Source organism: Entelurus aequoreus, linkage group LG22, assembly GCF_033978785.1.
Source record: "Entelurus aequoreus isolate RoL-2023_Sb linkage group LG22, RoL_Eaeq_v1.1, whole genome shotgun sequence".
Classification (NCBI taxonomy): Eukaryota; Metazoa; Chordata; class Actinopteri; order Syngnathiformes; family Syngnathidae; genus Entelurus; species Entelurus aequoreus.
The window spans coordinates 32908611-32980699 of NC_084752.1; the positions used below are offsets into that span (position 1 = coordinate 32908611).

Below are 72089 nucleotides of genomic sequence, written 5' to 3' on the forward strand. Positions count from 1 at the left end.
GAAGGCCCGCCCCTCGCCAAGGAAGAATGAAGTAAAAAAAGAAGCACAACAGGTAAAATGCAGGCACAGAACAATAGGGAAGGCGGAGAACAATAAACAAAATTGCTGTCAAGATATTTCACAATAAATGACTGTTTATGTTACTGTGAAAGTATTGCAATTGTTAGTCGTTAATTTGCCGTGACTTTATAACAACCCTTTTCACAGTGAACAATAAAGTAACAGTACAGGTATAGAAAGAAACACTTCAAAATGAAAACTCATACAAAATAAAAACAACACGGTTTTTCATGTCCAAAAAAGGAGTGGGAAGAAGTGAAACTTATTGATACCCACCCCTAATTCATAAATGGACTATCTAGATTTATTGTCATTATCATCCATGCAAAGAATTTACTGGTCCTATTTTAATATAGTGTCAAACTCAAAGCCAGATCCGGCTTGCAAAATAATATATTTTGTCCCTCTACATTATTTAAAGTGACACTCATGTCATCTATTGTGGCCCGCCACAACATTAAAAGTTGCCCAACACATCATTTAACAGGGTATACTGGCCACCACATCATTTAATGTGGGCCACAACATCATTTTATGGGGTCCGTCACGCCAATGAATGTGGCCCACCACATCAGCAAAATCATTTAACATGGCTCGACACGTCATTTTTTTGTGGTTCGCCACATCATTTTATGTGGTCCGCCTCTTCATTTATATTGGACCGCTACATCATTTTATGAGGTCCGCAAGATCCTTTATTTTGGCTTGCCACTTCATTTCCGCTGGCCTGCCACATCATATGTAGTTTGCTACATCATTCAATGTGTATCATTTTATGAGGTCCGCAACATCATTTAAATTGGCCTGACACATCATTTTTAGTGGTTCGCCACATCATTTATGGTGGCCCGCCACATCATTTTGTAAGGTCCGCCAAATCATTCATTTTGGCCTGCTATTTTATTTTAAATGGCCCGCCACATCATTTTATATAGTATTCCACGTCATTCAATGTGGTTCGCCATATAATTTAATGTGATCCGCAACGTCATTTATGCATTTATTTTGGCCCTCTACATTATTTAAAGTGACACTCATGTCATCTATTGTGGCCCGCCACAATAACAGTTGCCCAACACATCGTTTAACAGGGTATACTGGCCACCACATCATTTAATGTGGGCCACGACATCATTTTATAGTGTCCGTCACGCCAATGTATGTGGCCCACCACATCCGCAAAATCATTTAACATGGCTCGACACGTCATTGTTTGTGGTTCGCCACATTATTTTATGAGGTCTGCAACATCATTTAAGATGGCCTGCCACATCATTTTGTAAGGTCCGCCAAATCTTTTTTTTTGGCCTGCTATTTTATTTTAAATGGCCCACCACATCATTTTATATAGTCATTCAATGTGGTTCGCCATATCATTTAATGTGATCCACAACGTCATCTATGCTTGCTTGCCACATCATTTGTTGTGGCTTGCAACATAATTTTATGTGGTCCGTCTCATCATTTATAAGGTCTGACAGATCATGTTAGATAGGTCGCCACATCATTCAATGTTGTCTGCCATATCATTTTATGTGGTCTGCCACATCAATTATATTGGACTGCCACATCATTTTATGAGGTCTGCCAGATCAGTTAAGCGTGGTCCACCATATTTTTTTATGGTGGTCCGCCACATCATTATACGTGGTCTGCCACATCATTTTATGAGGTCCGCCAGATCATTAAAGTGGTCAGCCCCATCATTTACGGGGGCCCGCCACATTATTTAATGTGGTCCGCCACATCAATTATATTGGACTGCCACATAATTTTATGAGGTCTGCCAGATCACTTAAGCGTGGTCCACCATATTTTTTTATGGTGGTCCACCACATCATTATACGTGGTCTGCCACATCATTTTATGAGGTCCGCCAGATCATTAAAGTGGTCAGCCCCATCGTTTACGGTGGCCCGCCACATTATTTAATGTGGTCCGCCACTTCATTAAAGGTGGCCTGCGTAAAGCAGGAAATGTTGAAGCACTTTCTCGCTAAACGTATTTGTCCTTTTAATTTGACACACTAGTTCTAAACATTATGATGTGATCATGCAGCAATATGTTCCAAAACATTTATGGTCATCAAAAAAAAAAAAAACTAAAATATCTTCCTGACTTCTGATGTCCGAGCAGTGTTGGGTTGGTTACTGAAAACCAGTAACTAGTTACAGTTACTAGTTACTTAATTTCAAAAGTAACTCAGTTACTAACTCAGTTACTTACACCAAAAAGTAATGTGTTACTGTGAAAAGTAACTATTTAGTTTCTTCTTCTTTATTTTTTAAGGCTCCCATTAATGCCCTTTTAGCCTTCATTTCAGTACTGGTATTGCACTGGAGAATAATACAATCTGTTGATCAACTTGACATGCATTTGCATCACTGAACTCTGCTAAGCAATGTGGTCTACATACAACACACAAAGACAAAGATATGTTTCAGAGGGACAATTTATTTAATTAGGAGATATTAAATAATTTCCCAAGGCACACCTGACGATCTCTCACGGCACACTAGTGTGCCGCGGCACACTGGTTGAAAATCACTGCTCTAGAAGTCCAGAATGAAAGAGTATATAAGAGAATTGACAAAGTGTGTGTACCTTCAGTGATGAATGATGAGCAGAGGCAGAGTTTGGAGTGTTTTCTTTAGCTCGCTTTCCATGTTTATGTACTCACTGTCCAGGTACGTGAAAATGTTTTCCATGCCATTTGCTGTTTGACGCCGGTATCATGCTAATTAGCTGCCTGAAAGCGGGTGACTCTACTGTAGAAATAGCCTGCATGTCTTCTAGCACATACACTGCAATGGCTCTATCAATGTTGTCCTTCACCTTCACCTTAAGTGAAGGTGAAGTGGCATCGGAGTCTGTGTCTCTCTTTTCGGCGAAGCATGTTGCTTTTGTAGCTGTTTCAGCAGATTTGAATTGCTGTTTTGGGCAGTAGATAGGATCTTTGATCCAAGACACAACTTGCATTTAACTAAAATGTTATTTTCATTGTGCTCGAGTCTCGACAAAAGAAAAGTAGTGAGAATATCTCCATGTAAAGAAACTCGGCTTCGGCTCTTCTTCTGCAGCTCTCCAGTAAAACACACACAGATCTTCTCCGTTTGTAGCCGATACTATAAAAAAAATTACGATAACTTTTTGCTTGCTTCGTACTGTGACGACCGGGTCGCATAGTGATGCGAATGTTCGTTCTCCCAGGAATGCAGATCGGGCTTCGGACACAGCTTGCAGGTAAACAAATTATTTATTTAAGAAATAAATAATACTGGAACAAACAAAAACGTGCTCATAGCACTTAAGGCAGAAACAAAAGGAGCTAGTGTGGGAGCTAGAAGGTAAACACTAAACAGAGCCTTTAGCGTGGGAGCTAGAAGGTTAACAGAGCAGGAAACAAAAGTCGTCATCTGTTGTGTGAAAACAAACTACGAAGCAAGACCGACTGACTGGGAAGGCAGGCTTTAAATAATAATGTCAGTGATGAAAAACAGGTGCGCGTCGGGAACACACGCGGCAGGTGAAAGTAATCAGTTGCTATGGTAACACACTCAGGTGCATAAACAGGTACTAAAAAGGAGTCCAATACTAGCAGAAAAACACAAGTGACCCGAAAACCCAAACAGAATATGATCCGCGCAGCGGATCCTAACATTACTGAATATAAAAAATAACGTGTTTGCTAGTTACTGCCGAAAATAACGGCATTACAGTAACGCGTTAGTCCCAACACTGTGTCCGAGTAACTGTTAGTAAAACGTACAATGAAAATAAGTTGTGTAACAAGGCTATTATATATATATATATATATATATATATATATATATATATATATATATATATATATATATATATATATATATATATATATATATATATATATATATATATATATATATATATATATATATATATATATATATACTGCATCTTCACTAATACAGGTACAGCCCTCTGAGGGCCACGATAATTGCATGTGGCCCTCAATGAAAACAAGTTTGACACTGCTGATATAACTATTATGAATCATCTTTATCCCACGTATAAACACAAGTTCTGCACCAATACGTCTATACTCATAAAGGCGCATGCATACTAATAAAATAGTCCAATATGTCTGTTCACACAGGATAAAGGCACAGAATGTGCACCGACTGATAAGGTGCGTTATTGTGCGTTTGTTATGGATGAAGTTTCAAGCAGCTGCCACAAGTGTCGATCGATCTCCTCACGCGTGTGCGCCACTTGCGCGTCACCGAGTGCGCACGCGGCGCGGAGAGCCAATGTTCAACAGGCGTTTGCGCACACCTCCGCGCGCATTCTCCCATACAAGGCTGGCGATGATCCTTCTGCGCGCCGCGGCGTCTCAACCTCCCTCGTCGCTTTTAGCCGTTCGCCTTTCCCACTAGTGTTTTGTGTGTGTGTGTGTGTGTGTGCGTGTGTGTGCGGAAGCCCTCAGGAGATCAAGGATGCCGCATAACAACGCGTCCAACCTCACCTCCAACTACACCAACCAGTTCGTGCAGCCGCCGTGGCGCGTCGCCCTGTGGTCGGTGGCCTACAGCGCGGTGCTGGCCGTGGCCGTGTTCGGGAACCTCATCGTCATCTGGATCATTCTGGCTCACAAGCGCATGAGGACGGTGACCAACTACTTTCTGCTCAACTTGGCCTTCTCCGACGCCTCCATGGCCGCCTTCAACACTTTGATCAACTTTGTGTACGCCACCCACGGGGAGTGGTACTTTGGGGAAGCCTACTGCAGATTCCACAACTTCTTCCCCGTGACGTCGGTGTTCGCCAGCATCTACTCTATGACCGCCATCGCCGTGGACAGGTTGGCAGGATGAATGGATGACATATCCATCACATCATTCATATTCTGATAAGATGCAAAATCCATCATACTAATATGTTGCCTAGATACCACTTTTTAACCAAATGTTGATGACTATATAATATTATATTTAATGGGGTGGAGATTTTCTACTTAGATTTATTAGGTTGTGCTGGCATGCATCTGGCTGACTGTATTTGAGTATCACTTCCTTCCACATCCCTAACACACGTAACAGCAGTGAATCTCAATTATTTTTTTGTAATGCTCACCATTAGGGACATCATTTTTTTTACACGCCCCCCCCCCCTAAATTTAAATAAGATTGAGAACCTAATTATATTTGTTTTTTATTCCATACAAACCACTCTATGAGTTGCTGGCACTAGCACCTAAATACCACCTAGCTCTGTACTTCTCAATTATTTTTAGTCATGCCCCCGTTGCGGATGTGGTTTGTTTTTGCATGCCCTCCGCCCCCCTAAATGTAAATAGGATTGAGAACTTGATAACATTTGTTTATTCTTCGTACACGCCACTCTATGAGTTGCTGACACGAGCACCTAAATACCACCTTGCCCTGTGCTTCTCAATTATTTTAGTCATGCCCCCTCTGCGGATGTAATTTATTTTGTATGCTCCCCCTAAATTTTAATAAGATTAGGAACCTGATTATATTTGTTTTTTTATTCCATACAAACCACTCTATGAGTTGCTGGCACTAGCACCTAAATACCACCTAGCTCTGTACTTCTCAATTATTTTTTTAGTCATGCCCCGCTTGCAGACATGGTTTTTATTGCATGCCCCCTCCCCTGAATTGAAATACGATTGAGAACCTGATAAAATGTCTTTATTAATCCGTATAAACCACTCTATGAGTTGCTGGCACTAGCACCTAAATACCACCTAGCTCTGTACTTCTCAATTTTTTTTAGTCATGACCCCCTTGCAGACATAGTTTGTTTTTTGCATGCCTCCCCCGCCCCAAATATAAATACGATAGAGAACCTGATAACATGTGTTTATTCATCCGCACAAACCACTCTATGAGTTGCTGGCACAAGCACCTAAATACCACCTCGCCCTGTGCTTCTCAATTATTTTAGTCATGCCCCCCTTGCGGACGTAATTTGTTTTGTATGCCCCCCCCCCCTGAATTGAAATACAATTGAGAACCTGATAATATGTGTTTATTCAGCCGCACAACCACTCTATGAGTTGCTGGCACTAGCACCTAAATACCACCTAGCTCTGTACTTCTCAATTATTTTCAGTCATTCTCCCCTTGCGGGCATAGTTTTTTTTGCACCCCTCCCCCACCTCCCTTTGAATTGAAATACCATTGAAAACCTTATCACATTTGTTTATTCTTCCCTACAAACCACTCTATGGTTACTTCTCAATTATGTTTTGTCATGCCCCCCTTTAGGGAATTTTTTTTTTCACGCCCCCACTAAATTGAAATACAGTTGAGAACCCGATAATATTTGTCTATTTATCCGTACAAACCACTCTGTGAATTGCTGGCACCATCACCTATCTGCCACCGAGTGAAGACTTGTGTAATGTATAACTGGATTATATCTGTTAAGTCTTGTGATTGATTTGAACAGTGCTGCCACCTAACTGGAGGCGTGTGCATCATTCCAAGAATGAAAAAAGAGCTAACACTGGCCCCCCCTAAAACCTTCCTGGTCTCCCCTGAGGGGGCCCGCCCAATCATTTGGCAATCCCTGCATTATAGGGACTCTAAAATGTCCTTATATAGATATAATGCAAGTATGATTGTTCATATGTGCACTGTGATGGGTAACAAGTCCTGCTTGAATTGGCTCCAGCTCAAAAAAAGATGTACCTAATGTTATGACCGGTGTACAGCTGGAAAATAAGCAGAATTCTGCATAATGAAACTTCAGTATTTAAGACCACGATAACTGCAGAACCTTAATATTCTAAGCTGTAAAATGTGTAAAAAAGACTGAAAAAAAACCCCTCAGCATGAATTCTCAATGTCTCTTTCCATCAATGCAGGCAGGAAATGTACTTTTGAAAGGCAGAAACAAGTCCAATTGGGTGGGAGGGGAGTCAGTAATGAACATCTTCCATACTCAGAATTCAACTGGCATCTCCAGACTTATTGTAAATAAATAAGCTGGATTGTTTCTTCTCGGAGCTGCAAGCACGAGAGAGGCTATTATCAAGTGTGACTTCTTTCCTGCTCCTTTTCACATTTATTTTGTACATTTCAATGGTCATGGTTCATTTAATGATACCATCGTCAAAATCACTTTTTTGGAATCTTGCGTATGATTCACAATCCCTACATAAGACAAAAACACATATGTTTTTCTTTTTTTTTTACTCATTCTAAGTGCTAAATTACTGCAAGTACGAGGTGGCTAACAACGCAGCTAATGGGAGGACACTATTCTGCCCATAAAGCTGTCTAATACAGTGTTTCTCAACCTTTTTTTAGGCAAGACATATTTTTTTCATGAAAAAATCCGGAGGCACACCACCAGCAGAAATCGTTAAAAATGAAACTCCACCAGGTCGTCGTGCCTTATTTGGAGTTTGTTGGTGTTTTCCTGTGTGTGGTGCGTTAGTTCTTGTCTTGCGCTGTTATTTTGGTGCCCCTTCCTGTTTTGTAGGTGTTTTCCTGTAGTATTTTCATGTCTTCCTTTGAGCACTATTCCACACACCTGTTTTGTGTTAGCAAGCAAGGCTATATAATTTGTTGCTATCCTTCTTTGTGTGGACATTGTTGATTGTCATGTCATGTACGGATGTACTTTGTGGACGCCGTAAGTTTTTGCTGTCGTCCAGCATTCTGTTTCTGTTTACGTTGTAGCCAGTTCAGTTTTACTTTCGTTTTGCATAGCCATTGCCTTTTCCTTTCCCTTTCCCTTTTGTTCATTTTTGGTTTAAGCATTACATACCTTTTTACCTGCATGCTGCCTCCCGCTGTATATTGGGATCACAACAAACCATCCTCGTCTCACCCGACACATTCCGACTTTTACAAAGCAATAAACTACCTGCTGCCACCTACTGACATGGAGTATTACGTGGTTACCCTGCCGTGTTTTACACAGCACTGACACTAAGCAACGGCACATGATATGCAGATTATAATTATTGATTTGCAAAAAATATATTTTGGACCAATTAGGTGAAGTTACATAATTTCCCACGGCACACCAGACAATATCTCACGGCTGTGGCACAGTGGTTGAAAAACACTAATACATCCAAAACCTGCCAACAATACTCTATTTACATCCTGGGACCTGAATATTAACCAAGTATTAGCGATGATGTTGTTATGAGCGCTAACGCAAACAAACTATTTTTAGTGGCGCTGTGATCATAGAGAGCTAACTAGCTTATTAGGGGTGTGGGAAAAAATTGATTCGAATTCCAATCGCGATTCTCACGTTGTGCGATTCAGAATCGATTCTCATTTTTAAAAAAACGATTTTTTTATTTATTTATTTAAAAAAATATTTTTTATTGAAAATGTTTTTTTTTAAATTAATCAATCCAACAAAACAATACACAGCAATACCATAACAATGCAATCCAATTCCAAAACCAAACCCGACCCAGCAACACTCAGAACTGCAATAAACAGAGCAATTGAGAGACACAAACACGACACAGAACAAACCAAAAGTAGTGAAACAAAAATGAATATTATTAACAACAGTATCAATAATAGTTACAATTTCAACATAGCAGTGATTAAAAATCCCTCATTGACATTATCATTAGACATTTATAAAAAAAAAAATAAAAAAAAGAACAATAGTGTCACAGTGGCTTACACTTGCATCGCATCTCATAAGCTTGACAACACACTGTGTCCAATATTTTCACAAAGATAAAATAAGTCATATTTTTGGTTCATTTAATAGTTAAAACAAATTCACATTATTGCAATCAGTTGATAAAACATTGTCCTTTACAATTATAAAAGCTTTTTACAAAAATCTACTACTCTGCTTACATGTCAGCAGACCGGGGTAGATCCTGCTGAAATACTAAGTATTGAATGAATAGAGAATCCTTTTGAATCGGGAAAAAATTGTTTTTGAATCGAGAATCGTGTTGAATTGAAAAAAAAAATCGATTTTGAATCGAATCGTGACTCCAAGAATCGATATTGAATCGAATCGTGGGACACCCAAATATTCACAGCCCTATAGCTTATGTTGCTATATTGACATACTGAGCTGCTGCATCACCTCTGGGTGTCACGTGTGGGTCGCATCTTTATGCAGGGTCGTTCCCCCAGATGCAAAACGGACAACTCCGGCCGAAAAGGTGAAGGTAGGAGATGATTTATTAATCACAAATCATACACTATACCGAAAGACAGAAAACAAACAAAAGAGAAGCGTGCCGAATCACACGGGAAGCTAAGGCAACAACTTAGCACAGGAATCGAGAACAGGAATAAACCAACGTAACAGTTGCATACCGCAAACAAAGAAGCTAGGACGAGTGACCGGCAAAGGCAGGCTTAAATATTGTCTCTGATTGGAAACAGGTGAGCTTCCCGAATAACAGAGGCAGGTGAAAATAGTACGTAACCATGGCGACTAAACAAACTCAGGAGGTGCACAACCAGAAACTAAGGGAGTCCAAAACAAACCGAAAACACAAAACATGATCCAGACCACGGATCATGACACTGAGTTGGTGAAAGTTAATTCTAGATTATAAATCATGCCTCTCATTTGGATAGTAGAAGGTTGTGGACATGAATCGAGAAGTTGGTCAACTTTAACATTCAAATTATACCCGAAGATGGCAAGTATACAAAAATAAATGTGTTTGTGGAATCTTTTTTTATTTTTTTTTAAACCTGCTTGAGGATTATGATTAATTCTTTATCTAAAAGGGAAGATATAAACGTTCCATCAGTCGGCATCCCAGTGAGAGCAGACATTGTACAGTAAGTGCATTATTTTTGTATTTCTTGTTTAGCACTGCTACTTGATGCTTAGTGTAGCACACATCTTTTAAAACTTTTAGATCATCCTCCTTATATTCAGGCTCAAAAATATAAGGTTCTGCATCATCGTTTGTCCCAAAGTAGTTGTTGTCTCTCATGAAGTCTGCCATGATTAGTAGTGTTGTTGTTGTTGAAGGGAAACGTGGACCTTGTGATGCGCCTGTGAAATTAGCATACGTATGCTTAACATGAGCAAAATACGTAAATATTAAATGTTATTATGAATGTTACTACATTGCATATATACTTACAGTGTGTCTATAAAAAGATGATTGAGTCTTTTAGATGTTTTTTTGGAACACTTTATAGGCGGAATAGAGCGACTCCTATTACCTCAGTTGTTGGATGACTTTTGCTAGCGTTCTTTTACGATTTAGAATGCATGAAAAAAGATAAAAAAATATGTCTTTTTGTCTTACATAAGGATTGTGAATGATAGGCAAAATTCCCTCCCAAAAAGGGCAGTCCCCCTTTAGAGGGGACCTAGTGATGTGTAGGGATGATGTTTGATAAGAAATTATTGAGTTCGAGCCCATTATCAAATCCTCTTATCCAGGGGTGTCCAAAGTGCGCACCGGGGGCCATTTGCGGCCCGCAGCTAATTGTTTACCGGCCCGCCACACATTCTGGAAATGCTATTGCAAAAATAAAAAATAAACATTAACTCGAAAAAGTTGCAATGTTGACACAAAGCTGCCATGCAGGCTGTTTTTTTTTTTGTCTATCTTTATTTTTCTTTTTTGCCATTGCTTAAAAAAAAATTAAAAAATTAATGTTATAATGAATTATTCAAGGCTCCAATTATTTCAAATATTTCACTTTAAAATGTTTTATGTGGAAAATATTGCATATATTGTGTGGTTGCCATACAAAAACATCAACGTTTTCTTTGACAAAAGCGCATAAAACAAACAAAATAATAGTTCAAACGTAAAATTGACAGATATATCTAAAATTGATCTCGTAACTTAAGTGTTGAAAGTTTAAAAAAAACTGGCAGCCATTTTAAGTCCTCAAAACATCCATTGAAACAGTGCACAAAATTTTTTTTTCAATAAACATCTTAGTATCAAACTTAAACACTTTCCACCTTAATATTGAGTTACATAAACAAGTTAAACAGTTTACTTACAGACTTATCTTTTCCAAGGCTTGTAAGAGCTAACACAACTTGTCTACTTCTCAACTGTCTCAACCCGGAAGTACCCAAACTAATGACGCGTAGTGTTTTCATATCACCACAAGGTGTCAGTAAGAGTCTACAATCAAAGGGGCATAACATTGCAGGTCCCACAGGGCATTTCCTGTATGTGGGAAGGGATTCGTTCCCAGGGATTCAAATAAAGAACCAACTCTTTTTCTTTACTATAGTGGCCTCGATAATGGGAACCGGTTCTCAAAAAGGGATTTGAGTCCATGGAATCGGTTCTTTTCTTATCGAACAACTGGGAGAACCGATTTCGAACATCATCCCTAGTGATGTGTGATACCACTGATTTTCTTTTCAAACATTGTGCGAATATATCTAATATGTCTGTAAAAAAAAATTAAATTTTGTTATTCGAATAATAACATATCTCATAGGATAAAACATACAAAGGGGAGTTATTTATTTGATCCAAACTCTGAAGTATATTTATTAACAATATAGTCAAGCTAATACAAAAAAAACCTGGACAAAAATCATACAAAGTATAGGAAAATGGTGTTTGAAGCTACACAAAAAGGAAATGAGTAAAACAATTGTCAGGCTCAAACTTTGATGACACTATTAAACAGACAAGAAGCAAGGAATTAAACAGAGACAGAATTCAATTTAGCTCATTGAGGAGAAACGTCTTGGCTGTACTCTTTGCACAGTCTTCCACCATGCTCTGACGAAAGGTTGAACGCCTCGTCTTTTATTTGGACTTTCCCTGATTACATGGCAACAGCTGTTTCTAAAGGAAGGGGGTCGTAAACAGTTCAAAGAAAAGATGCCTGGAGCTTGCGTCGGGTCCTGCTTCCTCTTCCCTTTGTAGATCTCGGGTCAAGACAAAATCTTCCTGTGGATTACAATAGATAAAAGAAACCGACGCCTTCATGTCGCTTCCCATCGTACAGGAGTTCTACAAGCCTTTTGATTGGTAAGCTCAAAGACAGCTCTCGCCGGGAACTCATGGCAACAAAAAAGTTTTGTGATAACTGAGATACAATTATTCTGACAACAATAAAAGCAATAAAATCAATGTATTATTAAAAACTACCATACACATAAAAAGTAAATAACAATTCAGGTACATGAACCTGTTAATGTGAAAATACTGGACATGTTGTTCAGCATTCGACATAGACACATTGCCTCATTCACATGTTTAGTTACTGAATGATATATTGTACATTATCTCCAAAAACTAAAGTATGAAAAGTATTGATATTTTTATTCGAAAATCGGTACTACAGCAAAAATATTTGGTATCGGCTGTATCAATAATTCAGAATCGATCCTATCGCAAAATCAACTTTTCCTACCTCTTGGTACCTGCTGCCGTGTATTTGGGATCCCCCATAAGTCCGCATAAGTTTAGATCAAACCACTCTGAATAAAAGTCAAGTCAAAGTCGGACGTGTTGGTCCTGACTTGTCAAGGGCATAAGGGCAGCGCAACACACTATGCTACGCCACAATGTATTGTATATGTAGCTTGTGTGCTATTTTGCGCTTAGCTGCTGTGTATCTACTAACAAACATGTTTACCTTTTGTAAATGACCGCAGTAAAATACGAGAAAAGACCAACCTTGTGTGCCTATCGGGGGACATGAGGGCATCAACTAATACTGGAGATTTTACATACAAGGCAATGTGATCTGATTACTTTGGGCACCAGACGATTCGATTCGATTCTGGGGGTATTGATTCGATTCAGAAAAAGATGTTTTGTTTTTTTTCAAAACGATTCTCGATTCAAAATCAATACTTTTTAATAACATTGGGTGCCAGATCTATGATGAACTACACTCCTCCATAAAATAGATAAACAGCTCTGATAAATGTCTGTATTACTTAAAAGAAAACTGGTTTTGTTTGATAAAATTCTACCCAAACATTTACTAAAGTGGCTGGACAGGACATTTTTTAGGAAAAATTTAAATATATATATATATATATATATATATATATATATATATATATATATATATATATATATATATATATATATATATATATATATATATATATATATATATATATATATATATATATATATATATATATATATATATATATATATATATATATATATATATATTAGTTTTGTTTTAATCGATTAGAAATCGCAATATTATTATTTTTTTTTTTTAAATCAGCACACCCCTAGAATAAAATGAACAATCATGTAATTCATAGTGCAATCGTTCTCTGATTCTGAACTCCTGTCTCCATGCCAGCACTGCATCGATCACAATGACGTGTTGCGGGTTGGAGATCTGCAGATATGATCGTCCCGCCCTGGCGTGTCATGTTGTGCTTCGTTAGACGGCAATGTAATTGACGCTGAATCAACCATGTGACTTGGAATAATGTGGCGATTGCTATCACGTAGGCTGTCCACTCATCAATGGAGCGTCGTCCATCACAATGGTTCAATATCAAGATGTGGCAGTGGCTTCAGGCCCGGCCGTAATGAAAACAAAACACACAAAGATGCTGCGCCCAGACGGCAGTATAGTGTGTATGTGTTCAAAGCTCACTTCCTAAACATGCAACTAATAAATAAAGGGCCCCCCAATGCATAATTGGTACTTATGTCCTAATTCTGGACCTAAAAATAATGTCTATTAAAATGACGCCCAAAATAGACAGTAGTGATTTTAGGCTTGTTTTCTAAAGAGTTTGGAATGCTCACTTTTAGCTCCAAAGTGGGCGGGGCCTGCACCAGCCAGCTGACGTCCCCTGCAGAGGACTGGAGGCAATTTCATATCGTGTCGTGTTGGCCTGATTTACTGCAACATGTCCGAACTTTATAGCACACTGAACATGTCTGTCTTCATTACTATGCAAAATATATGCTGGTCACAAAAATGCCCACAGTACCCGGTCAAAGGAGAAAATGTAAATATTTTATACGTGATTTATCAAAACTCATCACCGTTCTGCGAGCTCTATTTTGCATTTTGTTGAGCACCTCCGAAAAGTTTGCGCAAACTGACACACACACGGCCGTGAGAGAGGATCAGTGCTGGCGCCTCAAAGACAGACGAGTGACAGACAAATCCTGCGTCATACGCGTGTGCGTCAAAATATCAGAAATACAAACATATTAGACATGTAGTCTATTAAAGCAACACTCTTTTATAATTTTAGAGCCTTTTGTTGATTAAAACAAATTAAATCAATAGGTTTTTGTGTATTTTTTTAATGCTGTTATTTTTTTCAATTATACTACCGGTATATATCAGGGGTATCCTAACTATATAAATGACAATTCATATAATTGGATATTAAGAGTATGTGAAAGTTCGACTCGTACCTTGTTTACTTCCGTGACGACCTCTTTAATCAATCAAAAATTGTAAGCAACTAAAATGCGCATGGATACGTGTTGAGAGAGTCTTTTGCATTTCCCCATCATGCATTGCAGGGGATTTAAATGGGTTTAATTTAAAATGTTGTGTTTTGGTTGGACATTTCCGCAAATTTCAGGGAGCAATTCCGAATTCTTCATATTCGACACAGACCTCTTTCGTTTGTGGAAATAAATCGTAAATATATATGCAATGCGTCCTCAATGTGAACGCTCCCGCACTCAAGTGGTATTCGTCCACCCAGAACGTCATCAAAAAGCGATAAACGTCGTAATTATTCGTCAAAATAGACGGTCCCAAAAGGAATTCTTGACAATGGAGCAGAAAACAGGTGACAATAATGTTTTAGGAACTCACGTGAAAGTTCCACTCCTGTCTCACAGACACGCTCTTCAAGCAGACATCCAAGCAAAATATCCCGTACAAATGCCGGAGCCAAAATACTTGTCCTCTTTCTTCCTAATCCTCTGCGTGCAATAATTCGGTTTCGAAAATGTTGACTTTCATTGCACAAAAATCCTTGAAATTGCCTCAAATGCACCAGTACCGAGACCGACAAGAATTGAAGCCATGTTTACTTACACTGCCGTGCAACATCATGACATCATGTCCACATAAAAGATCAGCTTGCATTCACATTAGAAATCAAATTTTTTATGTGATGTGAACGGCCACTAAAAAGATCGGATTTGACAAAAAAATCTGAATTGGACTTTCGACCCTGCAGTGTGAATATTTGGGCACCACATTATTCGATTCAATTAGATTCTTGGGGATAACGATTAGATTCAGAATCGATTCTCAATTCAAAATCGATATATTTTTAACAACATTGGGTGCCAGTTCTATGATGAACTACATTCCTCCATAAATTAGATACAAAGCTCTGATAAATTTCTGTTACTTAAAAGAAAACTGGATTTGTTTAATAAAATTCTACCAAAACAGTTAAAAAAGTCAAATACAAATAAGGCAACAAGAGAAGTATCCAACACTTCTCTTTTCAAAAGTAAATCTGTACAGCAGATATAGATCATCTACATCAACTATATGATTTTCCTGAGTGACTGGACAGGACAGATTGAAAAAAAATATTTAAAAAATCAGTTAATATTTTTTTTAATCGATTAAGAATCATTACAAATAAGAATCGCAATTAATCTGAAAATCAAATTTTCTTTTTTTTGGACACCTTGAGTGTGAACATAGCCTTTAAATAACTGTAGACTGTGTCCAACTTTTTAAAGGGGAACTGCACTTTTTGGGGATTTTGCTTATCGTTCACAATCATTATGAGCAAGATAATTTATAATAATAATTATGACAAGACGACACAAGTTTTTTTTCTTTCGCTTTCTAACATGTAAAAATCGCCTTGTTCTATGTGGCAGCGCAATGCAGCTAATGGCAGCAAACGATTCTACCACTAAATCACATTAAAATTGTATTCAAAAACTGTCAACAATACTTCATGTACGTTCTGCAACCTGTGTAATAACCAAGCTGTCGTGACATTGTTTTTGTAAAAGCGAACCTTGAAGAATTATTTTTCTAGCGTACTAACACGTCGCCAGATAAGCTAGCATCGCGCGCAACGCGTTTGAGTTTGTAATACAATCAATCAATCAATCAATCAATGTTTATTTATATAGCCCTAAATCACAAGTGTCTCAAAGGGCTGCACAAGCCACAACGACATCCTCGGTACAGAGCCCACATAAGGGCAAGGAAAACTCACCCAAGTGGGATGTCGATGTGAATGACTATGAGAAACCTTGGAGAGGACCGCATATGTGGGTAACCCCCCCCCCCCCCCCATCCCCCCTCTAGGGGAGACCGAAAGCAATGGATGTCGAGTGGGTCTGACATAGTATTGTGAAAGTCCAGTCCATAGTGGATCTAACATAATAGTGAGAGTCCAGTTCATAGTGGGGCCAGCAGGAAACCATCCCGAGCGGAGACGGGTCAGCAGCGCAGAGATGTCCCCAACTGATGCACAGGCGAGCGGTCCACCCCGGGTCCCGACTCTGGACAGCCAGCACTTCATCCATGGCCACCGGACCTGTGTCCCCCCCCTCCACAAGGGAGAGGGGGGCAGAGGAGAAAGAAAAGAAACGGCAGATCAACTAGTCTAAAAAGGGGGTCTATTTAATGGCTAGAGTATACAAATGAGTTTTAAGATGGGACTTAAATGCTTCTACTGAGGTAGCATCTCTAACTGTTACCGGGAGGGCATTCCATAGTGCTGGAGCCCGAATAGAAAACGCTCTATAGCCCGCAGACTTTTTTTGGGCTCTGGGAATCACTAATAAGCCGGAGTTCTTTGAACGCAGATTTCTTGCCGGGACATATGGTACAATACAATCGGCAAGATAGGCTGGAGCTAGACCGTGTAGTATTTTATATGTAAGTAGTAAAACCTTAAAGTCACATCTTAAGTGCACAGGAAGCCAGTGCAGGTGAGCCAGTATAGGCGTAATATGATCAAACTTTCTTGTTCTTATCAAAAGTCTAGCAGCCGCATTTTGTACCAACTGTAATCTTTTAATGCTAGACATAGGGAGACCCGAAAATAATATGTTACAGTAATCGAGACGAGACGTAACAAAGGCATGAATAATGATCTCAGCGTCGCTAGTGGACAAAATGGAACGAATTTTAGCGATATTACGAAGATGAAAGAAGGCCGTTTTAGTAACACTCTTAATGTGTGACTCAAACGAGATAGTTGGGTCAAAGATAATACCCAGATTCTTTACAGAGTCGCCTTGTGTAATTGTTTGGTTGTCAAATGTTAAGGCGGTATTATTAAATAGATGTCGGTGTCCAGCAGGACAAATGCTGATTATCGAATCAGCATTTCTGTTTTCTTGGCGTTGAGTTGCAAAAAGTTAGCGGAGATCCATTGTTTAATTTCATTAAGACACGCCTCCAGCTGACTACAATCGGGCGTGTTGGTCAGCTTTAGGAGCATGTAGAGTTGGGTGTCATCAGCATAACAGTGAAAGCTAACACTGTATTTGCGTATGATGTCGCCTAGCGGCAGCATATAACTTTTAAGGAGTGCAGGGCCAAGAACCGAACCCTGGGGAACTCCGCACGTTACCTTAACATAGTCCGATGTCACATATATACATAACACAATGTGATAGGACACCAATCTGTACTGAGTGAAAAACATCAACATACAATTTTTTTGATCTCCGTAAAGCATTTGACACTTTATTACAAGTTGGCCAAAACTCGATCAGATCATACTTATCGCACTCAAACAGTTAGGATCAAGCAAGCCACCTCTGTCCAAATACCACGCACCACAGGACTTCCTCAACGGTTCCAATCTGGATCCAGTTCTTTTTTCTGTGCAGATCTATGATCTACCTACAATATGTAATCATGTCAAAACACAAATATTTGCGGATGATACCGCCATATACACTCATGGAAAGACCTGGCAGAGGCTGCAGCCGAACTTGCATCGGCCATGGACAACATAGCGCAATGGCTCCACCATTCCTGCCTCACCCTGAACATCGAAAAGACCGCAGTCATGTATTTCACCAACAAACAGAAATACGATGACTGTCACTGTCTGTGGAACCTATCATCATCGGCGGTCCCTCGAACGAGTATGACGATCCTCCTGGTAGGGGTGTATCCCTTTATGGAGGATGCCTGTGTGTGACTTAGTTTAACGTGGGGAGACTGGTGCACAGACAGTCACCACACGATCCTTCACAGAATCGGGTCAGGGTAAAACAGGGAAACATCAATGATGATTGGTTGGTTTACGTATAAGAACATCCATGATTGGTTGGTTGTTTACTATGATGAGTCACGATTGGTTAAGATTAGGGCAAAACATTAAGGACAGGCCAATCAGAGGCAAGATAGTGCAGGTCATAAAACCAGGAAGAGAAATCACAACAGACATCCCAAATGACGATGAGAGAGTCGTAGAAGAGAAGAGGGAATATTCAAGCGGTTGATTTATACATCATGGCAGAGGGATTTTCTTCCTTAGATTTTTCTTTTAGCAATGTAGACGACGTCCAGGAAACCCACAATGCGTCTACTTGGCCACATATGCGTCTGGATAAAACAATGCATTCATTTGAGTTGTTTACCATGTATGCCCAAATCCAAACTGTTCTCGACCTGAAGACATGGAATACACATTTAAGAACACACATGATGGAGGACTTTTGCTACAGTATAGCCTGTCTAAATGCTACATTTCAGTTTTAGAACAAGACAGTAGCTGACATTTCGTTCATTATTTCTACTGTTTATATTTTAACATTAAATAGTTGAATCATTTTGAATATAACGTGTGAATGACCCAAGTAAAGTGTAATTAATGTCAATAACTAGATGGACCATCTGTGGCTGTGAAGTGAACACTGGTAAGGTTGTAAATACTGTATAGAGTAGGCTAACCCATGTGGTTCCTGTGGATGTGAACACAATTTGTAATTACTGTAGTGACTAAATAACATAGTGATTCATTTAGATGAATGGGTTATATATTCATGTCAACTCTGTTGATAATTTTTCAATTATTTAAACCCTATAACATCTTTAAATTGTGATTTGTTTTGGTTAATGTTTGCATGTTCAATTGCTGATAAACCAGGAGCTTTGGGGAGGGGGGGTTGGGGTGGGGGTAGCGACCCTTGTCCCCCAGGGCACCGCCCTGGAACCCCGGCTTATTTTTAGTCTTTTTCATTAAGTCCAAATCACACGCCTGAAACTGTTACAGAATACAATTACCTCGGACGACCCCTCCCTCGATTTCAAAAGACATGACAGAAACTTTTATGTATAATCCAGCCACATTCAGAAGTATATGAAATTGGCTCTTTGTTGAGGCAGCTAAAAGCTACTTAGATGCAATGATCGTGTCACACTTCTCTTATTGTGTCGCCAGCTGGGCTCAAGCAAACAAAACAACCATCAATCTGTTAGAAACCCGGACAAGAAAGGCCAACAATACTATCACTGCAGACTTCTAAACAAACATGATATGCTCAATTTTGACAGTTGTATACCTGTATCTCTCTCATATATCCAAATGGTCAACAAACTTGGCTCCAGCTCCACTCAAACATGTTGTCCATCGGACCTCAGATACAACCACAAGGGGAACCAGAGGTACTACTAGAGGGCAGTGTAGTATTCCAAATCTGCTTTCTGGTCAAAGGCTGTGAAACAAGCTCTCATTTGAACTGCTGAGCTTGAATTGACTCACTTCCTTTACAAGAGAAGTACAAACATGTTTTGTAGATAACCAGAGATGTACGCACTCGGGATTTAAGTGAATTATTGGGATTTTTAATGTGATTGTCTTGTACCATATGCACGATGAAGGCTGCACCTCCTCCGAATGTAAGTAGTGTGTTGAGTTGTTTTTTTTAGATTATATCAGTATGTATGCTTTATGTATGTGTGTATGTATGATATTTAAAAGATACGTGTTTTAACTTGCACTGTATTATCATGTACTTTGTCCTTCCCCCTATGAACTACAGATGGAAGTTAGCTACTAAGCTAAAGTCTGGTACAATTGCATTTCTGATGTAATTGTACGTGGTCCCAATAAATGAAATGAAATGAACAATCATATTACAGTATCTGTAAAGTATTAGCCTACATTTCATGTTTTATTTGTTCACAACTGAGCTAGCCAGAGAGCGTATGTACTGTAGTTGTACTGTGTATCATGATCGATAATAAAGTGACTCACTCGATGGACAGTTGTTTGTCTGGGACGTTTCTGGTTGATTTCGGGTAAGCACTCCATTTATGTCGAAATAGCTTATCTCCAAGTTCTACATTTATAGCATCATCACTTTCACCTCACTCTCTCGGCTTCCGTCTGCTCCAACGTCTCACTCTTCCTTCGTGCTCGCTTCTAGAAGCAGCAGTTCATCCTCAGTATATTCAGCTTCAAAAAGAGACAGTTGTGAGTCCTCATTTGTCCAAAATTAGTCGTCTACGTTTTCTGTTACCAAGTCTGCCATGATTAGAACACACACGCGTTTGATTCTGGAAGTAGGAACAAACAGTTGTTGCCAGAAGTCAAACGTGCGTTGCTACGGTAACAAAAATTTAATGCGCGGAAGAAATCAGTCTCGAAAATTATTAAAATGATCAAAATAGGGTAAATATTGTACATATTACATATTGTTATGAAGGTGTCTGTTACTACATTATATATATATATATATATATATATATATATATATATATATATATATATATATATATATATATATATATATATATATATATATATATATATATATAGGGATGATGTTTGATAAGGAATTATCGAGTTCGAGCCTATTATCGAATCCTCTTATCGAACCGATTCCTTATCGATTCTCTTATCGAGTCCAGATAGGTTCTTGTATATGGAAAAAAAAACACAATATTCGGTTTAACAAAAGCTCACTTTTATTATATAATAAAAAAATAAAATCTAATAAATAAATAAATATTGACTGTTACCCACCTAAAAAAATAAAATAAAATAAAATAAATAAATATTGACTGTTGTTACCCAAAGTATGTAAAGTGGGATTTTTCAGAGAAACAAATATATACAGTAACACAAAAACAACCTGTCTCTGTGATCACTATAGGTGTATAAATAATAATATAGTGTTAAATAAAATCAGTCCCTTGGGCACAAAACTGAAAATAATACAGCTCTCCAAAAAGTGCACTTCTGCTGCTATTTGACATAACTGTTTGTTATGATGCTTTGACATTTTTGCACTTTATTTCTTTATTGAAAGAAAATTCTATGAAGAGAAAAGTTATTTGCAAATGTGGTTACAATGCTAAAAAAATGAAAAGTTAAAGCTAAAAAAAGAAATACACTTTATTGAGTTAACATTATTTCTTTATAGGGGGAAAAATGTTATGAGCGAGAGAGTATAACAACTACACTACCCATCATGCAACGGGAGTTACGAGCATGCACGGTAGCCCCGAAAAGTGTTGCATGTGGCCACGCTGTGAAAGTAAACGTCAAGAACTCAGCCAACACGCCTCGTCTGCATTATTTATAATTAGACAGACAACACATCTACAGTGTGATTTTGTTTTGTTTACAAGGAAAGAAAAACAAAAGTTAAAACAGGGAGATGTGTTGTATATATATGTATGTGCTGCGGTTGTTTTAAGAACGTTGCGACAGCTGCCGTAAAGGAGGTGCGTTGCTAGCCTGGTTGCTATGTTTCCGGTTGGTCGTAAAAGTGTTCGTCATGTGTTTTACCCTGCTAAAATCTCTCAGTAAAGTTATTCGATGGATGATAGCTTTTGTTTTGAACTTTATTACACCTTGGAGCGCTTTTTCCCGTCCATTGTTTTCCTGCTTTCGCTATCTGCGCCTAATGACTGAGCTACAAGACGTCAATTCTTGTGATGTCCCACGGAGCATTTCTTGTCGGGACGGGATTCGAATAAAGAATCAACTCTTTTCCTTTACTATAGTGGTCTCGATAACGGGTACCGGTTCTCAAAAAGGGATTCGAGTCCGAGGACTCGGTTCTTTTCTTATCAAACAACCGGGAAAACCGGTTTCGAGTATCATCCCTATATATATATATATATATATATATATATATATATATATATATATATATATATATATATATATATATATATATATATATATATATATATACTTGCAGTGTGTATATTGTACATATTACATATTGTTATCAAGGTGTATGTTACTACATTATATACTGTATATACTTGCAGTGTGTATATTGTACATATTACATATTGTTATGAAGGTGTCTGTTAGTACATTATATATATATATATATATATATATATATATATATATATATATATATATATATATATATATATATATATATATATATATATATATATATATATATATATATATATACGTGCAGTGTGTATATTGTACATATTACATATTGTTAGGAAGGTGTCTGTTACTACATTATATATACAGTATATACTTGCAGTGTGTATATAAAACATATTACATATTGTTATGAAGGTGTCTGTTACTACATTATAAATATACTTGCAGTGTGTATATTGTTCATATTACATATTGTTATGAAAGTGTCTGTTACTACATTATATATACACTTGCAGTGTGTATATTGTGCATATTACATATTGTTATGAAAGTGTCTGTTGCTACATTATATATACAGTATTTATTTGCAGTGTGTATATAAAACATATTACATATTGTTATGAAGGTGTCTGTTACTACATTATATATATATATATATATATATATATATATATATATATATATATATATATATATATATATATATATATATATATATATATATATATATATATATATATATATATATATATATATATATATATATATAAATATATATATATACTTGCAGTGTGTATATAAAACACATTACATATTGTTATGAAGGTGTCTGTTACTACATTATATATAAACTTGCAGTGCGTAAACAAAACATATTACATAGTGTTATGAATGTGTCTGTTACTACATTATATATATACCTGCTGTGTGTAAATAAAACACATTACATATTGTTATGAAGGTGTCTGTTACTACATTATATATATCCTTGCTGTGTGTATATTGTACATAATACATATTGTTATGAATGTGTCTGTTACTACATTATATATATATATATATATATATATATATATATATATATATATATATATATATATATATATATATATATATATATATATATATATATATATATATATATATATATGTATACCTGCAGTGTGTATATAAAACACATTACATGTTGTTATGAAGGTGTCTGTTACTACATTATATATATACTTGCAGTGTGTATATTGTACATATTACATATTGTTATGAATGTGTCTGTTACTACATTATATATATACTTGCAGTGCGTAAACAAAACATATTACATAGTGTTATGAATGTGTCTGTTACTACATTATATATATACTTGCTGTGTGTATATAAAACACATTACATTTTGTTATGAAGGTGTCTGTTACTACATTATATATATCCTTGCTGTGTGTATATTATACATATTACATATTGTTATGAATGTGTCTGTTACTACATTATATATATATATACTTGCAGTGTGTATATAAAACACATTACATATTGTTATGAAGGTGTCTGTTACTACATTATATATATACTTGCAGTGTGTATATTGTACATATTACATATTGTTATGAAGGTGTCTCTTACTACATTATATATGTATATATACTTGCAGTGTGTATATAAAACATATTACATACTGTTACGAAGGTGTCTGTTACTACATTATAAATATACTTGCAGTGTGTATATTGTTCATATTACATATTGTTATGAAAGTGTCTGTTACTACATTATATATACACTTGCAGTGTGTATATTGTACATATTACATATTGTTATGAAGGTGTCTGTTATTACATTATATATACAGTATATATTTGCACTGTGTATATAAAACATATTACATATTGTTATGAAGGTGTCTGTTACTACATTATAATATATATATATATATATATATATATATATATATATATATATATATATATATATATATATACTTGCAGTGTGTATATAAAACACATTACATATTGTTATGAAGGTGTCTGTTACTACATTATATATATACTTGCAGCGTGTATATAAAACACATTACATATTGTTATGAAGGTGTCTGTTACTACATTATATATATACTTGCAGTGCGTAAACAAAACATATTACATAGTGTTATGAAGGTGTCTGTTACTACATTATAATATATATATATATATATATATATATATATATATATATATATATATATATATATATATATATATATATATATATATATATATATATATATACATACATATATATATATATATATATATGTATATATATATATATATATATATATATATATATATATATATATATATATATATATATATATATATATATATATATACTTGCAGTGTGTATATAAAACACATTACATATTGTTATGAAGGTGTCTGTTACTACATTATATACATACTTGCAGCGTGTATATAAAACACATTACATATTGTTATGAAGGTGTCTGTTACTACATTATATATATACTTAATCAATCCGACAAAACAATACACAGCAATACCATAACAATGCAATCCCTCATTGACATTATCATTAGACATTAAAATAAAAAAAGAACAATAGTGTCAGAGGGGCTTACACTTGCATCGCATCTCATGAACTTGACAACACACTGTGTCCAATATTTTCACAAAGATAAAATAAGTCATATTTTTGGTTCATTTAATAGTTAAAACAAATGTACATCATTGCAAACAGTTGATAAAACATTGTCCTTTACAATTATAAAAGCTTTTTACAAAAATCTACTACTCTGCTTGCATGTCAGCAGACTGGGGTAGATCCTGCTGAAATCTATGTATTGAATGAATAGAGAATCCTTTTGAATCTTGGCAAAAATCTTACCCACACGATTATCAAATGTAATAGGAAAATTAATTCATACTGACCAAACTGGCTTCATGGAAGGTCGACAATCTTCAGACAATACTAGGAAATTGTTTAATGTTATTTACTATGCTAGAAGTCTCCCTTATCCCACAGCAGTATGTACTGTTGATGCGGAGAAGGCATTCCACCGCATAAACTGGTCATTGGGGACGGCGTGGCGAAGTTGGTTGAGTGGCTGTGCCAGCAATCGGAGGGTTGCTGGTTACTGGGGTTCAATCCCCACCTTCTACCATCCTAGTCACGTCCGTTGTGTCCTTGGGCAAGACACTTCACCCTTGCTCCTGATGGGTGCTGGTAGCGCCTTGCATGGCAGCTCCCGCCATCAGTGTGTGAATGTGTGTGTGAATGGGTGAATGTGGAAATACTGTCAAAGCGCTTTGAGTACCTTGAAGGTAGAAAAGCGCTATACAAGTATAACCCATTTATCATTTATAATTTATGTTTTGCACATTACGTAAATTTGGATTTGGAGATAATTTTATACAATGGATTAAGATGCTTTATACAAGGCCCATGGCATCAGTCAAAACCAATAATCATATTTCAGAACCTTTTTTGTTAAAAAGAGGAGTAAAACAGGGATATCCTGCATCTGGATTATTATTTAATTTGGTTATTGAACCCTTAGCTGCAAAAATAAGAAGTGAAAATAATATTCATGGTATAAATATTGGCTCTCAGCATAATAAGCTATCGATGTATTGTGACGACATAATTTTTTTACCTGTCACATGTTAACTCCTGTCTTCTTTATATCAATAATGTCATCACTAAATATATGGCTGTTTATCAGGGTATAAAGTTAATTGGGACAAATGTGACATATTACCACCTAAACACTGCAAGAAATTACAAGTTCAGAACTCCAAAATTAAATTGTATTGCATTATTATGGTATTGTTGTGTATTGTTTTAAAAAAAAAAAAAAAAAAATCGTTTTTGAATCGAGAATCGTTTTGAATTGAAAAAAAAAATCGATTTTGAATCGAATCGTGACCCCTAGAATCGATTTTGAATCGAATCGTGGGACACCCAAAGATTCCCAGCCCTAATATATATATAAATATATATATATACCTGCAGTGTGTATATAAAACACATTACATGTTGTTATGAAGGTGTCTGTTACTACATTATATATATATACTTGCAGTGTGTATATTGTACATATTACATATTGTTATGAATGTGTCTTTTACTACATTATATATATACTTGCAGTGCGTAAACAAAACATATTACATAGTGTTATGAATGTGTCTGTTACTACATTATATATATACTTGCTGTGTGTATATAAAACACATTACATTTTGTTATGAAGGTGTCTGTTACTACATTATATATATCCTTGCTGTGTGTATATTATACATATTACATATTGTTATGAATGTGTCTGTTACTACATTATATATATATATACTTGCGGTGTGTATATGAAACACATTAAATATTGTTATGAAGGTGTCTGTTACTACATTATATATATACTTGCAGTGTGTATATTGTACATATTACATATTGTTATGAATGTGTCTGTTACTACATTATATATATACTTGCAGTGCGTAAACAAAACATATTACATACTGTTTTGAATGTGTCTGTTACTACGTTATATGTATATGTGCTGTGTGTATATTGTACATACGGTATTACATATTGTTATGAATGTGTCTGTTACTACATTATATATATATATATATATACTTGCAGTGTGTATATTGTACATATTACATATTCTTATGAAGGTGTCTGTTACTACATTATATATATACTTGCAGTGTGTATATTGTACATATTACATATTGTTATGAAGGTGTCTCTTACTACATTATATATGTATATATACTTGCAGTGTGTATATAAAACATATTACATACTGTTACGAAGGTGTCTGTTACTACATTATATATATACTTGCAGTGTGTATATTGTACATATTACATATCGTTATGAAGGTGTCTGTTACTACATTATATATATACTTGCAGTGTGTATATTGTACATAGTACATATTGTTATGAAGGTGTATCTTACTACATTATATATATATATACTTGCAGTGTGCATTTTGTACATATTACATATTGTTATGAAGGTGTCTCTTACTACGTTATATATATGTATATATAGATATACTTGCAGTGTGTATATTGTACATATTACATATTGTTATGAAGGTGTCTGTTACTACATTATATATATATATTTGCAGTGTGTATATTGTATATATAAAATATTGTTATGAAGGTGTTTATATAAAACGTTGATGGAGGGTTTTGAAGTTGTTTTAGAGGCTTTAAAGGTTACAACTGGGACTCCTACGAGCCACATCTTTCAAGCGATTTTTATTATCTTTGAAATCCTAAAAAAAAAGGACATGCGTTTTGTTGTCTCTCATAATGATTGTGAACGATAGGCAAAAAAAAAAAAAAAAGTGCATTTCCCATCTAAGGGTAGGATTCACACATTACAATTAAAGTTAAAGTCTGGTTATCGCCCATATATTGATCCTGTGTTAATCCGATGCTTTAAAAAGTTGAACATAATTAGTGTTTTCCAATACTGGTTTTAACCAAATTCATACAATAATGAGTTGTTTTTTTGTGTTATTTAGAATAGTGCATGTAAACGTAAAATAGAGAAAGCCACTTTGGCTCTTTCAACTCCTGCTGTGTATTGTTGCTCTGCAATGTCCAACTGATTGCGTCAATAGAAGGAAAAGCCAGGGAGCACGAGCGTGAACCGCATGATCCGGACGTAATCTCAGGTCCTGCTTTTTTGTACCTTGGCTTTGTCCGCTCCCTTCAAATGGCACGGGGCCACAGTTCACCGTCAGACGGCACTTTGTCCTTCCTGTTGCCCCTGTGCGGCCGGCAGGTATGTTACTGTTGGCCACGGCGGCCTTACAAACCCCGGCAAAGTGTGTAAAAGGTAAATGTATTGTGTAAAAACACAGCTGGTGTTACATCCTGTCCCTTTCATTGTTCATTCTGTGGCCACTGGGTTGGTTCCAGAGTCAAACAGATAATGGGAGGACTGGGAAAGGCAAACAAAATTTAAATGGAGCATCCACCGTTTTTACAAATACACTTAAATTTCGATATAATGTGATATTTATTTTAACGCGATCGTGCCTATTTATATTGTGGTGTGGTCGCCAATAGACTGAGGCATAGGACAAGCTAACGAGCTAAATATGTCATGCCTCTTCGGTTTGCCATTTAGGGCTGCTACAAACTAGGCTAGTTAGCTCAATACAGATAACGCTAGCAAGCGTGTCCACGGCAAATAAAATTACAAAGTTACTCTGCTCTAATTGGCGGACACGTCCCTCTCGTAAGGGACAACCTTTCCTCGAGAAGAGTGCAAGAAGAATACTCACGTTTTTTCTTTCACCAGTCGAGTTGTTGCTGTCTTCGGACCGGGGCTAGCTTAGCTGGGCTAGCTTAGCAGCTCGCTAGCTGAATGTGAAGCGATGAAACAAAGAGACAAAGTGCTTTGTAAATTTGATAGGACTACACAATGTGTTGGAGAAGGGCTAAAGGCTATAAAATATTTAGAAGCACACTAAATAGAGCATTTAGCTTTGACTACGAACGAGTATGAAGGAGCACGGCCGAACCAACAGCAGCGTGACCGAGCAGAAAAGAAAAGGGATTTCTATATAACACGATCTTGGGAATAGATCGGTTGTCTAATCGATCGGTATTTTATGGTCCCAAATGACCGTGTTGTATAGAACTTTGGGTGTAACACCGTGTTAACAGGAATATATGACAGCCCTCTTTCTTTAGGACTGTTTTTTTGGAAAAATATTCTTTATGACAAAATTGAATCCTTTTTTTTCCTGAATCACATTTTTTATATCAGTGATCATATTTCTTAGCTGCTTGACAGTTGTTGTCGTTGATCACAAAAAAGTTGTTTGTACAAATGTATACATGTCTCAAACACAATAGAGTAGGGGTGCACAAATCGATTTACATCCGAATTGGGACACTTCACAAGTGTCTCAAAGGGCTGCACAAGCCACAACAACATCCTCGGTTCGGATCCCACATCAGGGCAAGGAAAAACTCAACCCAATGGGACAATGACAAACCTTGGAGAGGACCGCAGATGTGGGGACCTCCCCCTAGGGCGACCGGTGCAATGGACGTCGAGTGGATCTAGCATAATATTGTGAGAGTCCAGTCCATAGTGGATCTAACTTAATAGTGAGAGTCCAGTCCATAGTGGGGCCAGCAGGAGACCATCCCCAACGCAGAGATGTCCCCAACCGATGCACAGGCGAGCGGTCCACCCCGGGTCCCGACTTTGGTTTTAGGCCATTTTCCTGCAACCAGAAGGAGCTTTTGTAACCTGCTTGATTTGGTCCAAAGAGCTGCGCATTTTGCTGTGTTGCTCCTATACACAGCCTTGGTCTCTGCATTGGTTGTTAAATATTTCTCCACATCACTTGTGGAGATGATGTTGATGGTGTGTGGAGCACACCTGAGGTGTAGGGGAAGAGACAGCTGGCCATCACTTTCTCTCTCTCTCTCTCTCTCTCTCTCTCTCTCTCTCTCTCTCTCTCTCTCTCTCTCTCTCTCTCTCTCTCTCTCTCTCTCCACAACTTGATGTCCATATCCCCCCCCCCTCCACACCCCTGATTGTAAATAATGTAAATAATTCAATGTGATTATCTTGTGTGATGACTGTATTATGATGATAGTATATATGATAGTATATATCTGTATAATGAATCAATTTAAGTGGACCCCGACTTAAACAAGTTGAAAAACTTATTCGGGTGTTACTATTTGGTGGTCAATTGTACGGAATATGTACTTCACTGTGCAACCTACTAATAAAAGTCTCAATCAATCAATCAATCAATCAAAGTTTCATTGCGCCATGTTTTCTTTAAATTTGAAGTTGTGTTTTTGAAGGTGGATAATACTTTGTCTCCAGGACAGAGTGTACAGCGAACCTTTATATTGCTGTCTCTAACGCACAGAAACTCAAAATAATGACTGTATTTTCAACTTGAATGCGCGTATCTCTCCGCCCCCCATTGTTGTTTTTACTTTGGTGTCGCTGACTACTCTTTTGGAAATATTAACGCGTTAGATTTGTTGTTAATTTGTTGTCAGTGAAGTTTATGTACCATTTAATATTCAGGTCAGTACAGTAATATTAAGCTACTAGCTTGAAAGAGTAAAAAGTCAAAGCCTTCCATAGATGGGCATTTAAAACCGGCCATTTTGCTGGGATCCACATGTTCACTTTGGAAACTGTCTCGTGATCTTTTTTCTGTTGAGGGAGTTGAACAACTACCTCTTCGCTCATGCGGGGAACACCTCGACATTTAAGGCCCTTTCATGCTGTTCACGGAAGCGGACTTTTCCCTGGCAGCTCCATGCGGAAAACTGGGAGTCGACTCCTCTGTTTTTATCATCTTCGGAGATACAATCAGACGCATGTGCTAAATCCTATCTCTCCGATGCTATAGGAAACAAGTGTGAGAAGTGTGAGACTTCTCCTACCCTGTTGTGTTGAAAGTAATTGTCACCAGCTGTGTTCAGTGTGAAATGTACGGACGAATAAACGCAGCATCTCCTGTTACTTTTACTGCTCCGATAGTGCTGCCAATGATGGAGAAACTCTTGTGTAAATGAGGCTATATTGCACCCCACAGCACAGTCTAAAAATACTATTAGAAGAAAAACAATATATATATACTGTATATATGCATGTGTTTTGATAATGAAAATAATGAAAATGGCCCTACATTGTGCGATTTTTCAGTGTGCGGCCCTCAGTGGAAAAAGTTTGCCCCCCACCCCCACGTTTTATTGTATTGGCAGAAGTGTTTGTTTGGTGCTGGAAGCCTCATCCAAGGTAACTGCTGCTCCTGTAGTTAAACAGCAGGCAATGATGAAGTGCTTGTGAGTTGTTACTGTCACGGCACAGTGGCAAGTTTTCAAACAAGCTGGTTTTCCGCAAGCCCCACGTGTTGCTTCAGGTGGAGTTAAAACATGATGAGTCTCATTCATCCACCTCGGCAACCGATCCAACAATCCGTTCAACTCGTCCGCGCGTTTGTGTTTGTACGTACCGACCTACATCGAGCTCTTCAATTTAGATTGCTGCTTTCATGATGCGAAGACCTGCGGTGTCTAACTCGGCTTTTTCGTCTGCAAGCACCGTCGTGATTGCCTAATTGCTAATTAACGAACGGATCATAATTGTGTTCCAGACACTCAGGTGAAAGCAGGTCAGGGGCCTGTGATCAAGACTCGATTAAAACATGTCAGCTTGCATCAGCAGCAACTGGAAGGCACTTAGCACCCTAAGGGGGTAATTTACCCAACAGTAACTGAACACACACCATGGGTCATGATCCGATTGTTGCATCAAACAACAGAGGGTCAGCTTTAATGTACACCCCTGCTGTATAGAATCCGTCCTATCACACGTAACGCATGCTGCATAGAATCTGTCCTATCACACACAGCTATCATCAGTGTTTATCACAGTTCTCCAATCTATATTGCATAGAATAGAATAGAACATTATTGATATTGAACTTCAAAAAATGCAAGGAATTTGGTTTTCAGTACAACCCATGCGAGAACAGACCTACAATAGACTGTACAGTTAGAAAAAAAACGATGGGTCGCCACAATGCAAACAGCCTTCCCTAGTCATGGTGCAAAAGACAGAAAAAAAAAAAAACCTATAACCAACACAAAATATCACTGAACTTTGTGGATATTATAAAAAACGTAAATTTAATACAAACAATTCAAAATTACACCCATTTATATCCATTACAAAGCTTGATGGGAAAATGCAAAACTCTCCACACGTATTCATGTTTGGCGCATTTTAGCTGCTTGATATTTCTGATTAATTACAAAACTTTCCGGAGGTCGTCACGGAAGTACACAAGGTAGGAGTCGAACTTTCGCATACGCTTAATATCCAATTATGTTAATTATATATCCAATATATTAATATTATATGTACACATATACAGTTGTGGTCAAAAGTTTACATACACTTGCAAAGAACATAATGTCATGGCTGTCTTGAGTTTCCAATCATTTCTACTAATCTTATTTTTTTGTGGAAGAGTGATTGGAGCACATACTTGTTTGTCACAAAAAACATTCATGAAGTTTGGTTCTTTTATGAATTTATTATGGGTCTACTGAAAATGTGACCAAATCTGCTGGGTCAAAAGTATACATACAGCAATGTATTTAATATTTAGTTACATGTCCCTTGGCAAGTTTTACAGAAGCTTTTGGTAGCCATCCCCAAGCTTCTGACAAGCTTCTGGTTGAATTTTTGAAAGCTCATCTTGACAAAATTGGTGCAGTTCAGCTAAATGTGTTGGTTTTCTGACATAGACTTGTTTCTTCAGCATTGTCCACACGTTTCAGTCAGGACTTTGGGAAGGCCATTCTAAAACCTTAATTGTAGCCTGATTTAGCCATTCCTTTACCGCTTTTGATGTGTGTTTGGGGTCATTGTCCTGTTGGAAGACCCAACTGCGCTCAAGACCCAACCTTCAGGCTGATGATTTTAGGTTGTCCTGAATAATTTTGAGGTAGTCTTCCTTTTTCATTGTCCCATTTACTCTCTGTAAAGCACCAGTTCCATTGGCAGCAAAACAGGCCCAGAGCATAATACTACCACCACCATGCTTGACGGTAGTCATGGTGTTCCTTGGATAAAGGCCTCAGATTTTCTCCTCCAAACATACTGCTGAGTATTGTGGCCAAACAGCTCAATTTTTGTTTCATCTGACCACAGAACTTTCCTCCAGAAGGTCTTATCTTTGTCCATGTGATGTCAGATGAATATATATATATTTATATATATATATATATATATATATATATATATACAGTATATATATAGTTACTTTACATGCAGTCGGCTTTCGGCCCTCAAAGCGGCCCCCAAGTCAAAAGGTTTGGACACCCCGGTTCCAATGGGTAGGGGGGTGAGACCTCCAAAAACACTGAGCAACTAAAAGCACTTATTAGAACATATTTACGACACACAGGGGAGGGAGGCATCTGTCCCGAAGCGCAGCCATCAGGGCAATGCGGCGTACTCCATCATACCGCTGGGGTTGAAGTGGCAAAGGCGTGGGATGGGGGGTTGAGGTCTATGTGTGCATATCTGTGGAATTGTAGTCCATGGGTGCGTGTTTAGCCTAGAAGTCATTGCTGCGTTCGACATCACAGAGCAGAGTCAACATCCCAGGTGTCTTTGAAGGAGCGGGGAAGGGATTCAGAGCCTCTTTCACTGCGATGGTCTCATTGGGGTGTGTGTACTGCATGACCCCGCCAAGGCCAAAGCGGAGAAAGTGAATTTAGAAATCGCACAAATCTGAGAGTTCACAGCTCTGCCCAACCCGTCCATCACGACGAGCAGTCTTTTGGCTCTTTGAACGGCTGCCATTGTCTTCGGAATTTGTCGATAGACCAGAGCAATGCTCAGTCCATTCAGGAGATGACTGGTTATCACAGTTCCACGTAGATATCTTCAATGTCTCGACGGAAAGAATTGCCAGGCACAGAACTCTCCACTAAGAGTTCTATCATATATCCAACGCCAAATGCTTCGTCAACACAGGCAGATTCCCTTGAACCTAAGGTTTTGTTAATTGAGTTGAGAGATCAGTTTGTTTTAGAATTCGGAGAACAGTGAAAAGAGAGGCTCTTAGAACGTTTCGACAAGACAAGGACAAAGAGACAAAGAAGTATAGCAGAAGTGTCCGCTTTCGTTGACAGTCAGATAAAGAAGTAATTCAACAAGTTTTGTAGCAGTGTCCATCCAGTAAAAATTATGTATTTCTTTTGTCATCTTAGAGGTGTGTTTGGCCTTGTTATCGTGTTGAAAAAACGCCTTACAGTATAGTCCGGTTTCCAGCTTCACAAATGTGTCACAATACATGTTGGAATTCACGTTTCCCTCAACGAAGAGCAGCTCTCCAGCACCAGCAGCACTCATGCATTCCGAGACCGTGATCAGGTTTCCCCATACATTTGTTTATTTATGGCATACCATTAACATACGCATTAAAAGTCAAAGACAGGAAGTGTTCCTTGTGTTGGGTATGTCTGTCATATGCAATCGCAAGCACAAGAGTGTTCGTTGCAGGAAAGGAGAAGTAGCCATGCAGGTCACCTCCACAAACCTGTGGAGTGTGGAAGCGTGTGGACTTGATTATCTTAACAAGCATGCATGCAGCCCAGCCTTTGGCTAGCAGGAGTCATGACTAGCAATGGTGCTAAGCTGAGCTGGTTACTTGGTAACACCTTATCTCCTGTTGAAATACGTAAACAAAGTGCGGCCTTGAGGGCATTTGCGGCAGAAATAAAAATACATGTTGTGTATGATGTTTATTGTCATGATCCCACAAGTTATTAGTTTCTGGTATTTTGCTTTACTTCTTGTCCAGTTTCGTACTTCCCATCTGCCATGAATTCTCTTGTCTAAATGCCGGCTCTCTCACCTGTCCATGATTGGCAAACAGGAAACACCTGCCCCTGGCTGCCAATCAGGATGTTTTTTTATGCCAGCCCTGCCCTTTGGAAACACAACCGTGACACAAAACCTGTTATTTATTTCCAACAGTGTACCTTTTCAATAGATAAATTATGATACTTTTGGAAAGGGTGGGACATTAAGGGCTTCATTCGCAATCGAAAGGGAACGCCTCCACATATGAACCCAACCAGACATACGCAAAAGTGGGTCATACATGTGACTGTGGAGCAAAATGCACCCAAAAATTTACAAATAATCATATCCAAATTAGGGATGCACAAAGTCAGGACCGGGGTGCCATATTTGGCCCGTCAGGTTGTTTTGTTTGGCTCGTTTCTATCTTGCAAACGAAGATGGATGCTTCCTTTACCTCACCCTCATCTCTACCGTCTTGCTTCCTTATCTTTTGTCTGAACTTTCTTGGAGCCTCTTTTTTGCACTGATCTCCAAAATCTAAACAATCTGTTACATGCAGGTGTTGTGGACCCCAAAAATTGCAGAGACGGTAGCGTTTAGCAAAAAGTCTTACTCTATTTTGAGGGAAAACACAAAATGGCAGCAAACAAAAGGTGATGGTGGCAAAAACTAACACACCATGTGAATACTACAAAGGAAAACCAAAGTACAAAAATAAGGACGCGAGGCAAGGCTAGATAATACTGGGCAGACCTGGGAAGCTCGGCATGAAGCTAGCCCCTTTTTTCTCACATCCAGGATTGTGTTGACCATAAATGCCGGATGACCTTCGACCAGCCTGGGTGGAGGTGGCGGTACTTCTGGGGAACTGAGCGGACTAGAAAGGACAGGCTTGATGTGGGACACATGGAAGACAGGATGGCATTTACGAGACTCCGGGAGGTGGAGCCTGACCGCAACACGGTTGATGATCTTGAACCTGGCAGCCAGTTTCTTGGATTCTCTAGCCAAAGGCAGGTCACGGGAGAATAACCTACCCTCTGTACAAACTGGTATAGTGGGGCAGGTATGCGATGGCGGTTGGCCACCCGTTGGTTCCTAGCCGACGTCCTATTCAACGCAGCCCTAGCTTGCCCAACGCAGCATGGTACTTTAACTTTAACTTTGTGGAGGGCTACAAAATGAGCAATCTTTGAAAACCGGTCCATGATGGTCAAGATAGTGTCCTTGCCCTTGGAAGGGGGCAGCCCCGTGACAAAATCCAAGGCTATGTGTGACCACGGGCGGGAGGGAATGGGCAATGGATGTAAAAGTCCTGCTAGGGCCTGGTGGGATTCATTGTTCCGAGCACAGATCCGACAGGCTGCCACAAAAATCTGTTCTAAGGGAGGGCCACCAAAAACGCTGGGAGAGGAGGAAACTGGTGCGATTCATGCCTGGGTGACAGGCGATCTGGGACCCATGTGCCCAGTCCAGAACGCTGGAACGAAGCCAGGGAACCACAAACAGCCGACCTGGCAGACAGCCCCGAGAAGATTGGTCAGACTTGAGAGCCTCCAAGACTTGCCTCTCAATGTCCCACTGAAGTCCCCCGATGGTATGGGTTCCGGTGAATTCTTCTCCAAGGGAGGGGAGTAGAGGCGGGACAAGGCATCAGGCTTCACATTTTGAGATCCAGGACAGAAAGTGATTACAAAGTTTAACCGTGTCAGGAACAATGCCCACCTGGCCTGGCGGCGGTTTAGTCTCTGTGTGGTTCGTAGATACGTCAAGTTCTTATGGTCTGTGAATACTTCCAGCCAATACCTCAATTCCTGAAGGGCCAGGATGACAGCCATAAGCTCCCTGTTTCCAATGTCGTAGTTCTTTTCAGCAGGAGATAGGCGACGTGAGAAGAAAGCGCAGGGGTGTAGCCTCTGGTCGGTGGAGGATTGCTGGGAGTGCACGGCCCCTACGCCTGTGTCAGAAGCGTCCGCCTCAACGAAAAATTGGAGGGAAAGGTCAGAGTCAAAGAACAGGTGCTGACGTAAACAACATTTTCAGTTTAATAATCTTCAGACGTCCCATTAATCGGGACCTTAGCGGAAGTCAGCGTAGTCAGCGGCTCAGTAACGCAGCTAAAATTCCGAATAAACCGACAGTAAAAATTTGAGAAGCCCAGGAACCTTTGAAGGTGCTTCTTGGAAACTGGTGGAGGCCAATCTACCACCGCTTTGACTTTAGCGGGATCGGGCCTAAGTTTACCCTCCTCCACAATAAAACTCAAAAAGGGGATGGATGCCGAATGAAACGAATACTTCTCAGCCTTGACAAATAGCTTGTTTTCCAGTAAACGTTGGAGGACTAATCAGACTTGTTGAACGTGTTCGTCAAAAGTTGAGGAATATATCAAAATATCATCCAGGTAAACGAAAAGGAAAGGCCCTGTCATGTCCCTAAAAATATCATTAATGAATCCTTGAAAAACGGCAGGTGCATTTGTCAACTCGGAACGGCATAACTACAGTATGTACTCAAAATGCCCGAGGGAGGTGTTTAAAGGCCGTCTTCCATTCGTCCCCGTCAAGAGTACAAAAATAAGGACGCTAGGCAAGGCTAGGTAATACTTGGCAGACCTTGGAAGCCGGGCATATCAAAACAAGGACTCTCTCCAGTGAGATCAAGGAAAACGTGGCTGTGGTACAAAGCTCCAGCACCCAAATGCTGCACCAGCACGGCTCAGTAGTGCAACCCTTAATTGTGCCCTGCTTAATTGTGCCCTGCTGATTCGAGCCAGCTGCACGCCACACTGTGGGGGAGAGAGAGAGTGGGAACAGGTGCAAGGACAGAGACAAAAGTACACCAGAACCTAAGACTACCACACAATGGAATTGATCATCTGTCCTATCAACAAAATTGACAAGATATTTTGTTGGAGGGAACCTGCCTGTCCTGACGAAACGTTTGTTGATAGAGACACAATTGACTCTTGGCGTGTCATGTACTTGGTGATTCGTTTAGCTAAAGACATCTACTTATTCGGAACCGTGACAACAGAACATCTGCTGGTTGTAATAAGCGTTGCCCTGGTGTATCGACTAACTCGGAAGATGCTGGCAGCCGTTCATGGTACCCCAAAGCTTCCATAAATGATTGAATGATGGGCAGAGCTGGATAACATCAGGGAGAAGCTTTCCGCTCTGCAAGGTGAAATTATGATGATACTTTCTTTCAAGACACTTGGGATATTGACTCTGTTCCATGATGCCGAACAGATGGTTTTCCAGGCTTATGGACAAAACACCCATTCAAGCTTGAGATTTTGTGTGTCGTAAGTATGTGCTTATTGTTGCTCGAGGTCTCAAACTGCCACCCTACCATCCCCAATAAGAGTTTAGTTTAGGGGTTTATTTTTTCCTCCTCCTCCTGCCCCCATGTTTATCTTTTCTTACTACCTCTTTACGGGGCGCCGACCCATAAGTATCCATCCATCCATCCATCCATCTTCTTCCGCTTATCCGAGGTTGGGTCGCGGGGGCAGCAGCCTAAGCAGGGAAGCCCAGACTTTCCTCTTCCCAGCCACTTCGTCCAGCTCTTCCCGGGGGATCCCGAGGCGTTCCCAGGCCAGCCGGGAGACATAGTCTTCCCAACGTGTCCTGGGTCTTCCCCGTGGCCTCCTACCGGTTGGACGTGCCCTAAACACCTCCCTAGGGAGGCGTTCGGGTGGCATCCTGACCAGATGCCCGAACCACCTCATCTGGCTCCTCTCGATGTGGAGGAGCAGCGGCTTTACTTTGAGCTACCCCCGGATGGCTCTCTCAGGGAGAGCCCCGCCACCCGGCGGAGGAAACTCATTTCGGCCGCTTGTACCCGTGATCTTGTCCTTTCGGTCATAACCCAAAGCTCATGACCATAGGTGAGGATGGGAACGTAGATCGACCGGTAAATTGAGAGTTTTGCCTTCAGGCTCAGCTCCTTCTTCACCACAACGGATCGATACAGCGTCCGCATTACTGAAGACGCCGCACCGATCCGCCTGTCGATCTCACGATCTACTCTTCCCTCACTCGTGAACAAGACTTCTAGGTACTTGAACGCCTCCACTTGGGGCAGGGTCTCCTCCCCAACCCGGAGATGGCACTTCACCTTTTTCCGGGCGAGAACCATGAACTCGGACTTGGAGTTGCTGATTCTCATCCCAGTCGCTTCACACTCGGCTACGAACTGATCCAGTGAGAGCTGAAGATCCTGGCAAGATAAAGTCATCAGGACCACATCATCCGCAAAAAGCAGAGACCTAATCCTGCAGCCACCAAACCGAATCCCCTCAACGCCCTGACTGCGCCTAGAAATTCTGTCCGTAAAAGTTATGAACAGAATCGGTGACAAAGGGCAGCCTTGGCAGAGTCCAACCCTCACTGGAAACGTGTCCGACTTACTGCCGGCAATGCGGACCAAGCTCTGACACTGATCGTACAGGGAGCGGACCGCCACAATAAGACAGTCCGATACCCCATACTCTCTGAGCACTCCCCACAGGACTTACCGAGGGGCACGGTCGAATGCCTTCTCCAAGTCCACAAAGCACATGTAGACTGGTTGGGCAAACTCCCATGCACCCTCAAGGACCCTGTTGAGAGTATAGAGCTGGTCCACAGTTCCACGACCAGGACGAAAACCACACTGTTCCTCCTGAATCCGAGGTTCGACTATCCGGCATAGCCTCCTCTCCAGTACACCTGAATAAACCTTACCGGGAAGGCTGAGGAGTGTGATCCCACGATAGTTGGAACACACCCTCCGGTTCCCTTTGTTAAAGAGAGGAACCACCACCCCGGTCTGCCAATCCAGAGGTACCGCCCTTGATGTCCACGTGATGCTGCAGAGTCTTGTCAACCAATACAGCCCCACAGCATCCAGAGCCTTAAGGAACTCCGGGCAGATCTCATCCACCCCCGGGGCCTTGCCACCGAGGAGCTTTTTAACTACCTCAGCAACTTCAGCCCCACAAATAGGAGAGCCCACCACAGATTCCCCAGGCACTGCTTCCTCATAGGAAGACGTGTTGGTGGGATTGAGGAGGTCTTCGAAGTTTTGCCTCCACCGATTTACAACATCCGCATTAGAGGTCAGCAGAACACCATCCGCACCATACACGGTGTTGACAGTGCACTGCTTCTCCTTCCTGAGGCGGCGGGTGGTGGTCCAGAATTGCTTCGAAGCCAGTTTTCCATGGCTTCCCCGAACTCCTCCCATGTCCGAGTTTTTGCCTCCGCGACCGCTGAAGCCGCACACCGCTTGGTCTGTCGGTACCTGTCCACTGCCTCCGGAGTCCTATGAGCCAAAAGAATCCGATAGGATTCCTTCTTCAGCTTGACTGCATCCCTTACCGCCGGTGTCCACCAACGGGTTCTAGGATTACCGCCACGACAGGCACCAACTACCTTGCGGCCACAGCTCCAATCAGCCGCCTCGACAATAGAGGTGCGGAACATGGTCCACTCGGACTCAATGTCCAGCACCTCCCTCGTGACATGTTCAAAGTTCTTCCGGAGGTAGGAATTTAAACTCTCTCTGACAGGAGACTCTGCCAGACGTTCCCAGCAGACCCTCACAATGCGTTTGGGCCTGCCAGGTCTGTCCGGCATCCTCCCCCACCATCGCAGCCAACTCACCACCAGGTGGTGATCGTAGAAAGCTCTGCCCCTCTCTTCACCCGAGTTTCCAAAACATGAGGACACAAATCCGATGACACAACTACAAAGTCGATCATGAAACTGCGGCCTAGGGTGTCCTGGTGCCTGGTGAACATGGTGTTTGTTATGGACAATCTGTGACGAGCACAAAAGTCCAATAACAAAACACCACTCGGGTTCAGATCCGGGCGGCCATTCTTACCAATCACTCCTCTCCAGGTTTCACTGTCGTTGCCAACATGAGCGTTGAAGTCCCCCAGTAGGACAAGGGAATCACCCGGGGAGCACTTTCCAGTACACCCTCGAGTGTATCCAAAAAGGGTGGGTACTCTGAACTGCTGCTTGGTGCGTAAGCACAAACAACAGTCAGGACCCGTCCCCCCACCAAAAGGCGGAGGGAGGCTACCCTCTCGTCCACTGGGTTGAACTCCAACGTGCAGGCTTTGAGCTGGGGGACAACAAGAATTGCCACCCCAGCTTGTCGCCTCTCACTGCGTGCAACGCCAGTGTGGAAGAGAGTCCAGCCCCTCTCGAGAGAACTGGTTCCAGAGCCCTTGCTGTGAGTCGAGGTGAGTCAGACTATATCCAGCCGGAACTTCTCTACCTCACGCACTAGCTCAGGCTCCTTCCCCCCCAGGGAGGTGACGTTCCACGTCCCAAGAGCTAGCTTATGTAGCCGAGGATCAGACCGCCAAGTGCCCTGCCTTCGGCTGCTGCCCAGCTCACAATGCACCCGACCTCTATGGCCCCTCCCATGGCCCCTCCCATGAGTGGTGAGCCCATTGGAGGGGTGACCCATGTTGCCTCTTTGGGTTGTGCCCGGCCGGGCCACATGGGGACAGGCCCAGCACCAGGCGCTCGCCATCGTGCCCCAACTCCGGGCCTGGCTCCAGAGGGGGGCCCCGGTGACCCGCGTCCGGGCGAGGGAAATCTGAGTCCTTGTTGTTGCATACTCATAGAAGTCTTCGAGCAGCTCTTTGTCTGATCCCTCACCTAGGACCTGTTTGTTTTGGGAGACCCTACCAGGGGGCATGAACGCCCCCGGACAACATAGCTCCTAGGATCATTGGGACACGCAAACTCCTCTACCACGGTAAGGTGGCAGCTCAGAGAGGAGCCCATACGTATTCCTGTTCTGTATACCCCTGAAACTGTATATTGTATTTCTGCCCTGGACAAGTTGTACTAAGAACTAATACCTTTTAAGTGCAATGACGATAATTTGTATGTGATTCTATTCTACATTCTACTCTCAAATGTTTCCACGTTTCATTCATTGTTTTAAAGGACAAGGTCAATGTTTGTGCCTCAAGCCGTGCTGCTCTTTAACTCTCACCATCCATTGTACACATGGAAATGTCATTGTAACTATAACATAACATACCTGACCTGAATTTAATTTGCCATGTTGATCCATATGGACAGATTTATTTGCACTAGACCTGTTTAAGTACTTCAGCAAATATTATTAGTATTTTTTAGGGATGTTCCTATTTGGGTTTTATGCTGCCGATTCCGATACCGATTATCAATGAGTTAGATCGGCCAATGCATGCATTAACTGTAAATGTTTTCATGTGTTTATGGTGAGTGCTATTGACAGTTTAACCATATCAACACAAAATTTAAACTAGTTCCTTATTCTCTTTTATTACATACAATTTTTTGAGCGAGAACAAAGTCAATAGTACGCAATAACTTAAAAAAAGTAAAGACTACAAACTACTACTCATTTAAATCCTCTGATTAAGATTAAGAAAATACAAATACAGTATACTGTTTGTTACTTGTACCCTTGTTGCCGACACCGCCAATTTTTGGATCTATCCGCCCTCCTCTTACATGTCGATTACGAATTGTGGCAATGCTGACACACCAACAGTTTTTTGATACTATCCTCTCTCTAGACTCTTAATAATCGACAACTTCATTTCATGTTAATATCTGCTTACTTTCCGCTGGTTCCATCTACACTTCTTAAAGTTGATGAAATACTTGTTTATTGGTGTTGCATCTATCTAGCTCAGTGGTTAGCTATTAGCATGCCTGCTACCAGCTCGGTCTCAATGTGTAACATATATAGCCTCGTCCTCGATACTTAAGATACAAGGTAATACAGTTTATTTGCAGTAATGGAGGTGATTATAAATAAGTTAGGGGAGCGGCTCCACCCTGTGTATGAAGACACACAATTAGCTGCTAGCCCAAAGGTCGGCAACCCAAAATGTTGAAAGAACCGTATTGGACCAAAAGAACAAAAAAAAATTGTCTGGAGCCGCAAAAAATTAAAAGCCTTATATAAGTGTTATAATGAAGGCAACACATGATGTAAGTGTCTGTATTAGCTTACTGTATATCAGCCTACTATCAAAATGACTTTAAAAGTCGTATATAGGTGTTACAATGAAGGCAACACATGATGCAAGTGTGTATATTAGCTATATTAGCCTATTATCAAAATCACTATACAAGTCTTATATAAGTGTTATAATGAAGGCAACACATGATGGAAGTGTCTATATTAGCTATATTAGCCTACTATCAAAATGACTTTAAAAGTCTTATATAAGTGTTAAAATGAAGACAACACATGATGTAAGTGTCTATATTAGTTGTATTAGACTACTATCAAAATGACTTTATAAGTCTTATATAAGTGTTATTATGAAGGCAACACATGATGGAAGTGTCTATATTATCTATATTAGCCTACTATCAAAATTACTTTTAAAAGTCTTATATAAGTGTTATAATGAAGACAACACATAATGTAAGTGTCTATATTAGCTATAGTAGTCTACTATCAAAATGACTATGTGTCGCAGGCTGAAGCAAAACTTTGTTGACAGAAATGTTGAAATGTAATATTTATTCTACACATTTTTACAACATTGGAAAACATTAGTAGAACTGAGGCTCCTCAGAGGGTGAGATAACTCCTGGAAATGACTGACTTAGAATGGCCAATGGTATAGATAAATGTGTCCAAGTTAAAGGAAACTTCAGGTTGTCTTCTTCTAATCGATTTATTTCAATCTTTGCAAGCTGTGTAACGTTTGCTGTGGTCTGGAACAAAATGGCACATCAGAAATATAGCCAATATTACAAATAATTCAAATATAAATTAAATACACAGAGGACATAAGTAAAGGAAATTAAATGAGCTCAAATATACCTACAAACGAGGCATAATGATGCAATATGTACATACAGCTCGCCTAAATAGCATGTTAGCATCAATTAGTTGCAGTCATGCACTGACCAAATATGCCTGATTAGCACTCCACACAAGTCAATAAAATCAACAATACTCACCTTTGTTCATTCATGCACAGCATAAACCGTTTGGTTGACAAAATGTGACAAAGAAGGAGTGGCATGAAACACGTCTTTTTGTGGCATTGTCGAAGAAAGTTGTACATGTAAACAAACTACGGTGAGTTCAGGGACCGCCAAAATTAGTAGGACAAAACGGCGCTTGCCAAATACTCTCATCAGTGAAGCATGTTTAATACAAACAGTGGGATTTCTAACAACTAGAAATGTTTGTGTCATGTTTGTCCTTACGTCACTTCCTGTCAATGAGAAAGGACGCAAAAGAGAAAGGCTCCGCTCTTGCTACCGGAATTTTTTGTTAAATCTGAAGATTTTGACCACTGATTTGCGATCACAGCCACAGGAGAGTACCCTGACATCTTCAATATGATTTTGGTCAGTTGAGAGGCACTGGTACGCTGAAAGAAGGCGAGTTGAGAGAGCCGTTAGACTCAAGCCAAAGGCGCCTTGCCGCAGTTCAAAGCGGTTGCCTAACAACCAAAAGCTACGGCGAGTTTACAGATGTTTTAAAGTGATCCCGACGTCGCAGAGTGATATAAGTTGACAGGCTGACACCTCAAATTGATCTCTGAACGGCGCAAGATACGAAATTGTTGGAAAAAACAAGTTAAAGTGCCGCAAGTAGCTAAAGAAGCAACTGCCGTTAAGACACAAGCAAGAGGCAGTGACGTCAGTGACTGCCGCGATGAGAAAAGGTAAAGGAAAGATTGAAATCCCGAAACCTTCGGGGTCAGCTGTTACAGAACACAACTGGGAACAAGATTTGAGGTTGGACACAGGACATGATGGGAATCAAGAAGTGATAATACAAATACTTGAAGAAATGAAAGAAGAAATGAAAGAAATGAAAGAAATGAAAGAAGAAATGAAAGAAATGAAAAAAGAAATGAAAGAAATGAAAGAAATGAAAGAAATGAAAGAAATGAAAGAGGAAATGAAAGAATTGAAAGAATATCTGAGAAAAGTAACAACAGAACACCAACAAGATGTGAAAAGTCTGCAGGAAAATATAGAAAATCTGCAATCTCAGAACAACAGAAGAAATAATGAAGCCACTGAAATGGGCAAACGAATGAAGACCCTTCAAGAAGACAACAACATGTTGAGGAATATCATAGATGAAATGGATCAGGACAAACGAATGAATGATATCATCGTGACTGGGCACCGAATTAAACCAAGATCCTATGCGAAAGCTGTGAATAATGAAGGTGAACCAGATGAAATGGATATGATCTCAGCAGAACAGCAAGTGGTCAACTTTCTGCAATTAAAGGAAATTGAAATTGACATTAATACCATCGAAACATGCATCCCACTGAACGGAAGAAACAACAACGCCACTCCAGTCGTGCTCGTGAAACTCGTAAACAGAAAATCTAAAATGGCATTGCTGAGACAGGGAAAGAAGCTGAAGGGAACAAATGTGTACATGAATGAGCATCTCACAAAACGCAATGCTGGAATCGCCAAGAAAGCACGCGACTTGAGAAGGCAGGGAAAAATCCAGGGAACTTGGAGCACCAACTGTAAAATCTACATCAAGCTGAATGGAGGTCCAGAAGCAAGAGTAATTGTTGTCCATGACATCAAGGACCTGGACAATTTTTAAAGTTTACACAGCTACCACAACAACGATGATAATGGACTCTGACAGAAAACAAACACCCAAATTCAAAATCGACACTACTATGTTCCAAGGGACGACTAAACAAGAGGACCTACATTCAGGATTGCATCCACCTACACTTATTGAGATTATTGAAACAACATCAAAGATTGTTGAACAAGAAAATATGGAACTAAAAAATTTCTGCAACAAAGATTACAAAAACCAGGATTTGGAAAATGATATAGATCCAGATACAAATTTTTTCTCCCACATCAGTAATAATTGTTTTTATTATACAGATGATCAATATAATAGCAACATTACATGCGATAACAAATTGTCAATTATTCATTTTAATAGCAGAAGCTTGTATGCAAACTACAACAACATTAAGAACTTTTTGGAACACATCAACGAACCATTCAAAGTGATTGCTGTTACAGAAACATGGATTGATGATAAAAAAGGAATAGATTTTGATCTGGAGGGATATGAACTAAACTACATCAACAGAACCAACAAAAATGGAGGAGGAGTAGCTGTGTACGTGATGAAGAACCTGAACTACAAAGTGGTAAAAAACATGTCATTTGCTATAGATAATATCTTAGAATGTATAACCATTGAAATATGTCAGGAAAAAAGCAAAAACATTTTCATCAGTTGTATATATAGATCACCTAAGTCAAGTATAGAAACATTTGAAGAATGGATCAAGGCTACTTACATGGATAATGGTCAAAGAATAATGTTCTTATGTGGTGACTTTAATATTGACTTATTGAACCCTAACAAGCAAAAGTCTATTGATGACTTCATTGATACAATGTACAGCATCAGTTTATATCCAAAAATCACAAAGCCAAGTAGAATCACAGCACACTGTGCCACGCTTATTGATAATATTTTTACCAATGAGTTTGACAATAACACTACAAGTGGTCTACTTATTACCGACGTTAGTGATCATCTGCCAGTTTTTACAATATATGATGGACACTACAAGAAGAAAATGGAAGACAAAAGGACATTTCGAAGACTGTGCACAGAGAAGAGGATGACTGCTTTCAAAATTGAGCTACAAAAGCAAGATTGGGACAATGTGTACAATGAAAAAGAGGTTGATGTAGCATATGAACATTTCTTAAACAAGTTCATAATACTTTATGACAAACATTGTCCATGGATACAACTTAGTAATAAACAGAGAAAGAATAACCAACCATGGATGACAAAAGGATTAAAAAATGCTTGTAAGAAGAAGAATACACTATATAGAAAATTTATAGCACAAAGAACTATAGAGGCAGAAATTAAGTACAAAAAGTATAAAAACAAGTTAACAGAAATACTACGATCATGTAGAAAATAATATTACAGTGAATTATTGGACAGGAACAAAAATAATATGAGAGCAACATGGGGCATCCTCAATAGCATTATTAAAAATGGCACAAAGAGGGACTACCCTCAATACTTTTTAGACGGAAATAAAAACAATGACAACATAAAGGAAGTAGTTGAAAGCTTCAATAATTATTTTGTAAATATTGGACCAAAATTGGAAGAAAGGATTCCAGACCCAGTTCCAATTGAGGACTATAATGATACCATAGAGCGAAATCCCAACTCCATGTTCCTCAGTAATGTGACACAGGAGGAAATAGTTACAATCGTGAAAAAATGTAAATCTAAGACTTCAACTGATTGTAATGGAATTGATATGGAAACGATAAAAAAGGTTATAGACGAGATCTCAGGACCATTAATGTATATTAGTAACCTATCATTTCAAACAGGTACATTCCCAAACAAAATGAAAATAGCTAAAGTTGCACCAATTTATAAGACTGGAGATAAACATCAATTTACAAATTATAGACCTGTTTCTTTACTTCCACAATTTTCTAAAATCATTGAAAAACTGTTTAATAACAGATTAGAGAGTTTCATAAATAAAAATAGAATACTCGAAGAGAACCAATATGGATACAGAGCTAATGTCTCAACTTCAATGGCTTTAATTGAAATTACAGAAGAAATTACCAATGCAATAGACAGTAAAAAATGTGCAGCAGCAGTTTTTATGGATCTAACTAAAGCATTTGACACAATTAATGACAATATTTTAATCAAAAAACTAGAACGATATGGCATCAGAGGGTTAGTCTTAAACTGGATAAGAAGTTATCTAACGAACAGGAAACAATACGTGAAGCTAGGCGAACACACGTCTACAACGCTAAATATATCCTGTGGTGTACCTCAGGGATCAATATTAGGACCTAAATTATTCAATCTCTATATAAATGACATTTGTAAAGTTACAAAAGATTTAAAGTTAGTATTATTTGCGGATGATACAACAGCGTTTTGTTCAGGAGAGAACACACAGGAGATAATACAAATAATAACAGAAGAAATTAACAAATTAAAAAGATGGTTTGACAAAAACAGACTATCGTTGAATCTTAGTAAAACTAAAATAATGCTATTTGGTAATAGTAGAAGAGAAAGTCAAACACAAATACAAATAGACGGAATAGAAATTGAAAGAGTAAATGAAACCAAATTTCTAGGTATAATGATTGATGATAAATTGAACTGGAAATCTCACGTAAAAAATATACAACATAAAGTAGCAAGAAACACGTCAATAATGAATAAAGCAAAACATGTTCTAGACAAAAAATCACTTCATAGTCTATACTGCTCACTAGTGTTACCATATCTGAGCTACTGTGTAGAAATATGGGGAAATAATTACAAAAGTACACTTCATTCATTAACGGTGTTACAAAAAAGATCAGTTAGAATAATACATAATGTTGGATATAGAGAACATACAAATCCTTTATTTATTGAATCAAAGATACTGAAATTCCACGACATAGTGAATTTGCAAACATCTAAAATTATGCACAAAGCAAACTATAACCTGCTACCCAAGAATATACAACAATTCTTCTCAACAAAAGAGGAGAAATATAATCTTAGAGAAAAATTTAATTTAAAACATTTGTACGCACGTACAACACTTAAGACCTTCAGTATATCAGTATGTGGAATTAAATTATGGAATGGATTAAGCAAAGCAATCAAACAATGTACTAATATGATCCACTTCAAGAAACTCTTCAAACTTAAAGTGTTTACAAAGTACAAAGAAGAAGAACCATGACAAACATTTTCAATTTATTTCATCCATTATTTCATTCATTCTTAAAGTAATCTTACTTATCTCATCATATGAAATATGACTTTCTTCACCAATTATTATTATTAAATTCTTACTATTATTTATTTATTTATTTTTATTGTGATTACATATGGAGTTTATTGTGAATAAATTGAGAACAGGAAGTGAATAAAAAAGTTTCAGCAACTGTTATGTAAAGAAAAGGGGTAGGATTAAATAAGCTCTGCTTCTTCCTACTCCTTTTCGAACATGTTGAAAAGAGAAACTGGAAATTGTGATGTATCATGTTGTATGCTTGCATGTTCGAAATAAACTCAAACTCTAACTCTAACTCTAACTCTACACAGACCATATGAAAACATAAAATAGAATTTTTCCCTCATCTTTTTCCATGTTCATACATTTTTCAAAGAGCTCCAGGAACCACTAGGTTGGCGCTAAAGAGCCGCATGGGGCTCTAGAGTTGCCGACCCCCGTGCTAGCCGCTTGTCAGCCGGGAGATGAAAAATCAATACAGTATGACAGTAGCCAGAAGGGATCAGTGTTTGTGATCGGCATTGAAAGTCATACATCGACGTGACATGACATGTTTGTTTCCACAAAAACTGTCCGATACTAATTGATCAACACATCTGCAGTATTATTTCTTTCTTATTTCATCCTCCCTTCTCCCGGTCTTAGTGCTTTTGTCAATGAAATATTTTTAGAATTTTTATCATTAGCTTTATTCTATGTGTATTTATTCACTGTGTTGTTTCTATTTTATAGTCTGCGTTTACAGCTTCTGAAAGTTGACACTTTCTATTTACTATGTGCCATTTTTCATATTTGCTACTTTTTATGTGCTGAAATGATATACTGTATATAATAAAATGCTTGCTAAAATGTGAAGGGCAATGACTTTAGTGACATACATTACGTTGGGAAGCCTATTTATCACTAAATGGACTGACCTTTGATCCCTCCTGTAGGTACATGGCCATTATCCATCCTTTGAAGCCTCGTCTGTCAGCTAAGTTCACCACCGGAGTCATTGCCTGCATCTGGAGTCTGGCCGTGGTCCTGGCCTTTCCCCTCTGCTACTTCTCCAAAATCCGAGTTCTGCCTCGCCGGACCTTGTGCTACGTGGCGTGGCCCCGCATGGCAGACGACCCCGTCATGTGAGCAGTGTTGGCATAACTGCATTTATGCATTTTGTTGTCCCTCACAAATGTGACATACCTCATTGTCCCTGAAGGTACCACATCATCGTGACCGTGCTGGTGTATGTGCTGCCACTAGTGGTGATGGGCATCACTTACTCTATCGTGGGCGTCACTCTGTGGGGAGGCGAGATCCCCGGGGATTCATCTGACAACTATCATGGACAACTACGGGCTAAAAGGAAGGTGAGGTTGCTGACTCATCAATTCAAGTAAACCTTGTTTCTCTCCAGTTAGAACTGTAAACCTTGTATGTGCAAGATCATGAAATGAGAGTGGAACTGTCAGGTTCTGTTGGTCTTGAACCCCAAGATGTAGAGGTGGCAGCCGTAGCGCTGGAAAACATGACTTTAATGTAAAAAAGAAATGCAGGGAAAACAGGAACCAGGCAACAGGATACAATCATCATCGACATTTTTTCATAAGAAGCAATGAAAATATGAATAACGGGTTCCAGCGGCAACAAAAGTCCATATTTTAGTGAAGGTTTGTACACTTTGAACATACTATAAAGTGCTATACAGTACTGTATATCAAACAAACATAACGAGGGGGTGATATATTAACTATCTCTTTAACAAGCCTAAACAACAACCAACAACAAGCTGTACTGTTCTCTGTATGCGCTGCCCTTTGGTGCCCTCACAAACGATCAGGAATCACAAAAAACCTTAACTTTAACAACCATATTGCTACAATAATAAACATTTTAAAAAGTAAAATCCACTTACATTAACGATGGCAAAGAAGGAGCTGACTAGAAAGGAGCAGACAGAGGGAGAGAAGGAAGGTTGGGAAAGGGTTTCGGGGGTGCGTGGTGTGCTCTTGTGCTGCTGAGGGAGAGGTAGTCTTTTCCTCCATTGTGCGCTCTTGCATATTTTTCTAAAAAAGTCTGGTCTCATCACAATTAGGGGGTTCGTAACTCGAGCTTCCACTGTATGATGATTTTAATTTACATTTGAAACACTTCCTTATAGTCCAGATAATAATTGACAAGATGTGTATGCTGTGTGTACATTTTTTTTTCTCCAGTCTTTTATAACTAGTTGTTTTTTTTGTGGGTCTGCAAGATGTTAGATTCTGGAGGCATTCCCAGATTGCAATTTAAACCGCCCCCCCGTCCTCTCCAAAAGTATCGTTGTGGAAGTCTTGCGCTTCCGGGTTCTTCGGACCACCAATCACGGACATGACAGCTGCGTTCATGGTTCTGAACAATGATTTATTTGTCACTATGAGTCTCTTTGTGTGCTTTTCAGCCATGTTCTTATGCCAGTCTCGCTCTCGCTCTCGCTCCAACCAACTCCCCTCTCCTTTCCGGCTGCTGCCTTTTAACAGAGCGACAGGTGATTAGATAAACACGCCCAGGTGGGCCATCTACGCACCTGTCGCTGATCTCGAAGCCGGTCCTGGCACACCCCGCTTCGCTGCAGGTCCGCAGGCCCCCCCCGCAATCGTATTTTACCTTTTTAAAAATTTGCATTGTTTGAGTATATACCTTGAAGTCGTCGCCGCTATTTTTTGGACCACACACGGTCGAAAATAAGCTTATATAGATTCACCCGGCCACAACAATACACCTGCACACACGCCAATCCATTCAGGCTCTGCATTGACAAAAGCTGCTTTTATCAGCCGTAATGTCGGTGTTGTTATGCACATACCACGACTATATGAAAATAATACGTTGCCCTACCTTTTTTGTGTTTCCTCATAGCCTTAAAGGGGCCTTATAATGCAAAACCAACTTTTCTGCATAAGTCCTCAAAATTTGAAATCAAACAGACATATTTTTAAAACAACCTTTCCTTCTTTCATACTTCCTCCAAACAGGTCGTTTGGAGTTTGCTCTATTTGCGACGTTTTTCGCAGTTGTGACGTCAATGCACGACTCCGCCGTTGTAGTCCGATGTTTGTCGTCAATAAGCTCCTCTATCCTTTTGTTGTGGGGCAGACTGGCTCGTATCTGCACATGCATCCTCCGCTTTTGCCATTTCTAGTAGTAGTTCAAACGTATATCTGTCAGTAGTTTCATTATGGAATTGTTAAAAACTACAACAAATATGGCGTGGAGAAGACACTGTCAAAGTAGAGGCATGTAAATGAGACCGCCCACAAAACCCGTCGGAAACATGCAACATATGCAACATTTTGACCCAAAGAACCGCCATTACATGTTATGTCGACCACAAGGAAGTGTTTTAGAAGGAACAAAAAAATCATAATGTGAACCCTTTAACTACGGAAGTAAATCAAAACAAATTCTAATGTCAAAACATGGCGCAAATATTTGCTTAATCACATAATTTTTCTTTTTGTTAAAGGCCTACTGAAACCCACTACTACCGATCACTCAGTCTGATAGTTTATACATCAATGATGAAATCTTAACATTGCAACACATGCCAATATGGCCGGGTTAACTTATAAAGTGCAATTTTAAATTTCCCTGGAAATATCCGGTTGAAAACGTCTCGGTATGATGACGTTTGCGCGTGACGTCACGGAGTGAACGGAAGTATTCGAACACCATTGTGTCCCAATACAAACAGCTCTGTTTTCATCGAAAAATTCCACAGTATTCTGGACATCTGTGTTGGTGAATCTTTTGCAATTTGTTTAATGAACAATGAAGACTGCAAAGAAGAAAGCTGTAGGTGGGATCGGTGTATTAGCGGCGGACTACAGCAACACAACCAGGAGGACTTTGAGATGGATAGCAGACGCGCTACCGTGAGTACAGCTTTGGCTTCCAAACATTTGATCGCTTGCCCGTACGTGCGTGGCGCTATGTGCATGTCACGTACATAACTTTGGGGAAATATATATTTCTTGCTGACTTTGATGGCGGCCGGCCGGGGTGTCGTCGAAAGCTACAACGCCCGTCGCCGCACCGCTGTCCTCACCTTGACTTCCTCTGTTTCCGGGCCGCCGACCGCATCGGTGATTCGGTGAAGTCCTTCGTCGCGCCGTTGATCGCTGGAACGCAGGTGAGCACGGATCATGATGAGCAGATGAGAGCTGGCGTAGGTGCAGAGTTAATATTTTTAGCATAGCTCTGTCGAGATCCCATAGCTAAGTTAGCTTCAATGGCGTCGTTAGCAACAGCATTGTTAACCTTCGACAGGCTGGAAAGCATTAACCGTGTAGTTACATGTCCATGGTTTAATAGTATTGTTGATCTTCTGTCTATCCTTCCAGTCAGGGGTTTATTTCTTTTGTTTCTATCTGCATTTAAGCACGATGCTATCACGTTAGCTCCGTAGCTAAAGAGCTTCGCCGATGTATTGTCGTGGAGATAAAAGTGTGAATGTCCATTTCGCGTTCTCGACTCTCATTTTCAAGAGGATATAGTATCCGAAGTGGTTTAAAATACAAATCCGTGATCCACAATAGAAAAAGGAGAAAGTGTGGAATCCAATGAACCCTTGTACCTAAGTTACGGTCAGAGCGAAAAAAGATACGTCCTGTACTGCACTCTAGTCCTTCACGCTCACGTTCCTCATCCACGAATCTTTCATCCTCGCTCAAATTAATGGGGTAATCGTCGCTTTCTCGGTCCGAATCGCTCTCGCTGTTTGTTTAAACAATGGGGAAATGCGAGGAGCCCTTCAACCTGTGACGTCACGCTACTTCCGGTACAGGCAAGGCTTTTTTTATCAGCGACCAAAAGTTGCAAACTTGATCGTCGATGTTCTCTACTAAATCCTTTCAGCAAAAATATGGCAATATCGCGAAATGATCAAGTTTGACACATAGAATGGATCTGCTATCCCCGTTTAAATTAAAACAATTCATTTCAGTAGGCCTTTAAGTTGCTACCTTTTTTTGCTTGTTTTCCATTCGTCACGCGTTGTTCCAACTGACATTTCGGAGCAGCCAGAAACAATTGAAATGCGACTGATATCCCGCATGGTCCCTGCAGGGTGTCAGTTTAAACGCCCTCTTCCATGCTAATTCAATTTCAGCCTGTATTTAAAGTATTTATCCTCACAAGAGGGGAGCGCTAGACTCCCTTGAGATATAATTAAATGCCGTGGTCATGGTAAGATAACCTGCTTTTAACCGTCCTGGTGATTGACAACCTGCTGATAGCATAATGGCGGTTAGAAAAGACAATCAGATATCGAGACAGCGCGTTGCAGCGATGGCATTTCAACAAGTTACACCCTCAAAGTCAGTAAAAACTGGTGTGCAGAAACCCGGTCTAGCACAAAAATAGTAGGTTCCTAAGAAAAATTGTGTGAATGCTCCAAAACATTCGCACATATGGTTTTCTACACCAAAATTCATTTATTTATTCAATTTATTATGGGCCTGCTGCAATGCAAGTATTCAATTTATTATTATTATTCTCCAGATTTTGGCGCGTTCTACCTTCCACACTTTTCACTCGATACAAACCGTTCCAACTTCAAACTGTTCAGCCTATTCAGGAATCGTGGGCTTTCTCTTGACAAATTCCAAAAATTCCCAGATTTCCCAGAATTCAAGGTTTTCCGGGACATTTTCCCATTCAAAATGAATTGGCCATTTTTCAAACTTCCACCATTTGCACATTTTTCAACCTATTCAAAACCATTCCACCTTCAACACATTACACCATCCTGGAAATTCAAACTTTTCTTTTTCCAAGTTCTAAAAAATTCCAGGATTTTCCAGAATTCCTGCTTTTCCAAAGCCCTATTTCCACTCTTTTTTCTGGCGACTACTTCTTCCACATTTTCAACGCATTTCAACCGTTCTACCGTCAAAACATTCCTCTTAATCAGGACAAAAAACCAAGTTGTTTTTTGAACTGGAAAAATTCACGGTTTTCCCGAAATTCCAGGAATTCCGTAATACCATTTCTCAATTCAATATGTTACTACTTAAACATTTCTCAACAGATTTAAAACATTTCAACACCAACCATTAGACCATTCAAGTTTTTTACCATTTTCAAAAAAATTCCCGCTTTTCCCATAATTCCCAAATTTTTCTGAAATTTCCATTGAAATCAAAGGGACATTCTTCAAAGTACCACAACTCCCACATTTTTCATCTGATTCAAACCGTTCCAACTTCAAAATATTCAGCCTGTTTAGGAATTGTGTTCTCTACTTGAACAATTCTAAAAATAATTCCCGGATTTCCAATAATTCCTTTTTTTGTTGCATTTTCCCCATTCAAAATGAATTGGCCATTTTTCAAACTTCCACCATTTCCACATTTTTCAACCTATTCAAAACCATTCCACCTTCAACACATTCCATCATCCTGAAAATTCAAACTTCCTTTTTTCCAAGTTCAAAAAAATTCCAGGACTTTCCAGAATTCCTGCTTTTCCAATGCCCTATTTGCACCCTTTTTTCTGGCGACTACTTCTTCCACATTTTTCTGCGCATTTCAACCTTTCCACCGTCAAAACATTCCTCTACAGGACAAAAAAACAAAGTTTTGTTTTTTTTGTTACTGAAAAAATTCCCGGTTTTCCCAAAATTCCAGGAATTCCGTAATACCATTTCTCAATTCAATATGTTACTACTTAAACATTTCTCGACCGATTTTAAAAACTTCAACACCAACCATTCAGACCAGAGGTGTCCAAACTTTTTCCACTGAGGGCCGCACACGGAAAAATTCAAGCATGCGGGGGCCATTTTGATATTTTCCATTTTCAAACTGTAACAAAATATATGGATTTGTTTTTGGTTTTTTTAACCTTCAGAGCTCTCGGGGACCATAAAGGGTCTAAGTCATTAAAATGTTAAAAACAAGTCAAATTATTATTGAATTTTTTTATTTAACGCTTACAGTAAATCTCTACAGTATATCAACTTCAGGTTGATGTAAAGTTAAAAAAAACAATAAGGTTTTATGCCTCTTCTGTCAAAGACAACTTTGTGTTTTATAATAAAACTGAAATATGCAGTATTTCCCCCACTGCCCAAAACATTCCGAAAGCAATGTTTGATGTGAAGTAATTAGAGCCTTAAAAAGATCAATAATGCAGGACACCATTGATTTTAATTCATTGTTATTTTTGAGTAATCACAGTGAAAAGATAAATAAAATCCCATTAAATATATTTGGGATCCACAAGGTGCCCCACTCATAAAGTGATACATTTTTATTAGTTTTTTTTTACTTTCAACACTTAAGTTACGAGATCAAGTTCAGATATATCTGTGGATTTTACATTTCAACTATTATTTTGTTTGTTTTTATGCTCTTTTGTCAAAGAAAGGAGCCTTGAATAGGTCAATAATTCATTATAACATTGATTTTTTTTTTTTTTGGAGCAATGGCAAACAAAGAAAATGAAAGATAGACAAAAGAAAAAAAACAGCCTGCATGGCAGCATTGTGTCAACATTGCAACTCATTCCACTTTTTGTAATGTTTTTTATTTATTTTTGCAATAGCATTTCCAGAATGTAAACAATTAGCTGCGGGACGCAAATGGCCCCCGGGCCGCACTTTGGATACCCCTGATTTAGACCATTCAAGTTTTTTACCATTTTCAAAAAAATTCCCGCTTTTCCCAAAATTCCCAAATTTTTCTGAATTTTTTATTGAAATCAATGGGACATTGTTCAAAGTTCCACAACCCCCACATTTTTCATCTGATTCAAACCGTTCCAACTTCAAAATATTCAGCCTGTTTAGGAATTGTGTGCTCTGCTTGAACAATTTTAAAAATAATTCCCGGATTTCCCATAATTCCTTTTTTTTTTTTTTTGCATTTTCCCCATTCAAAATGAATTGGCCATCTTACATTCATACTACATTCTGTCAGCATTTCAGTTCAACTTCAGCATTGGAGCATTCATACGCAATTCCTTCAGGAATTGCCTCTTCTGGTTATTATTACTTTCCTGACTGTGTAAAGCCAAACTTGTGTTAGATTGCATTGTTGAAATGCAGCCTGTAATCCGCTCAGACCGTCTAGCAACAGAGACACGATTGGATTAATCGCAAAAAACAGAACTTATTTAAGGAACAGAACAGTAGAGAAATTCATTTATTATTTAGTCTCAATAGCAGTGTGATTATTCAGTGACGGTGTTGTGTTTGAACAGCAACATTAAATTACTTTAGTGCAGGTCACTGAGTGGACATTTTTTTTCCCCCAACCCCAGCAAAAGTCAGGTGCACGTTTGGAGCTTTTAAGCCAAAGAGTTTGGTTGTTCTTGAGGGTTTTTCTTGAGGCTGCGCTCTGTTTTTTTCTAATCAACTCTGACAGCAGCCTCCCAGCCACTGGGGAGTCTGCAATTCTGCCTCACACCGTCCTGCAACCTTGAAAAAGTGGGGAACAACCACAAATTTTAAAACAGTCCTTAATTGACACTGTTTAGGGATAACCTCTTTTTCACTCATTGTGTGAATGCTCCAAAGCATTCACACATTTGGTTTTTCCTTTACCTCTCTACCTAGCACAAATTTTCACCCGATTCAAACCGTTCCAACTTCAAACTGTTCAGCCTATTCGGGAATCGTGGACTTTTCTTTGACAAATTCCAAAAATTCCCAGATTTCCCAGAATTCCAGGTTTTCCGGGACATTTTTCCCATTCAAAATGAATTGGCCATTTTTCAAACTTCCACAATTCCCACATTCTTCAACCGATTCAAACCATTCCACCTTCAACACATTCCACTGATCCTGGACATTTAAACTATCAGTTTTCCAAGTTAAAAAAAATTTCAGGAATTCCCAGAATTTCCGTTTTTTTCAAACTCTTTCCTCACCCTTTTTTCTGTCGACTACTTCTTCCACATTTTTCGAACCGTTCCACCGTCAAAATATTCAGGACAAAAACTATGTTGTTTTTTAACTGTAAAAATTCCCGGGTTTCCCAAAATTCCAGGATGTCCGTAATACTATTTGTCAATTAAAAATGTTACTACTTCAACATTTCTTGACCGATTTGAAAAATTCCAACACCAACCGTTTAAACTCATTCACAATATACAAAATATTTAGTATTTAAAAAATAAAAATCCCGCATTTCCCGAAACTCCCAAATTTCCATGAAATTTGTATTGAAAAGAATGGGACATTTTTCAAAGTTCCTCAACTGCCACGGTTTTTATCCAATTCAAACTGTTCCAACTTCAAAATATTCAGCCTGTTCAGGAATGATGTGCTCTACTTCAACAATTAGTCATTTTGAAGTTCAACTTCAGTATTGGAGCATTCACACGCAATTCCTTCAGGAACTGCTCATCTAGTTCCTACATGACGTTCAGGAGCGAGAAAAAGACACTGTGCAATCCGACCACAGGCTAAAGGATGGCCCTAGCCCAGGGGTCGGCAACCCAAAATGTTGAAAGAGACAATATTGGACCAGCTCTGTAGTCACCACCGCACAGCAGCATGCGGATGAAAAAACGGTACTGGTATTTTTCAAAGGTAGTATAATACTATTTTCAAATAATTAGCGCTGCTTTACAACCCTAATTCCAACCATTTCACAGTCAAACTGTTTCTATGCTTCCTTCTATATTCCACTCGTATTTTAACTACGATTCTTCAATATTCAAACCTTTCTACTGTACGTTCTTACAATCATTTTACATTCCTTCTGCATTTAGGTTTAGCTTTATTTATTAGCTGTATTTTCTAGTTGTATTTAATTTGTTCACCTGTGCAAATGCTCTGCATTTAAACGGGAAGATATCAACGTCCTAATGAGAGCAGACGTTTTACAGTAGATGTTTTATTGCGTTCCTAGTTTGTTTGTCTTGTTCAGCACTTGACAATACTTCTGCTTGATGCTTACATGATGATGTGTACTAGGTTTGGTTAAAGGGGATGGGAAAATCAAACGAGTCTGTGAAATTAGGCCCGCCGTATCTTTAAAATGAGCAAAATATGTAAATATTACATGTTAGTATGAATGTGCCTGTTACTACATCACATGTATACTTACAGTGTGCATATGAAACAGTGATTGAGGCTTTTGGAAGATTTTTAGAGCGATTTATAGAGCAACTCCCATCGGCTCCATTGTTAGCTGACTTTTGCTAGTGTTTAGAATGCATAAAAAAGGAAAAACATATGCATTCTTGTCTTACATAAAGATTGTGAAGGATAGAAAAAATGCAAAAAAAAACTGCAGTTCCCCTTTAAGAATATACCCAAGCAGGCAGACACTGTGAACAACCAAAAACCCAAAACACAGCCAAATAAAAAAACAATTATAATGTTATTTTTTGGGGGGTGGGGGGAATATTCAACAAACACAATTCCGGTTTCATAGTGCAAAACATGTTGGCGTGCAAAAGGACAAAGAACAGTGTGCAATAGAGTATAGTCATATAACATATAATTGAGTTTGTAATTACAGGACACATAAGTATAATTACATCCATAAATACTCACAATAATACACCCACTCATCATCACACCATCAATAACACCAGAAAAAATATGCTTATTTTATATTTATATATTTGAGCCAAGATGGCTGACATTTCAACACAGTTTTACTCATTATTGACCATTCCACTGGCAAGTGCAGGCAGGCGCTACACTGTATTTCTTTCTATAATTTTTTTTACAAAATATTGTTCAATCTCCAGCTTTTGAGAATATTGTAAAAAAGTACTCAAATAATAACATATGCTAATTTTAGCTCATCCTGTTGCTATGTCTTAGCAATGGCCGCTGCTTCAGTGTTTGCATTCCACAGTTTCCACGTTGCTCTTTTCTTTTTAGTGCAAAAAACACTTTTTTAAAAGCCTTAAGTCATCTATTTTGATACCTTTTTAAAAGTCATTTTTCGCCACTAAAATCTGCAGTTTTATACTCCTTATCAAACTCATCAATTATTATTTGTTTGGTGTTTCAAGTCTAAGAGAAATGGTTGACTGAATGGTTGATGTTGTATAATTTTAAGCAACTTAATGGGTGACCTTATAAATGTAAAAAAAATGTAAATATGAAAAAAGGTTTAATGTTTCATCTAAAAAAATAAACCTTCACATTATTGACGTGCACAATGTTAAAACACTTTTTTATGACAATTCAGCCGTCTCTCCTTTATTACAGCTATCAATGTGACCTTGGTAAACACTTTTTCAAAAAGTATGATTATTATAAATCAAAACATGTTTTCATAGTTAGATCATTAAAACACTGTTTACAACCTACAAAATATGTTTTTTTAAACATAATTACAGCCCTATAAACAATAAATATCGCCCATATAAACATGTACACTCTTTTCATTCAATAGAGTAGCCTTAAGTTTGTGCCCACTATAGACTACAGTACTCACCAGAAGCCCTGCTATTGTTTTGAGGCATGTTAAAAAAAATAATGCACATTGTGACTTCAATAATAAATATGGCAGTGCCATGTTGGCATTTTTTTCCATAACTTGAGTTGATTTATTTTGGAAAACCTTGTTACATTGTTTAATGCATCCAGCAGGGCATCACAACAAAATTAGGCATAATAATGTGTTAATTCCACGACTGTATATATCGGTATCGGTTGATATCGGTATCGGTAATTAAGAGTTGGACAATATCAGCCATTATCGGACATCTCTAGTTGTAATCTTTTTATGACTGTTAAGTAGAGGAGACACGGACATCAGCGTGGATCTTTATTTTTCAACTCACATGTAATAAATGCGCCACAGTGCCAATTCCGTTTTTTCAACAATCGCTATTTCTTCAGAATCAAAATATATATTGTATTACATAAATCTGATTTGGTGTGCAGTGTAAATAGGTTATTTATGGATGTTCAATCACTGCTTAGAGAAGAGAATCGATACGATTTTTCCACTTTCGATTCTACTTAATGATTTAGTTCTTTATCGGTTCTCCTGTCGATTCTTTATGGGAAAAAGAAAACAAAAAGATGGGTTGGACTTAATTTTGTTGAGTTTAGATGTAACATGTAACATCTTAAGAAGTATGTACGTATCATTAAAAAAATATTTTTTTTTAAATAAATATTAAAAACTAAATATTAACAAATGGGTAAAGGGCACTGACATATGCCGTAAAGCAGGGCCGTCCATATATATACACTACCGTTCAAAAGTTTGGGGTCACATTGAAATGTCCTTATTTTTGAAGGAAAAGCACTGTACTTTTCAATGAAGATAACTTTAAACTAGTCTTAACTTTAAAGAAATACACTCTATACATTGCTAATGTGGTAAATGACTATTCTAGCTGCAAATGTCTGGTTTTTGGTGCAATATCTACATAGGTGTATAGAGGCCCATTTCCAGCAACTATCACTCCAGTGTTCTAATGGTACAATGTGTTTGCTCATTGGCTCAGAAGGCTAATTGATGATTAGAAAACCCTTGTGCAATCATGTTCACACATCTGAAAACAGTTTAGCTCATTACAGAAGCTACAAAACTGACCTTCCTTTGAGCAGATTGAGTTTCTGGAGCATCACATTTGTGGGGTCAATTAAACGCTCAAAATGGCCAGAAAAAGAGAACTTTCATCTGAAACTCGACAGTCTATTCTTGTTCTTAGAAATGAAGGCTATTCCACAAAATTGTTTGGGTGACCCCAAACTTTTGAACAGTAGTGTATATATGTATGTATGTATTTATATATATATATATATATATATATATATATATATATATATATATATATATATATATATATATATATATATATATATATATATATATATATATATATATATATATATGTATATATATAGGTATTTGTATACGTATATATATATACGTATACATATACATATATATATGTATATGTATATATATATATATATATATATACAGTATATATATTTATATATATAGATACACATATATATGTATGTATATCTATATATATATATATATGTATGTATGTGTATATATATATATATATATATATATATATATATATATATACATATATATATATATATATATATATATATATATATATATATATATATATATATGTGTGTGTGTGTATATATAATGATATATAATTTTTTATTAATATAATTGGTCATTAAGAGTATGTGAAAATTTGACCCCTACCTTGTTTACTTCTGTGATGACCTCCTTAAAGTTTTGTAGTCAATCAGAAATATCCCATCCATCCATCCATCTTCTTACGCTTATCCGAGGTCGGGACGCGGGGGCAGCAGCCTAAGCAGGGAAGCCCAGACTTCCCTCTCCCCAGCCACTTCGTCCAGCTCTTCAAAATTCAATGAGCAGGATGTGTTGCGAATTTTTGTGCTGGTTGATTTTTTTTTCTTCGCACCATAACTAGGGAAGGTTGTTTGGTATGGGCCATATAAGTAAATGATGTGCATGATTTGCTTATTGATGTACAATTAATTGCCACTGACTTGAGTTACTTTCATTGGCCACCGGATGGTGACGAAATGGTAGCTATCAGACCGCTGACTCTTTGTATGTTGTATAAAAACATTGCTTATTGGACTCAGGGCGGACCGTAATTTGGACACCCCTGCCGTAAAGCAAGTCTGCACATTTGTGTGACAATGTCCTCAATTTTGTTAAGTGCCAGCAAAGGCAATACAGACGCCCTCAGGCTGTCAAGGCGTGGACTCAGGTGTGGTTTGTTTTCCCGTGGTGCAAAGCGACTTGACTGGACACGACGTGAAGGTAAGGACATGTTTAATATTTACGATAAAAAGGAACAAACAAAAGGCGCTCACAGCAGAGGTACAAAACTTGGCTATGAAAACAAAAACTAGCACAAAGGCAGAACTATGGACAAAAAAACGAAAACACTTACTGTACAAGAAACGAGCATGGAAAAGAGTAGCATGGATCATCACCATAAATAACAAGGGTGTGTAGAGAGTGATGTCGCCAGGCAACTACAGGCTTGAATTGTGATGTGGTGATTGACAACAGGTGCATGAGTCCAACACGTGAAACAGGTGAAACTAATGGGTCGCTATGGTGACAAAACAAACAGGAGTGCACAAAGAGTCCAAAAACCAAACCGAACATAATCAAAACAAAACATGATCACACAGACATGACACAGGCCATGACACAGGTGTTGTAAGTCCATTTATTTACTGTTCTGTCTATTCAGGAATCGCAGGATTTCCCCTGACAAATTCCAAAAATTCCCAGATTTCCGAGAATTCCAGGTTTTCCAGGACATTTTTCCCATTCAAAATGAATTGGCCATTTTTCAAACTTCCACCATTTCCACATTTTTCAACCTATTCAAAACCATTCCACCTTCAACAGATTCCACCATCCTGGAAATTCAAACTTCCCTTTTTCAAAGTTCCAAAAAATTCCAGGATTTTCCAGAATTCCTGCTTTTCCAAAGCCCTATTTCCACCCTTTTTTCTGGCGACTACGTCTTCCACATTTTCAACGCATTTCAACCGTTCCACCATCAAAACATTCCTCTTAATCAGGACAAAAAACAAAGTTGTTTTTTGAACTGGAAAAATTCCCGGTTTTCCCAAAATTCCAGGAATTCCGTAATTCCATTTCTCAATTGAATAAGTTACTACTTAAACATTTCTAGACCGATTGTAAAAATTTTAACACCAACCATTTAGACTATTCAAGTTTTTTAACATTTTTAAAAGAATTCCCGCTTTTCCCGAAATTCAAAAATGTTTCTGAAATTCCCATTGAAATCAATGGGACATTCTTCAAAGTTCCACAACTCCCACATTTTTCATCTCATTCAAACCGTTCCAACTTCAAAATATTCAGCCTGTTTAGGAATTGTGTGCTCTACTTGAACAATTCTAAAAAAAAGTCCCTGATTTCCCATAATTCCTTTTTCTTTTTTTTGCATTTCAAAATGAATTGGCCATCTTACATTCATACTACATTCTGTCAGCATTTGAGTTGAACTTCAGCATTGGAGCATTCATACGCAATTCCTTCAGGAATTGCCTCTTCTAGTTATTATTACTTTCCTGACTGTGTCAAGCCAAACTTGTGTTAGATTGCATTGTTGAAATGCAGCCTGTAATCCGCTCAGACCGTCTAGCAACAGAGACACGATTGGATTAATTGCAAAAAACAGAACTTATTTCAGGAACAGAACAGTAGAGAAATTAATTTCTTATTTAGTCTCAATAGCAGTGCGATTATTCAGTGACGGTGCTGTGTTTGAACAGCAACATTAAATTACTTTAGTGCAAGTCACCTCCTTAAAGTTTTGTAATCAATCAGAAATATCAAGAAGCTAAAATGCGCCAAACATGGATAAGAGTGAAGAGAGTGCTTTTTCCCATCACCCTTTGTAATGGAATTTGGGTGTAGTTTTGATTCGTTTTTATGCTGATTGAAAGTTTTTATAATATCCACAAAGTACAATGAGCAAGATGTGTTACGAATTTTTGTGGTGGTTGATTTTTTTTTTTCCTGCACCATGACTAGGGTAGGTTGTTTGGTATGGGTCGTATAAGTAAATGATGTGCATGATTTGTATATTGTACAAAAACATTGCTTATTGGACTCATGCCGTCCTGCGGGCCAAATTAAAGGTGCTTGCGCCCGCGGGCCGTAATTTGGACATCCCTGCCATAAAGCAAGTCTGCACATTTGTATTTTTTTGTGTGGCAATGTCCTCAATTTCGTTAATTGCCAGCAAAGGCAATACAGACGCCCTCAGGCCATGACACAGGTAAGTCCATTTATCATCCCAAAAGTTATGAACATATTTTTTGAAGGTTGAAAAGTTACTTAGTGCTGCTTTAAAGGAGCTTATAGTGAACACGTTATTAGCGCGTTAACTTTGACGGCCCTAGTTAAGGTGAAAAACGAAATAAAATTTGCCATAGTCGTGGCTTGTTATTTAAAAAAATAGACTGGTATTAACCTTTTCCATGCAATATTGTGCTGCGGAGCTAAAAACTGCACCTCAGGCAATCACAACCACTCAGTACTCAAGAGTCATTCAGCTGACAAGCAAAGGTCACTTAGTTGAAGTAAATGAGCACATATTAAAGGCCTACTGAAATGAATTTTTTTTATTTAAACGGGGATAGCAGATCTATTCTATGTGTCATACTTGATCATTTCGCGATATTGCCATATTTTTGCTGAAAGGATTTAGTATAGAACAACGACGATAAAGATTGCAACTTTTGGTATCTGATAAAAAAAAGGCTTGCACCTACCGGAAGTAGCGTGACGTAGTCAGTTGAACATATACGCAAAGTTCCCTATTGTTTACAATGATGGCCGCATGAAGTGAGAGAGATTCGGACCGAGAAAGCGACAATTTCCCCATTAATTTGAGCGAGGATGAAAGATTTGTGGATGAGTAAAGTGCAAGTGAAGGACTAGTGGGGAGTTGAAGCTATTCAGATAGGGAAGATGCTGTGAGAGCCGGGGGTGACCTGATATTCAGCTGGGAATGACTACAACAGTAAATAAACACAAGACATATATATACTCTATTAGCCACAACACAACCAGGCTTATATTTAATATGCCACAAATTAATCCTGCATAAAAACACCTGCGTGTTTGTTATGCTAGCTCCTAGCTCCTCTGCTAGCTCCTAGCTCCATAGAACACGCCAATACAATTCAAACACCTGATCAACACACACAATCACTCAGCCCAAAAGACCGTTTACCTAACCCAAGGTTCATAAAGCTTATATATTTTTAAAAAGTTACGTACGTGACGCGCACATACGGTCAAGTTATCGAATGTTTAGCAGCCAAGGCTGCATACTCACGGTACCTGATATTCAGCTGGGAATGACTACAACAGTAAATAAACACAAGACATATATATACTCTATTAGCCACAACACAACCAGGCTTATATTTAATATGCCACAAATTAATCCTGCATAATAACACCTGCGTGTTTGTTATGCTAGCTCCTAGCTCCTCTGCTAGCTCCTAGCTCCATAGAACACGCCAATACAATTCAAACACCTGATCAACACACACAATCACTCAGCCCAAAAGACCGTTCACCTAACCCAAGGTTCATAAAGCTTATATATTTTTAAAAAGTTATGTACGTGACGCGCACGTACGGTACGGTACGTGTTATGCTAGCTCCTAGCTCCTCTGCTAGCTCCTAGCTCCATAGAACACGCCAATACAATTCAAACACATGATCAACACACACAATCACTCAACCCAAAAGACCGTTCACCTAACCCAAGGTTCATAAAGCTTATATATTTTAAAAAAGTTACGTACATACGCAAAAAAAAAAGCCAAAGCTGCATACTCACAGTAGCACGTCTGCGTCTTTGTCATCCAAATCAAAGTAATCCTGGTAAGAGTCTGTGTTGTCCCAGTTCCCTACAGGCGTCTGTGTATCCAAATCAAAAGTCCTCCTGGTTAGAGTCTCTGTTATCCGAGTTCTTCCATCTTGACTGCATCTTTCGGGAATGTAAACAAAGACGCGCCGGCTGTGTACTGTTGTGGCTGACTACGTTCGAAAAATACGTCCATTTCGCACCGACAACTTTCTTCTTTGCTTGCTTGGCTTCCTTCTCCATAATGCAATGAACATGATTGAAACAGATTCACGAACACAGATGTCCAGAATACTGTGGAATTATGAAATGAAAACAGAGCTTTTTCGTATCGGCTTCAATGTGGAAGGCATACCCGTGTTCGCCGGGCTACGTCACACGCATACGTCATCCTCAGAGGCGTTTCGAACCGGAAGTTTAGCGGCAAATTTAAAATGTCACTTTATAAGTTAACCCGGCCGTATTGGCATGTGTTATAATGTTAAGATTTCATCATTGATATATAAACTATCAGACTGCGTGGTCGGTAGTAGTGGGTTTCAGTAGGCCTTTAAAGCAGTTTGTTTTTTTGTATACCAATGTACTTTATAAAAATAGCCAATATGTAATTATGGCAGCTGAGGGGGTTGCCACTCAACCATTTCTTGTCGGGATTCCTCGTCCTCCTCAGCGATAGATCGAGTTTTCCTGTCGCCACACAACAGCTGCTCTATTTTAAGCCTGGGCCATAAGGCGTTGTGATCTAAATGTCAAGCACTAATGATGTTATTATTATAAGGCGGCCATCGCTCCTCCAGACAAGCTGTGTTCCAGGCACCATTTCCTTGGAGACACGTTTGAGTGTGGCAAGGAGACAATGGCATACATTACCTTTTCTAAAACAGGATGCAGTGTGAACGTATTGTTATGGCACTAATGCTATGCACCCCCTGAGCATTCACAGCCACACATAATGACAGTGTTCTTATCCTGACCTGACCAGGGGGTCAATAGCGCCGTCCATCCTGGCGGTAGGTGATCATGTTCTGTGATGAGAATCAAAGGAGAAGCAATTTTAAGGGTCAGCCACTGAAGAGCATCGCTCCATTGGCTCGTTTCCGACTCGCGGCAGTCACTGCCTCACATGCAGTAAAACAGTCGGGTTTCCAAAATAGTTTGGTGTCGCCGCACACACTATCTCCAAAGTCCATGCCTCTGAAATCCTACGGGGTGATTCGGGTCATTTCAGCGGTGTGAGCTTCTCTACGAGGAGGATGATGTTCCGTGCTCAGCGTTACTGGGAGATAGACAACAGCTTTTTGCAGCTCTGATGTCATATTGGTCTGCGCTTCTTCTTAAGGCGAGGGTCGGCAACCCGCGGCTCAAGAGTCTCTTAGCGCTGCCGAGTGGCTTCCTGGAGCTTTTTCAAAAATGTGTGAAAATGGAAAAAGATAAGGGGAAAAATATATTTTTTGTTGTAATATGGTTTTTGTAGGAGGACAAACATGACATAAAGCTCCCTAATTGTTAAAAAGCCCACTGTTTGTATTAAACATGCTTTACTGATGAGAGTATTTGGCGAGCGCCGTTTTGTCTTACTAATTTCGGCGGTCCTTGAACTCACCGTAGTTTGTTTACATGTACAACCTTCTCCGACGCTGCCACATAAATATGTGTTTTATGCCACTCCCTCTTTGTCTTATTCTGTCCACCAAATGTTTTATACTGTGTGTGAGTGCACAAAGGTGATCTTTGTTGATGTTATTGACTTTTGTGGAGTGCTATATTGGCATATTTGGTCAGTGCATGACATATTGCATCATTATGCCTCGTTTGTAGGTGTATTTGAGCTCTTTTAATTATCTTTACTTGTGTCCTCTGCGTATTTGACTTATATTTGCATGTCTCATGACACATTATCTGTCTGTAATATTGGCTGCATTTCTGATAGTTGTTTGTGTGCCATGTTGTTCCAGACCACAGTAAACGTTACCCAGCTTGCAAAGATTGGAATAAATCCATTAGAAGAAGACAGCCTGCAGTTTCCTTTAACTTGGACACACACATCTATACCTTTGGCCATTCTAAGTCAGTCATTTCCAGGAGTTATCTCACCGTGAGAGAAGCCGCCATTTTATTAATGTTTTCCAACATTGTAAAAATGTGTAGAATAAATATTACATGTCAACATTTCCGTCAACGACGATTTGCGTCAGCCTGCGAAACATACTCAATTTGATAGTAGGCTAAAATAGCTATATAGACACTTACATCATGTGTTGTCTTCATTATAACACTTATATAAGACATTTCAAGTCATTTTGATAGTAGGCTAATATAGACACTTACATCATGTGTTGTCTTCATTATAACACTTATATAAGACATTTAAAGTCATTTTGGTAGTAGGGTAATATAGACACATCATGTGTTGTCTTCATTATAACTCTTATATAAGACTTTTAAAGTCATTTTAATAGTAGGCTAATATAAACACTTACATCACGTGTTGTCTTCATTATAACACTTATATAAGACTTTTAAAGTCATTTTGATAGTAGGCTTATATAGCTAATATAGACACTTACATCATGGGGATTAACGCAGAAGTCTCAGGGCTTTGGGGCGAGTTTCGGCCCGCCCCTAGGCGCGTGTGGCACGGCGGGCTCCGCGACCGACGGCTGAGCTGCAGCCCTTCGGCCGGCCGGCGCATCCCGGCGGGCCGCTCGCCTTTCGGAACCATGGACCGGCATCCGCTTCCGAGCGGGGGGTTTCGGGAATAATTTCCGGCACATCTAGTGTGTGTGTGACAATCATTGGTACTTTAATTTGAACTTTAATATGTTGTCTTCATTATAACACTTATATAAGACTTTTAAAGTCATTTTGATAGTAGGCTAATACAGCTAATATGGTCACTTACATCATGTGTTGTCTTCATTATAACTTTTATACAAGACTTATGATTTTAACTAACTAACTAAACTTTGTATTTTAATTTTAGAGCTTCTAATATTTTAGATCTGGCGTGTCTTAACCTCTTACAACAGGCAACATTTTGATATGTTTTATTTTAGCATTTTAAAATGCTAAAAACAGATATTATATATATTTAAAGACACAACTATGTGTATTTTCCTGTTGTACAGTAGGCAACTAAGTGTATTATTTGTATATATTAGTTTAAAAAATGCAGCTTTTTCTCACCCGAATAAGTTTTTCAACTTGTTTAAGTCGGGGTCCACTTAAATTGATTCATGATACAGATATATACTATCATATATACTATCATCATAATACATCATCACACAAGATAATCACATTGAATTATTTACATTATTTACAATCAGGGGTGTGGAGGGGGGGTAGGATATGGACAGCAAGTAGTGGACAGAGAGAGAGAGAGAGAGAGAGAGAGAGAGAGAGAGAGAGAGAGAGAGAGAGAGAGAGAGAGAGAGAGAGAAAGAGAGAGAGAGAGACGGATCAGAAGGCATAAGAAAAAGTATCTGCATTTGATTGTTTACATTTGATTATTAGCCATACTTGCCAACCCTCCCGTTTTTAGCGGGAGAATTCAGCGCCTCTCCCGACAACCTCCCGGCAGAGATTTTCTCCCGACAAACTCCCGGTATTCAGCCGGAGCTGGAGGCCACGCCCCCTCCAGCTCAATGCGGACCTGAGACTGAGTGGGGACAGCCTGTTCTCACGTCCGCTTTCCCACAACATAAACAGCTTGCCTATCCAAAGACGTCATAACATCTAGGGCTTTTATAGAGTGCACAACTGCGCACACAACAAGGAGACGAAGCAGAAAAACGAGGAAATTACAGACATGGCGGCCGAAATTATATACTCATCATGAACGGAGAAGTTAAACAGAACAATACTGCCATCTAATGGCTAGCCACCGGAACACTGAAATTCAAGTATTTTTTTTTTCTATGTAAATAAAATAAATAAATATATATATATATAGTTAGAATTCACTGAAAGTCAAGTATTTCATATATATATATATACATATATATATATATATATGAAATATATATGAAATACTCGAGTTGGTGAATTCTAGCTGTAAATAACCACGCCCCCAACCACGCCCCCCGCCCCCAACCACCCCCCAATCTTTTGGTACTTGGCCTTGTGTAATTGATAGGTTTATTATGTGCGTGATGATTCTGTCTCTGTCTTTTATGGCAGCTAATAGGGCCGGATTCATCCATGGTTCCGAGCGGGCTTTGATCCTGACTGTTTTCACGGGAGCCATGTCATTTAGTATCTTTAGGAACGCCGTTTTGAAGCGATCCCAAGCAACATCGACCAGGTTGCTCGCGAGCACAGGGGACCAGTCCCACTCATCTAATTTTAAATTGTAATTGTCATTGGAGTATTTTTTGAGGGATCTGGATTGGGCTGTTATGTGGCCATTGGCTTTGGGTTTAGCTATTTTGCGGGTGCAGAAGGTTAGATAGTGGTCGCTAAGACCACAGATCATGACCCCACTATTTTTTATTTTAGGCCGGTCTGAAGTGAGAATGAGATCTATGGTTGATTGGGTGGAATCACACACCCTTGTAGGTAGCGCTGTTAGCTGGGAAAGACCATGCAGATTACAAAACTTGTTGAAGGATCTGAAGACAGGCGCATCTTTGCGTTGGATATCTGTGTTCAGATCCCCAGTTATAATTTTCTCCACGTTGTCTGTTCCTGCCAAGCACTCTTCCAAAGCCCTATAGAAATCACTCTGATTAGGGGGTCTATAAACAGTCCCTATTAGTACCGGCTTAGCGTTTTTAAATTTGTTTTCCGCCCACACAGATTCCAGGTCATTGTGGTTAAGATCAGTGCGAGTTATGTATTTAATATCTTGGTGAATATACATACAAACGCCCCCACCGTGTTTATTCCTATGCTTTCTGATAACCGAAAAGTTTTCTATTTCTATCTCTGAGTCAGAAATACTTTGATCAAATTTGGTTTCAGAGAAACACAAGATTTTTACCTTCGTGTTGAGGAACATTTCTCTGATTTGGTCGAGTTTGGCTCCAGAGAGGCTGTTCACATTAAGGTGGATGATGTGTAGTCCACTGGAACCAAAAAGAGCATCAGAGTCCGCTGTGTTGTGGTACTGACCAGAAAAGTTGTTGGTTATTATTGCTGTTGAAGTTTGAGAGCAGAAGGGAGAGAGAGGAGAGAGAGAGAGGCATATTGATCTTCCTCCAGGTGAAGGGGGAGGGAGGGGGAGGGGCGGAGTTGGAGAGGGGGAGGCCAGGTAGGGTTGGTGGGGGTGGGGTTGGATTTCCTTTTGGCGGGCTTTTTTTAAGACAAAGAGAACAACGAAAATGTTTGTGTAAAGGCGCCTCTAAATCCAGTGTATGCCGCGTCCTCGACCGTCAGGGACCGGGGAGAGGCCGCGTGGACCCCCGCCATCTCGTGCTGTTCCCCGCCATCACAGATGTCTGGGTCGCCGTCCCCAGCTGCCGCCGCGTCGTTCACCGCCGCTGAGTCGTTGCCTTCTCCGATGACTGGGTCATCCTTCACCGCCGCCGCCGAGCCTCCGACCGTGTCGATGAACGGGGCGAAGTCCTCCGCCGAGCCGCCGATCGCTGGAGCACAGGTGAGCTTGAGCTGAGATGAGCCGGTAGCCGAGTTAGCTTCAATGGCGACGCTAGCAGTAGCATTGCTAGTCTTCGCCAGTCGGGACAACATTAACCGTGTTGTTACAGGTCCAGGGTTGGGTTCTGTGTCTCCTGATAGTAGAAGTAATAGTAGTATTATTGACTTTCTGTCTATCCTTCCAGTCAGGGGCATGTTCCCTTTGCATCGATGGGCAGTCAAGCACGATGCTAACACGTTAGCTCCAAAGCCAAGGTGCTTCACCGATGTATTGTCGTGGAGATAAAAGTCGCTGTGAATGTCCATTTCGCGTTCTTGACTCTCATTTTCAAGAGGGTAAAGTATCCGAGGAGGTTTAAAATATAAATCTGTGATCCACAGTAGAAAAAGGAGGAAGTGTGGGATAATCCGAGCAGTTGTTTGAATTCCCGATCGGGAGCGAAAGAGAGTGCGACCGCTCATCTCGGCGTCCTGGTACAATATACCCTGCGCTCTAAGGTTCAGCTCTCGCGTCCGTCTATTTATTCAGGAGTTCCACAGTCAACATCACTGAGGCCGCCTCTAAAAGGAGTGGTCACATATATCATGCAAAGCAGGTCCAGGACGCACAATACGTGACGGAATGTGCTGGGGGCCTTGTGATTTCGCCTTGTCTCTGCTTCGTCTGCGTGCTGTCGTCTTATCTGCGTTGAGGTCCTTGTTGTCTTTG

The 72089-nt window shown here is 39.1% G+C and overlaps 1 protein-coding gene across 1 annotated transcript; it reads left to right on the forward strand.

The window, feature by feature from the left end:
- Window positions 1-4462: 4462 nt before the first annotated feature.
- Window positions 4463-49799, forward strand: LOC133639427 (neuromedin-K receptor-like). Its single transcript, XM_062032719.1, has 4 exons — window positions 4463-4900; window positions 49324-49512; window positions 49590-49740; window positions 49788-49799. Exons 1-4 carry the CDS (start codon window positions 4536-4538, stop codon window positions 49797-49799), a joined length of 717 nt encoding a protein of 238 aa, XP_061888703.1. The 5' UTR covers window positions 4463-4535.
- The last annotated feature ends 22290 nt before the right edge of the window (window positions 49800-72089 follow it).

Excerpts from the sequence above, each read along its gene's own strand:
- LOC133639427 (XM_062032719.1), top strand. The coding sequence starts at position 4,536 with ATGCCGCATAACAACGCGTCCAACCTCACCTCCAACTACACCAACCAG. Across the intron at positions 4,901-49,323 it reads ACCGCCATCGCCGTGGACAG|GTACATGGCCATTATCCATC; the intron begins GTTGGCAGGATG and ends TCCCTCCTGTAG. Across the intron at positions 49,513-49,589 it reads ATGGCAGACGACCCCGTCAT|GTACCACATCATCGTGACCG; the intron begins GTGAGCAGTGTT and ends TTGTCCCTGAAG.